The sequence below is a fragment of the Falco cherrug genome, chromosome 6 (assembly GCF_023634085.1).
Source record: "Falco cherrug isolate bFalChe1 chromosome 6, bFalChe1.pri, whole genome shotgun sequence".
In the NCBI taxonomy this organism is placed as follows: Eukaryota; Metazoa; Chordata; class Aves; order Falconiformes; family Falconidae; genus Falco; species Falco cherrug.
In genome coordinates this window covers 8,831,787-8,903,875 of record NC_073702.1, presented here as the reverse complement: position 1 = coordinate 8,903,875, position 72,089 = coordinate 8,831,787, and the positions used below count along the sequence as shown (strand labels likewise).

The 72,089-nt window shown below is 42.0% G+C and overlaps 1 protein-coding gene across 1 annotated transcript; it reads right to left on the bottom strand.

The window, feature by feature from the left end:
• Positions 1–26,478: 26,478 nt before the first annotated feature.
• ELOVL4 (ELOVL fatty acid elongase 4) lies at positions 26,479–58,222 on the bottom strand. The gene is made up of 6 exons (XM_055714752.1): positions 57,778–58,222; positions 40,364–40,551; positions 36,941–37,021; positions 30,246–30,417; positions 27,918–28,045; positions 26,479–27,415 (listed from the first exon to the last, which is right to left on the bottom strand). The coding sequence occupies exons 1-6, from the start codon at positions 57,887–57,889 to the stop codon at positions 27,140–27,142; spliced, it is 957 nt and encodes a 318-aa protein (XP_055570727.1). The 5' UTR covers positions 57,890–58,222; the 3' UTR covers positions 26,479–27,139.
• Positions 58,223–72,089: the final 13,867 nt, after the last annotated feature.

The window sequence follows — 72,089 nt, the reverse complement described above, 5'->3', positions numbered from 1 at the left end:
CAAGCATTTTCAGTTCTGCATAGACAGGCAAAAGCTGCTTAAAATAACCCACATTCTGCAATTCTTCCCTCAGGAGCTTCTCCATGAATATTTTCAGTGTACCAATTAAGGAGACCAAGCTTCCCCCTCCCACTCATCTGATTAAAATATTTAAAGGAATACTAGACAAATTCAGATGGCCTAGTAAATACTAGACATGCTCTTCTCTATGTTATCTGGCTCTTGCTCATCTTGATAAAAGAGGGAGAGGAAATCTCGATAAATAGGGGTCTGCCACTGCCCGGGTCAGGAATGGTCTCCTCCAGTGAAGGGGACAAGCTTTAACATCTAACAGATAGGTGTCAGATTGGACCAAATATTAGGCAACAAGTGATGAAATAGGCAGCAAAGCTATTATACTGTGTAAGTTACAGAAGTATCTGCTGTAACTGGACTTAAAAAAAAAAAAAAAAATTAGGTCTGCCAAAATGGTTCAAAGGTTCGTGATTCAAACGGAAAATGAGAAGTCCCAGTGTGAGAATTTAGGTGTCTTGGCATGAAAGCTGTTAGCCTCACTCTTTATAAGTGATAAACATGTCTGACGTTGGTAGCGGGATGTTAGGGCAGGCATCAGGTGGTGCCCATTTCAGCTGCTCATATGTAAACCATGCAGATTATTCGTGTTAAAGTCAATGGTGTCTCTTCATCTGCTCATCTTTTTTGATACCAGCTGCACTCTTAAACACAGGACTAATCTCTATATTCCTAGGAGTGGGATAAAATTTATGAGTGCAGAGTGAACTCCATCCAAACAGGCCGCTCTGAGGCTAGTAGTTAATAAAGAAAAACATTTCCTCTACAACGACGATTTAGGAATCCTAATTTTCATATATATGGACATGAAATCCATGGGCAGACATGGGTGCTATGATCAGCACGTGTGAGCAGCTATGCTCAGGAAAGCATGCATACAGAGCAAGAAACAGTGCCTTCCTTTACAGCTCCTGCAAATACATATTCGTGTACTGACTTTAAACCACCTTTAAATATATGTGCCTCTGTATCCTTTACCACCTTTAGCCTCTTGAAACTCTTTGTGAACCACCATCCCTTCGTGAAGCTGTGAAATACTGTTAGTGATATTTCAGAAATGGGGAAGTGGGAGGCTGAGGACTGAGTGCACAAAGGCAAGCTGGAGCTGAAACGTAACTGCTGTCCATGCCAGCAGCATCTGCGTCATGCTCCAGGTTACACACCAGGTCTCTGACAAAGCTCAGAAACAACCAGGAGCTTCCTGAAGCCAAAAGCACCTCCTCAGCAAACGGAAACTGCTCAGCAAGCCTTTCTCTGCTACACTTCCAAGCAGACAATATGGCTTTGCCTCAGCCTAAGGAGCCCACGTGTGAGGATAGACTCGAGCTAAGGGTGGGCTCAAGTCCCTTTGCACCAGCTAAGTCAAAAGACGTGAGGCTGGAAAAGCAAGTGCTACAGAATGCAAGAGGCAGACTTTCCTATTGGAAAGCTCTTCCTGTATCTTGAAAATACGTATGTTCAGTACCTCTAGTAATAAGCTTAATGGGTACTTTAAAAAGAGTTTTCATTACTACAATTTTCCTCTGATATTCCTGCTAAGAAAGAAAAGTAGTGTGTGGGAAGAAATGCCGACAGGAGGTATTTCTGATGGAGTCAGGGGTCACCAGGAACAGGATGCAGCTGCTTGGCCACAGCATAATTACTTAATCTCTCTATCAAAAGAAAACCTTGATGAGACAGTATTGACTGAGGAGGGAAATTTTAAACCTCTTCTGATAAATGCTGGATGAGAATGAGACAAGCTGCTTGGACAGGTGATACTTGTGGACGACGATGCATGGGGTGAGAGTGACATCCAGGTCTTACCATGAAGCTCTGAGGCTTCTTGTCTCCCTGCAGACATGTCCCTTCCACAATGGGTCCTGGGGTCCACGGGGGGGAAGGGATGGCAGGAAGACCACAGGCAATGTGGGTTTTGATGCCAGTGAGATGAACACGGAAGTGAAGGCATTAATGGTCCTGCCAGGTTTGGGAGCTTGAGGTGCAAACCTCTACCCTGTTGCTGTAGCTGATGTAGCACTGAGCCTTCGCCATCAGCTGGCTGGCTGAGCTGCCCTGCAGCACCGCAGTCTGCCCTGGGTGGGCACAGGGGCTTCCCACACAGCCCACCTGCCGAGATGGGCGGGAGGAGGAAAAGTGAAGGGAGCAAGGAGGGTGAGAAGAAAGGGCCAGGAGAAGTTTGTTGAGAGAAGGTACAGGGCAGGCAATGGAGTAGTATGGACGTGAAGGAGGTGGCAGGGCAACCAAGCCATGCGTGTGCAGCGTGTGCACTACAGCTCCCATCCTTCCAGGTCAGGAGAGGCTGCTCTGATTAATGATTTCACCAGCATGTGGCAGAGATGCTAAAGAATTTTCTCCTTAATCCACAAGCAAGGCATAAATAGTTTCTGATGGAAGACAGTATTAAAATTGTTGATTTTTTGCAGAAAAAAAAATAACATCCATTAATCAAACAAATGGCATGCTCAGGAACTGAGCAGTGTGGGAGAGCAAACTGATTGTAGGAGTCATCTATTCGCCCTAAGTCCGTCAGCATTTCAAAGTGTACATAATACCAGGCTTTATTATTGGCTGGCCCTTTAATTTGGGATTGAAATGCAATTAAAATAGCACTTGAGAGAACCATACATTTTAATTAATGGCCTGCACTGCTGAGAAGTTGGAAAACAAAGAGCGTATTGCCCACTTGCAGTGAGTAAATCAAGACAGATGCGTTCCTGGGCGTCCATACATCAATATGACGACATAATCCAGTAAAGCGAGAAACCCATCTCTGCTGTAATATCACTCGTTTTGCTTCAGAAATTTAGCCCAATGGGTGCATATGATAAGTTGAGTGCCAGCTAGACAGCCTCAGTTTTTAAAAATGGGACAAAATACATCTAAGGGGACGCAAACCAAAAGGAGCACCCGTGAGACTCAGCCCATCCAACTCCGCTCCCCACTGTGCTGCTGCTCCTTTTGTCTCCCAGCTCCCAGAGCTCTTTCCCAAACTCACTGCCAAACTGGTGTCTCCGATGCAGCAGCTGCAGATGGGGGTGGCACCTACGAGTGGTGTGGGAAAGGTGGGAGCCCCGTGTTGTAAAGTCTGGGGCTTCATAACCGGTTCAACAAGCTTGTTGGAGCCTGGGCCAGCGCATGCTCTCCCCAGCAAGCACAGACACTGCTGGGAAGTGTCAGGGCTCATCCCTGCCGCTCTCAGAGGTACTGACTCCACGCACAGCTTGGATGCAGCACCCCTCTTTTGGACGGTGCCTGGGTTATACAGTAGAGATATATATCTATCTACACGTGCATGTGTGTGTGTATATATACTTACATATGTATGCCTATATACACACACACTTACATTTATGCCAAAGACTGGTACCAGGCAGGTTTGCAAGCATAGGTGTGGGCTTACTCTCTGTCACCAAGTCACAAATATTTTACGTGACGATCGTCTTGTATTTGGAAAAATACTGGCACACTGGAAAACAAAGAATGCCACTACATTTTGCTAAATAAATAGTAAAATGGGGAGCCGTTCACATGATGGAAGTCACAGAGACTTTCAGGAGTATGTATATCCACCCACACATCACACACAAGTTATGACTTTGGCTAAGCAGCAGGGGCTACATAGAAGAGATTTCTTCAGCTCTTTACAGGAGGAGAAACAAACTGAACCAAAACAAAAAAGGTCAAACTTAGTAAAAGCAGAAACTGAAATGAGAGACTTGTAAAAAGAAAACCTAGCAACCATTTTAAAACTCAGTTAGAGACCTTAAAATTACAGACCACAGTGACGACGATTCACAGAGGACAGCATTTTTTTCCTACATAAATCGGTCTTTCATGGACTTGGGAAACTCCAGGAGAACGTGGCAAAAGAAAGGCCCTTACGAAGCAGGGTGACAGGGGAAATGGGCTGTTGTCAGTCTGAGACCATGAGCTGTCACTGAAATAAATTGAGTTGTCCTGTCCCCCTGATCATTTCTCAGATAAATTTGACCATTTTGGAGAAGACATGGATAATCTTTAGGGCTGTAATCCAACAGCAGGCTCTGATCTAGACACCCTCAGCAAAACAGGGAAAGGCCTGTGATAGAGAAGTGAGAAAATGACACTGACCATGTCAGTGGTCCTCCTGCATTTTGAATGCCTTAGTCAGTTTTGGTCACCTCATCTTAAAACACACGAGGCTGAAACTCATGGGCTCCAGGGAGGTGTCAGCAAGCAAGCACACACAGGGAAGAGCCCTTCTTCCACCTTGAGGTGGAGGCAGCTGAAGGCTTTCCATTCATCTTGAAAGAGCCAGTTTGGATTTTGACACTTGTTCTATGTCATGGAGAGCTGTAAATCACAAACTGACCTACCATCCACCTTTGCAGAAGTACATCCTCGCCTGAGCAGCCTCCTAAGAGAGACCAACACAGATGAGCCAGCTGCCACAGGCAGGGACAACAAAGGGTTTGCTCATGTAGCCTTTGGCAAGATTGTGCACTGGCAGAAACCAGCTCAGAAAAGAAACTGTAATGCTCTGGATTAAGGAAATGTCCAAAAGCTACCAAGAACACCTAAATATTCCTTATTTTATACCCCCTGGTTGAGCTGTATGGATTTTATGGTGAGCAAATGTGGAATAACCGCTCCTCTCCTTAACCATGAAGCTACAAAATCAGGTTTTATTTGCATGTGTCCTCTTCCTATTTCCCCTCTTGGGAATACCCAGATGGTAAGCTGCTAACGATGGCTGATGGGACCATTGACTCTTCATGTGACCACTGCTTCTTCAGCTGACTCACACCACATTACTGAGCAATCCAGCCCAGTCACCCCATTTAGCACATATCTCTACAATGAAGTGTCAGAGGGGCTGTGGGCAGGCATTAGCATCCTTCCACCTGGTCTGCAGGTCTCGACTAGGCAGGAGACCTACATGTCCAGATCAAGGAAGTCCTTTGCATATGTATGTGCAGAAGGGGAGTTGCATGTGCGTTGACTGGGGAGAAAGAAAAAGCAGGTTTTTTGCAGCCTGGCTTCCATCACCTCTGCCTTTTGATTTAATATGGTTGGGAAATAGTTCTCCAGTGGAAAACAGTTGTTCATGTATTTCATTTGTTTTTTTTTTTTTCTCCTCAGCATTTAATGGCTCTTTTTAAATGCATCACCAAGGTTTTCTAGCACCTGGCAGTCATAGCAACATGTGCCCACTTCAGAGTGCATGATCTATCCCTGAGATCAGAAGAAGGTGGGTGGCCCTTAATCCACACCTGCATATCCACTGGGGAAGCAGCAAAGCTGGAGTACTTAATCTTCTGGGAAGTCCGCTTGAGCGTACAGATCAAATCCTGACAGCATCTTAGCAGAAAGTGGAATACCATATTGTCACTTAGGCTTGTGAAATGAAGTTTGGGCTTCTGAGGTATCAAAAAGCCAGAATGGGGGAGATGGATACGAAAAGTTACTGGCAGCTGAAGCAAACGGATGTAATCTGAGGCCCAGATACTGAAGGCCAAGGCACGAAAGTGAATGCAGGGAATTTGGGTGAAACAAAAAGGCAGTGTAATTGTTAAAATAACTACCATTACTTTATGAACTACAATGAACCACATATTTAGGGCTATGTTGTATTCTGATCTTTGATTGACTCACATTGGCATGCAAGACATGACTGCTTTTATAACAAGACAAAACAAGCACAGCTGATCTGAGCCTTCAAATCTACGTGTGGTCACTGATGGCAAGGACAAAAATCCCCTTCTCTAATGATCATAGACTGAAGGTGAACTTGGATTCCTGAGAACCTGAGGCAGAGTTTGAGTAAGAATTCATAACGAAAATGGCATGAGCCTTTGAATCAAGTATCCAAGATGACATACTAAAGAAGGTTATCTCCCCTTCTTTCATCACCTGTCCACTCCGCTGTGGGCACTCAGACCTGACCGCTTTCTACCTCGGAGCAGCATCCTACTGGCCACCTTCTGTATGTTCACTGCTTTTGTCCTGCCTATTCTGCAGGTGAAAAACATGAAAACCAGCCAGTGGTGTAACTGGCTAAGAAATGGCAAGTTCACCCAGCTGGCATACTAGAGAAGTGGGAAAATTGCATTATCCCAAACTAGAAGTAGATAAAATCAATTCACCTACAGTTACCCTTGACTATACATCACAGCACTCTCCAAACTATCAAGCTGCAACAAGGTCTTTTACCATCTCACACCAACACACTCTTCATGCTAGTCCCTCTGCTGCCTTCTCCTCATCTCACCTCATCCAGGGCACGTGTTCTCTCTTCTCTTGCTTCTTCCTCCCTCTGCTTCTTCCTCAGCTGCTCTCTCTTCATTGACTCTCAACCACTTCACAGAACCAGCCACAGCTGCACCTTATCTACATCGGCCAACCCACCGCCCCTGAAGCCAGCCCACAGCTGTATGTTATCAATGCTAATTAACCCAGCTTCATTCCTCTACACTTCCCCCCCCCCCATTTTTTTTAACATTTCATACCTTATGTTTTAACAATCATTTCAACATTTTTACAAATAAATTTTTCATACAGTCCTCTATAACTCCTCTACAACTATACTTTTGCTTTGTCCCCAAGTTTTTAATCCAGTCTGCAGGTGTATTTAAGCAGAGCATTTGCAATGGGACATAATTGGGAACAAGCTAAACATAGGGGAAAAAATTAAACTCCCCAGGAAGCTACTTGGAGCATCTTCACTTTCAGCATTTTAGCATTTAAAAGCTTTCCTTAAGAGCTATGCCACACTTTCTGGCAGCAAGTCCTCACAGCGCTCCCTTATCCGTACTCATAATCAGCACCGCTTATTTTTGCCATCATTACCGCAGCCCTCTCGGGTGCTCTCCCTGCCGGTGTACTCCTCAAATAAGGCTCTGACAGAGATGTAGCACAGGTAGTGGGAACAGGTAAAGCCATTTCACTCGTATGTCTGTGAAGGAAACAAAACACACACCTTAAGCTACTCACAGCTATTAAATGGGGTTTGCTAATTAAAAATGGGAAGAGTTAATTTTTTCAGGAATTCATTCCTCTTTTTTGTTGGTAAAGCTGGACAGCTTAAATGCCTAGCCCTTAAAGATAAGCTTTCAGAGGAAAAAAAAAACCAAGACCAAAACCCTGAGCTTCTCAAGATTCAACTATCTGGTATGAAACTGGGTACTCAACTGGGAGGATGGTGACTCAAAGCCTTTGCTTGTGTCCCTGCTACAGCCTTGCTGTGAGTAAAGCCCTTGTGGTCATAAGGCACCATGGACTGGATCCAGCCTCAGGAAATCCCAGTGCTGCTGGCTGACTTCTGGAAGGAGAGGACGGATACCCTAAAGGTGCCATCTTTTTATACACCTTCCTTATGAGTGTGATGTCTCTGGTCTTTTCCAGCGTCCCCTCTGGTGTGGCAGTCCCATGTTGCTGTAACAACCCCCGGATTTTCTTCTTCCTGCTTCCAAAAGTGACGCCTCCTCTCCTAGGTGTTGCATGCTAGTCTATGTTCGTCTCAGATTCACCCTCCTGTTTGCTTATGGCTAAGAAGGATTTCAGGGGTGCAGGCAAGCCTCCCCACAGCCCACCAGGACCTTTGGGCTTAGTGCCCATGGCTCATGGCCACAGGCAGGTGTGCTCCAGCACTTCTTCACCATACTGCGGGTTAATGGCAAAGCAGCTGAGGCTTGGGCTGCCCCCAGGAAATTAGGACATCCAGGAAAAGAAGAAAAAAAGGACTCCAGGATGATTCAGGTGACACCCTGCCAGGGGTGGAGGGTCCCTTTGCAGGACCATGAGCGACGTTGATAACACCTGAGGTTTCCCCACGGGGCAGCTCAGGGGCTGAGCAGGTTAACTGAGAAAAACCACATCAGATCTTTGGAAACAGTATCGGTGGGCAGCTCTGTGCTGTGTAATAGAAAGAAAACCCTGCACAGGGCTGGGTAATCCTGTGATATTTTGAAGAAATCGTGCCCCCTGCTGATTTAATTAGATTTTTTTTTTTTTTTTTAGCCTTGCTCTAAACCTGGTGAGAACATTCAAACATACTGATTAGCGTTCAAGGTCAATAACTCAGATGTCGCGCTGGATAGTAAAAATCTTCTCTTTCAACACCGAAACAAGAGGCTTATTATTGATTTTTTGGAAGCAGAAGGCAAAAGATGAATGGCATATCCTTGCAGGGCCAGCCTTTCTGAGACCATGGCTAGCATTTTACATGCCCTTGGTGGCATTTAATGGGGAAATAAAAAGCTGGAATAATAATAATAATAGTATGAACAGAAATTTGTGACCAGTCAATATGCCAGTTTTGTAAGGCCTCTGTGGATGTCTGTGACACCTGCGTGGTAAAATCATCTAGCCCGCCTACAAAGGGCAGTTATCAGCTGCCCATTTAAACGATCACGAGTGATTAGCACAATAAAAATAGATCACTGTGGAACAGCAATCACTGTTGTTTTACGGGATGGTTGTTTACACCCCAGTATCCCTCATCAGCTCTCTCAATGGCCAGTGGTATAAAAAAAAAGATGCAGATTTATTTATTTATTTTATTTATCCCCCCCCCCCCCCCCCGAAAACATCACCAGTGTTAAACCCCAGTATCCCGCATCAGTTCTCTCAATGGCCAGTGGTATAAAAAAAAAGATGCAGATTTATTTATTTATTTATTTTATTTATTCCCCCCCCCGAAAACATCACCAGTGTTAAACCATCTAGCGGGGAGGCCACCCCCAGAGCAGGTCGGGCAGCAGGAGCAGGAAGGGAGGGACGCCAGCCCAGCGGTGTGCTGCCGGGGGGTGCGCACCCAGCTCCCAGCCAGCCCCCCCTCCTGCCCCGCTGCGGGGCGCAGAGGCCACCAAACCCCCATTTCCCATTGCCCCACCTCCGCCTGGCGGTTTGGAGTGGCTGGAGCTGTGGCACAGCCAGGTTCCTGCTGGATTTAAGCAACATTTCTGTCCCCCGAATCCCTCCCTACCGTGCTTGCTGGTGCCGCGTTGCGCCCCGCTATTGTTCATGCGGTGATCAGTGACATTTTCTTTTGGCTCTCCCAGCCGCCAGACCGCGGACCTGCCTTCACTAGCAGGTCATTGAGTACCCTCTAGTGGGTATTTTCGGAAAACAGAGCTCAGCGCTTTGTTGATCTCCGGAGAGCCGGCAGCCGCTCTCCGGAAAGCCTTGTGTTTATAGTTAACACACACAGGGGATGGATTACAGCAAGTACAGCATGTGCTAACAGTTGCAAACTCCTGCAAGAGCTCCTTCTCTTCAGTCAAATCAAAGATGAAGGGCAAGCAAGATTAAAAATCAACATTTCCGAGAGAAACTGCTTGAGTTTTTGTCAACTGGTAGATGTGTACAAAAGCAAAAATACCTGTAAAGAAAAATCAAGTTGCCAATAGCATTCATTTTCATTTTTGTGGGAATAGCCCGATTTATGGCATCCAATGACAGGCTGGGACTCACGGCAGGGAGCTCCTGGGAAGAGCAAGGTTATATCCCCATCATTATTGTCCTTACCCTCTATTTATTAGTTTTATTAATCACTGCCCCCCTCCCCCCCCCTTTTTTTTTTTTTATTAGCTAATGCATTTGCTTTTTGCTCTCTGTGACCTGCATGTGGTTGGGTTAGGCTTCGCGAACAGCCAGGCTCGCCCCTCAGCTGCTCACTCACCCACCCTCCTCAGAAAATAATGTGAAAAAGGTCTCGTGTCAGGGTAAGGACAGGGAGCTCGCTTGGCAGTTACCATCCCAGGCAAACCAGACTTGACTGGGGAAAAATATTTTTATTTGTTGTCAATTAAAATAGATTCAAGTAGTGGGAAACAAAGACAATCATTAAAATGATACCTTTCTTCTCTCATTTTTCCCAGGCCCAGCTCTGTCCCCAGCTCCTCTGCCCCCTCCTCCCCCCAGGCTGCACAGGGGATGGGGAATGGGAGCTGGGCTCAGTCCACCACAGCCGCTCCTTCCTCCTCACTCTTCTCCCCCGCTCCAACACGGGGTCCTCCACGGGCTGCAGTCCTTCAGGATAAACCTGCTCTGGTGTGGCTCCTCAACAGCGTGGTGGGTATCTGCTTCAGGCCCTGGAGTACCTCCTCTCCCTCCCCCTTCTTTCTCCTCCTCTAACCTTGGTGTCCCTTCTGCTGTTTCTGACTTTTTCCTTCCTCCCCTGCCTGTCCAGAGTTATCTGCCCTTTCTGATATAACTTACAGATAAAGTTTTCACTAAATTTTCTTATGGCACTGAACCGAAAATATAACAGAAAACCCAGTATCTGCCTTCACAGAGTGCAGATGGTCTCCATGCAGAACCCCCCACCCCCTTCCTCCAAACCATGCCTTTCTCCTCTTCATCACAGTGAGCAACATTAGTTTCTGTTCCTGTCATCTGTCAGTCCAATCCCTCTGTCAGCAGTCTCAGTGGATCATCTTGTGTTGATGTCAAGACTAAATGTCACACAATTACCAGGTTCATCTTTATGCCTTTTTAATAGTGGCTTAATTCTAATACTCTATAAGGCTTCAGGAACTTCCCTGGCACACCAGGGTGTATTCAAAATGAAGATGAGTGGGCCAATTATCTCCTAGGCAGATCTTCCAGGCCTCCTAGTATGTAGCAAGACTTAAACCTGTTTATGCCTAATATGGATTTTTAATGTCCTCACTTATAATTTAGCAGCTAAAAAACATTACTTCTCTCATTCTGCTTAAATACGCCGTCCTGCTTCTTTCTAAACGTGTAACAGAAATATTTGTTCGTCTTTGCCTTTTCTCCCCCATCTCCTTAGCAGGGAGCTGCTGTGGCTGCCGCCTGCTGTTTTCCAGGGACACCTGTCAGGCTTTGCCCTTTGCATGTCTCATTCCTCTCCAGAAGCACAAGCTCCATGCTGATCTGCTGGATATTTCATATAAAATACGGTACCTCTGCCAGCTTAAAAGGTTTCAGGACCTCTCCCGGTGGCATGTTGTAAGATCACCTCTTTTTTCAGCCTCATCTTTTCTTGTGGAGCTTTTGGCTGTGGCTCCTGAAGCTGGACCTCATGCACCATTCTTATGCCAAATGGTCACTGATGAAGCTTCAATTGCTGAACACCCTGATGGGTGGAGCTTTGCATTTTGCTGGGAATCACCATTATTTCCAGCAAGTAGCTGACTGTCTATCTGTCATGATTTAAGAGAAAATCAGACTCTCTAATATACACATAGGTAAATGATGGGCCAGTTGAGCCTCGAACCCATTCTCTAAGCTCTTATGTCAGATCCTCCATAGCCCATCCTCTCCACTAACAGCGGAGATACCTCCAGGCTCCACCTGCCCTGTCCCTGGGTTTTTTGAGGCTTCCAAAGGGTGAACATTTGGTGAGGACACATTTTCAGTAATTGGCAGGGCTTATCTGAAGAGCTTCTCAGCCATTGGAAATTGGCCCTGACCGGAGCAGGAGTTTGGACCAGAAGACGACTTTCCAGGCTAAATTGTTCTATAATTGAATGTAAAAATGTGGTATATAGGTGAAAGTATTAAAAAGAGGCAAGGCTGGGGTACAGGATGAGATATAAGATGTAACTCAATTACATTATGGAAAAAAAACTTCAGTCCTTTAAAAAAAAAAATTTCCTGAAGTAAAAATCTCCAGGAAGCTTGTAACCATTTTTTAGTTTTATATTCTATAATCGAATGATTTTCTAACTGCTTTGAAGCTTTTCCATTTGTGCCAGGCTGCAGTGCTACCACCCAGGGAGGTACCCAACACCCCAGTGATGTACATTTTCCTTGTCGGCTGCTCTGCCATGAAGAACCTGCACTCTGCAGCGAACAAGGGGGTGATAACACTGCTGCTTTGAAAGTGATGAGTCACCTCAGTTTATTACTAACGCATTCAAAATCCATATCCTTTTTGGCTGTGTTTTAGCCTGGGCTCTGAGACACCTACCAGACAGCACGGGACCACAGGAAGAAGTTAACCAGCATCAGCAAATGCTAAAAGTGATTTTCTAACAAACTGGCCCCCATGGTGCACACAGCCTTGGCTTTTCTGCCACGCTCTGCGAGCGTGCATCTACTGCATAGGAGGCTTGTGTGGCCATTCCAGAGTTAGTGAGTTCATCGATTTGGCCTTGGGAGTTCAGTAGTGGATAAGAGAGGATATATTTTTCCAATTTCACTTACTCAACAGGCTTCAGAGAAGCCTGTACTTTCCTATGGCATTCAAAACCAGGGTGTATCTGGTTGGTGTGGCAAGGTTTTGGTAGTGGGAGGGCTGCAGGGGTGGTTTCTGTAAGATGCCAGAAGATTCCCCCGTAACTGACAAAGGTGGTTCCAGCTGGCTCCAGGGTGGACTCACCGCTGGCCAAGGCCAAACCCAGCAGCAACAATGGCAGTGCCTCTGGGATAACATATTAAGAAGGGGAAAAATACCTGTGCGACTGCCAGCTGCAGTCAGGAGAGAGGAGTGAGAATATGTGGGAGACCCCAAGGTCAATGAAGCAGGAGGGGGAGCAGCTGCTCCAGGCGCTGGAGCAGAGATTCCCCTGCAGCCCGTGGTGCAGCCCACGGTGAGGCAGGCTGTGCCCTGCAGCCCGTGGAGATCCATGGTGGAGCAGATTTCCACCTGCAGCCCGTGCAGGACCCCACGCCAGAGCAGGGGGATGCCCCAGCGAGGCTGTGACCCCGTGGGAAGCCCACGCTGGAGCAGGGTCCTGGCAGGACCTGTGGACCCTGGAAAGGAGCCCAGGCTGGAGCAGGGTTGCTGGCAGGGCTTGTGACCCTGTGGGGGACTCAAGCTGGAGCACTCTGTCCTGAAGGACGGCACCCCATGGGAGGGACCCACGCTGGAGCAGTTCCTGAAGAGCTGCAGCCCGTGGGAAGGACTCCCATGGAGAGGTTCATGGAGGACTGTCCCCATGGGAGGGACCCCAGGCTGGAGCCGGGCAGAGTGTGAGGACCCTGCCCCTGAGGGGGAAGGGGCAGCAGAGGCAGCGTGTGATGGACTGACCCCAGTTCCCATTGCCTGTCCAGCTGTGGGGGAGCAGGTAGAGAAATGGGAAGGGAAGTTGAGCTTGGGAAGAAAGGAGGGCTGAGGGGAAGGTGTTTTAAGATTTGGTTTTAATTCTCATTATCCTACGCTGATTTGAATTATAATAAATTAAACTAATTTCCCCAAGTCAAGTCTGTTTTGCCTATGATGGTAATAGCTGAGTGATCTCCCCATCCTCACCTTGACCCACGAGCCTTTCACTTTATTTTCTCCCCCCTGCCCAGATGAGGCGGGGGGTGATGGAGCAGCTTTGGTGGGCACCTGCTGTCCAGCCAGGGTCACCACACAGAGATGTGCCAGCTCAAGCATCAAAGAGACAGTCTGTTTTACAGAGCAAGCAGAAATGTTTGTTTCCGTGTGATTTCAAGCATAAGCCACAAACACGTACAGCAAAAACCAAATTGGCTTAGCCAGCACTCCAAAGGGTGTGAGCTGCCACCCATGGTAATTCCAGCGCGATGCCTGCCGCCTTCCCCTTTGCCAAAGGCCGCTGGAATGATTCACACGCTCATCCCCTGCTTCCTAAACCGCACACATCGCTCGCTCTTTGTCTTGGACCCAACATTTCCAGATGGTTTTTAGAAGGCGTGTGTGTGTGTGTGTGTCCTCCTGAACGCGGCGTTCCCAGGCTGTGGCGGGAGGCAGGGCTGGCAGCGGGGAAGCTGCCCTCGCCCCGGCCTTACTCACCACCTCACACTCGCTTCTCCCCACCGAGGGACAGGGGATGGGACGGGGCTGTGCCCTCCCTCCCCACCGGCAAGAGCTGAGGCAAGAGCTGCCGGGAACCCTCCGGCTCACCTCAGCAAGGGGTGCCTTGCCCTTTTCTGATTAGGCTGCCAAGGTATGATGCTGACCCAAACAGAAAGCCACAACCCGTGGGCACCTCCTTCCCCTGCTTTACTGCTGGGTGGAGGAAGGAACCGCCACGCTTCCATATCCTCCTTCCTCTTTTTCCTACTGGATCCCCCTGTGCCAGCCCAACTGCTCACCATTTCAAAGAACCTTCAAAATTTTCCCTAAAAAGCAGTAATTTTTTTTTTTTTTTTTTTTGGTAGTTAGAACAGATGGCAACGAGCACATTTAAGCGGAACAAGGAGCTCTGCCTCTCTCTGGCCCTGCAAGGGAAGCTGTAGGGCGCTGGCACGGTGGGTGGGCAGCGCTTGCCATGGCGGTGGGATCGCACAGCCAAGCTCTCCCAGTGCCTCCAGTGACTGATCCACTTGGCAAAGTAGCTCTTCTGGTTAACATTTAACTCCTTAATCCTTTTCTCTCCCTTTCCAGAAGCGACAGCTTTTCTGTTTGCACCTCCATTGCATCACTACCCCCCACTACAGCTGCCCTGCATTTTTTTGCCTAACAGCATGTAATTAATCAGCTCAGGTTTGTAATAAAATATGACGCCCATTTAATAGACTGAGTCACCAGTAGTGCCAAGCAAAATTGGCCGGTGGGAAGGATAGCAAGGGAGATAACACAGGGCTGTCAGCAGGCAAGGGGCAGGCCTTCCTTGCCCAGCCAGCACTCTTCAGACGCAACCTGGGCGACACCAAGACCCAACCTGCTCATGTTTCCTTGTTCCTCAGCGAGGTTTTGGCACGGTTTCCTGCCTTAGCCAGCGCTTCTATGACAGGAACGGTGTTGGTCAATCCTTTCCATAAGCAATGGGCATGAGCGGAGGGTTAGGCTGGGAGCTGCGAAAGAAACAGAATGAGTGTAGTGGAGAAGTGACCGCCACCCCCGCGGGGACACCTGCCCTTCAGAGGAGGGGGAAGGGTCGGACCCCTCTGAGGGGATGAGACTTTCAGCAGGAGGCACAAGCCGATCTCTATTTGTAGCCCTTTTTGCTGCCAGCTGTGGTACAGTCACATCGTTACTCATCATTAGAGGGTGATAAAATACACATACACCCCTGTAAAAACAGCTGATCACCGGCCCTGTACTTTATGTGCTTTGGAGCCACAAGACAAAAGCAGCTCCATGACATAAAAATCTTCCTCTTGTGGCTCAGAAATAGTCAAAGCTAACGCGGAGTCGTTCTTGTGCGGCTGGTGAAGGCTTTAGGGCTTGCATACGAACAGCTGAACTGAATGTATCTGGGACTGTCATCAGTAACACCAGGATGATGTTGGGGGTTTTACAATTTACTTTGCAAGAGCTGCAGAAAGATACGGCAACAGCAGATTAATTTCATTTTTAACATTAGAAATACAGAAAATAGCCTGCATCGACTGAACATATGGTAAAATACATGCACCTTCGAAAGAAAAGCGAAAAGGACATCATAATTTCAATAACACAGATGCCTGGGCATGTACATCTGGCATACATGGCAAAAATAAACACTTGTTGATTTTCTGGTTAACACAACTGCTGTTGTGTTAGAAGCTTTTTAAGCAAATAATTTTAGCTCTATTTCAAGCAATTATGAATATTTCCATATGATTGCTTTTCAGCTGTTAGAAAATGCTTATCTAGAATTTTTTTATGATGTAAGCTAATTAACATCCCAAATAAAATATTTTTATTTATTAATGAATTAAGATACTGGGATTTAGTGCTTGTTTTCAGCAAGCATTCAGTGAAATGCCCATTTAATGCTGCGCAAACTAATTTGGTCTCTTATCCTGGACCAGAAACTGCAAAAGTTGTGACTGTACAAATCACATGTAGCAGGATATGCATGGCACGAGAGGATTCAGGCTGCTCTGTGGAGGGGCAGGAGAGCAAATGCTCTGCCAGTTCTCGGTGTTCCCCCATTCCACTGTGTCCAGGGAGGCAGCAGTGGCCCAGGGACCTCATTCCCAGCCTGTTGGTGTGACAAGTCCCACACAGAGCTTGCAGACGCAGCGGCAGCCCTGTGTTAGCCTGCCACGGCTGCAGAAAGAACAGAATCAAGAGGAGGGAGTCACCCTTACCCAAATTCTTGCAAGTCTTGTTCCTGGTTGTTTACCAAGTATCCCAACCACTTTGTCTTTTTTTTTTTTTTTTTTTTTATTATTGAAAAAAAATATTAACAAAGAACTAGCACTAACACAAATTACCCACCCCGGTTTTTATTGTTGACTAAGTAATCTCCTTACTTTGCAAGTACTGCCAGCAGGAGTAAGGCCATTGTTAAGGCCCATTTAATTATTGTTAAGGCACGACACTGCAGAAAGGGAGTCTGCTCAAAACTTTTCAGTCCTCTCTCATCCTTGTCTGTATCCACTGGAAAACATACAAGCCTCCTGCAGTTAAAGAACACAGTAGCCATTCCAGGTAAATGAGAGGTCTTCTCATTTGGTCTCCTTTCCCTCTTCAGGTAAAAAAATACCCCAAAGCTAAACACCCAAGAGCGGTCTTTTACTGGTGTCGAGAAGCTCCTGAAAGAGTAGCTTTGGATTTTGGTGGCAGGGGACACTAGAAAAAACACTTCAAGGTTGCCTATCAGTTAATTTTTTAAAGCTAAGGAGGTGGAGCTGCAGAAACGCCCTACCTATTGATGCTAGAACATTATTTAGCTCTTCCTTAGAAAACATCAGCAGCTAGGAAAGGCTCCAAGTTTTCCTAAGGAAAGGCTGCAGTGAAATGCGTCATCCAGCTGTCTGTGCCTTCACCACCTGTATCCATCCCTATGTAGCGTAATTTGGTGACAGCTCACAGGTTGTGCGAAACCTGCTAAATCCAAGTGCCGCCTAGAAAATGTTTTGCAAGTGGATGCAGTTTCCAGTTACGGGAATTTTCACCTTCCCCACTAAATCGCCTGGAGCAGAAATTCAGCACCAGTTATTTTTATTTATTTATTTGAATTCCTGTTCAGTCAATCCAGTAAGTCCCCAAAAGGAAAACCAGTCCCAAGAAACAGGAATGCCCAGTGATGAGAATGTTGTCATTTTAAAAGGGTATCAGGGCCAAATATTCCTATGATTTCTAAGTCTTTCACCTTCCATGGGATGCCAGGGCCATCCCACTGGGTGTGTATTGAACCCTCCTTGCTAACACAAAATGCTGCTTCTGCTCCAGAATCTGAAATTCTAGCCTAAACATTCAGACTGCATTATAACAGCTAAAAAAAGAAACCAAGAAATACAATTAGCACACCCCCATCTCTGATTGCTTCAGAAAAAAAAAAGATTAATGATAGACTCATTCTTCACAACTGTAAAGGCTATTTTATCACAGCAACAAAGAGAAACAGGTTTCAGCTGGGGCTTTAAAACCTTATACTGATTTTCTTAAAATAAATAGCATCAGTAAGCAATAATGAGGGCATTTCTTAATTTGGTTGCTTCTGCTACTAAAATAGCAGGGGGCACAAAAAAGAACAGTAAGTGATAACCTCAGTGAGCACACTTTAAGGGATATTCCTTCTTTACCTTATTCCTCAATGCTGAAGAAAGAGATGACAAAGTTGTGCTAAATGTAATGACTTAAGAAATATGTATTTATTTGTTTAAATCAAGGATTTAGGACACAAAAAAAGCCGTTTTTTCTGAATTCCTGGTTCTTAAATGTAATTTTGCAGCTAGTAATGGTACTTACCTCTATACCCTCCTCTAGCCACAGTGCTGGAAAAAAGCTGTGGACGACTTTCTGGCAGATTATGGATGTTTCTTTTCTTAATTTATAACTCAGATCCAGAATGCGCTGCTCACCAGGTCGTAACAATGCTGGTAACTAATCTTAGTGACTAGCATTATGTATCCGTGTCTGAGTTTTTCTCGCTAAAGGATATACTCTACAGCGTTCTGTGCCTGTTCTAAGAAACAAAAAAAGAACCACATTGCCTCAAGACGGTATGCTGCCAAAAATTACACCAGAATTTAAATTGAGAACAGAGCCCAAAAATCACTTGTTGGGCTAAACCAACCTGTTGTTTTCAGCATCCTTGCAGTTCAAAGCAAGCAAACCACTAATGCTTGGTGCATCCGTTTGTAACCCAGCGTTATGTTCCTACCCCCCACGAAAAACACACGTCAAGATATGATGTGAAGAAAACACCAAGAGTATTTTAGCTGGATTAAAATACCCACATTGGCCCCAGTCAGTTGTTAAAATTCCAAACAAAACACGTTACAAAGTAAATCAATTCCTTCTGTTTGATGCATCACCTCCTAGAGTTGCAGAGTAGCCATCTTCTAATACTCGCAATGAACTGCTGACAGCTCAGTGCTGCTCCCTGGTAGCTGCTCCCAGTTGCAGGACCAGGGGCTTGTAAAATCAAAGTCTCAATGTGTTGAAAGAGTAAGAAATCGCCTCAAACAGGTGCCAAAAATGAGCTGAATCATACTTTTGCAAGGTAACATGTGAGTCTAAGTACAAAAAACCAAGATACAGGCTTGCTTAATTTAGAATTCAAATGGTCATCCTAATGTTCAGTTCAGGGATTTTAGTAAATCAGTATCTCCGTAACTATCAACAGGCTTTAGACAACACCTCCCAGATCCAAGAGATTTATAGACCTCAGAGACAGCTAACTTATGCTGTCTGCTTACCATTACAGTACTATAGGTGTATTCCATAGTGCCGGTGCAACCAGAGGCATTCAGGAGAGTTTGAGCTAGAGGCACCGCACATACAATCTCATCTCTCGATCCCTTATTAAAAGCAAATTTAATAAAAGTGTCAGAAAGCAGATAAAAAAATATCTGCCCATGCGCTGGTCCACAGCACAAAGCAGGTTTTCCTCAGTAAGGAATCTGCCACAGCCAACACTGTAGAAGTTCAAAATACGTTGCCACTTCTCCTAGTGTTTTACTAGTAATAACACCTTCACTGTAAAGTCTTTAAAAACAACTAAATAGAAGGTTTGGGTTCTTTTAAAAAAATTATTTTCTGAATATCTTGGTGTGCAATGTGAGGTCTAGATGGTAAGTGAGCTCTTATAAATTCTGTTAGCATCACGGAGTGTCCTTCGCTAGTAAAAATCCTCACTGAAAAAAGTGAAACTTCACCAAGAGAACACCAAAAAGCATCAAAAAGTCAGGATGAGAATTTTTACCTGTGCAAGAAAATATTTGTATGAGTTACCTGACTTCGAAATAAAAAACAAAAGACAGATTTATATGAAAATCTGTTTTTTATTAAACTGATCACAGAAGAGAATAGCTCAGTATAAAATCTCTAACAAAGTGATTTTATAGTGCAGTAAACTCTTCGTCTCTCCCAGCAATAAGCTCTGGTTATGAATGTACAATACATCTTCATATCATAGAAAACAAAACTGGAGTTTGTCCTTGTAGCCCATTTTTTTTTTAAGCAGGAAGACAAAATTTAATAAAAGCTGTTCTTTTTCTAGCTTATTATATCCACAACACCCAGTTTTGTAGTGAAGCTCTGAGACAGTTAGACACGCAATATTGTTAATACTCAACCTGCTCAAACTGTGTGGCTGCTATTTGGTACTTCAGACTGTAAGAAAAGTCACTTCAAATGTCCCAGTGACAAATCACAGCAGTAAATTATCTCCTGAACACACAGAGCAATCTTCACCCAAGGAGCCACCTTCGCAGAGCAGAAAGGCATGCACAGGGGTTACAGAGAGCATAGGGGAAAAAAGGGGAGGTTTTCAGTAAAAAAACTAGCTACTACATAAAGCCATAAAGCCTCATTTTCTGAGGAAATCCTAAAAGGTGGTTTGGTTTGGTGTCCTCCCCCCCCCGCCCCCCATATTTAACTGGATTAGTTCTAGCACATTTGGTTTATGTCAAGCAACTAGGAACTGAAAAGCACGCTAAGCTCTTTATGAGTACTGAGCCCAGAGCCACATTTTCTCCAAACTCTGTACCTCAAGCCACCAGCAGAAAACATTTGAACAGCCTCTGCCAAGTTTGATGTTTTGAGAGTAGGCAAAACTGCAAAAAAAAATAAATTCCTCTTTGGCTCAAGGACTTCTCCTGCCCCTTCTGCCAAATGTATGGAAACCGGGTCAGACACCAACTCCCAGGTGAGAACTTGCCGTCCAAGTAAAGAAAATTCCTAATGGGATGGATGGACTCAGATTGCTGTTCCCTGTGTCCGAGAGCAGCATCTGAGGCAAAGTCAGTATACCAAGTGATGCCCTGGACTTGAAACCCCTGACTGTACATCCCACTCTGGAATAATTTAGTGAGCGAGTGCCTGACCTGAAGACACATTTACGTAAAAGAAACAAAGCAATAACAGGAGCTCTGCAAAAAAGGTTTTTAGCAGTTATATAGCAATTTTCATCTTCACAAAGCTTTGTGTTACTGCAAGAAGTTCCTCAGAAGCTCTGAAGAAGATTAGTAATCAGAAAATACAGAGTAAATATTGTGAGTCCTGTTAATGCAGGACTATGATGTTTGTCATTACTTCTTCTACAAGCATTTGTGGTTAGATAGACAGCTCTATTGTAATTTAACACAAAGCAATTTTTATGCACTTCAGAATGTACTTATCCAGAAGTACACTACTTGTATACTGTTACAGCATCAATAAAAAATAAATACACAGCAGTAACAGTTAGAGTCATTTAATTCCTGCAACATCTAGAGGCAAGGGCAAAAACTAGAGAAGCAACTGCTTCATGTTCTCTAGCTTTTGGCCCAAGCTACTTCTTGTATTTCTCTAGTTTCCTCTCATGAACACACACCAAAAGGTGCCAGCATAAAGGTGATTTCCTCATGAAACAAATTAAGATGACATTACTGCAAGAATAACAGTTCTCAATCTAAAGATGAGGACAGACAACGTGTATCTTTGAATCATTTAAAGAATCAAAAGATTTCTTCTCATTTAGCAGACTAAAACCTACCTGATACTGATCTGACAGACAGCAGTGATGCCATACAAGCTTCTATCAACTATGACACACGGAATCAAAATGCAAAGAGCTTTTTCCCCCTTAAAGCTGTACTGACTGTACGGTGCTCTGGCAGGAGCTGCTGGCGCCGTTTTAATACTATCAGAGCAGCATGCACTAATCAGGCCCTGGACAACTGGCACCACAATCATCAAGAGCTGTAAATCTTGCTTATCAATAAGCATCTTTGTAATTAAGTGAAATGTAAAAGTGTGTGTGCATTCTTTAGGCTACCTAGAAGTCTCAAGCATAAAAAAAAGACAGTGAAAGGCACTAGTCCATAGTAAGTACTGTCTTCAAAACTGTCTCTGAGTACAGGCTTCACTTGCATCTAAGACTATAGCCTGCGTTCACCTACTCCCTTGTGGTAGCTCCAGTGCTTTGAGCTGAGCAAGCAAAACCCCTTCCCCCAACCCCAGTTTCCTGGATGTTAAGAAGGAAGTAATACAATAAAGAAAACCAAACATGAAAAACAGAGGATCCAGTCTATTCTACCCAGTCACCTGACACATCGAACTTGATCATGTATGCTTACTGTTAGTCACCAGTGGGGAATAAGTATTATGGAAAAGATGCCTTAACACCACCAGTGCATGTTAATCACCTAACATACACAAACCCTGCTCTGAACATGGAGTGCATGTTTTGATTCCAGGGAGGGTGTAAGCAGTGGATTGAAGCAACAGCTGCAAATTATGCAAGAGATAATTGACCACACCATATTTTGCTGTGATGGCAGACTTGATTCGTTACTACCCAACATCCAGAGTAGCTATTCGCACTTGGGTGCTAGGAGTGCAACACGGGTGCATCTCAGTATTATATGGTTGCCTACAGAGACCATACTCGGTGGACTAGTTACAAAGGAACTTATTGTACACAGTGACATGCAACATGAGTTACATGTTGCGGTGTACAATACCTACTACCTAAAGTGCTCCAGATTCTCCAGGATGAGACATATCACATGAACGCAATGCAGTGTCCAGCAAAATCAAAATCATGGAGTTTATTGTATTCCTGATTGTTAATACGTCCAAGGCTGAATAATCTGGAGCCTTGAGTACAGAGCCTCCTACCACCGCCTTTTCAAAGTAGAAGACTGCTTGAGAAGATTTCTTAGCTAGAACCATTATATTCAGGCATCACAGCCATTTGTCACTTTGCTGATCCTTCCCTCCCTCTCTGCACCTCCAAGGCAGAAGCCATTCGGGGAGAGAAGCAAAGGCCAACCCCATCCAACACTTTCAGTTCATCTGAGCCTTAAGATGGTGTTTGGACCAAATCTGATGCCGATACCTGTGCTGTACAGCCAGAATATAGACCTAGGAGACTTGTTTTTTAAAGCAGACATTCTATTTTCAGTCGGGTCCCTAAGGGTGACTTCAAAACCACCAGACTACCATTTTGGTGCAAAAACCAGCATTAGAAAGTTTTTGTAACCTTAAAATGGGACAATGTGCCACAAAAATGTTTTTCCTCAAAATTCTGGGCTACATAACAAATTACATAAAAACCCACCTGTGCAACACTGTAAAATTAGCAAGCACCCCAAAGCAAAATGGGACACAGAAGAACATTCTACAGAACGTACAAAACCAAACTCAAACAGCATGAAAAAAGTAATGTTTATTTTAGTTGTTTACAAAAGCATGAACACCTTATGCAAAAGCAGCATCCTGAACCATACATTTCCCTCATCCTCCTGGGATATTGGCAGAAAGCAGGTATTTTCTCTGTTCTTTGGGGTTAAGTGTACTCGGCTGAGGTAAATGGGAACCACCCCACCAATTTCCACGGAGCGGAGCGCCAACTGCTTACGTTACCCAACAGGCTGACTCATCAGACCGCAACGCGATGAGATGTCATATGGGTGACTTGCTTTAGGTGCCGAATTGGATTAGTCAGTGCTTCTACCAAGATAAATACACTACCCAGATACTTAATAAGCTCCCCATTCTCTTAAACTTTAACTGAAACATCGCATTTTCATTGTTCAAACATTGTGACTCTTACCCCACGCTAACTTCACGCAAGGTTTAACTTTATGCACCGTGAACAGTTTTACTGAAGTTTAAGAGAAAGCAAGTGTGCTCAGAAGCGGGTTTTTTAGGAGTGAGACCTTTCAGCGCAACAGCTATTCACTCCTTTCTTACCTGCCTCCCCAGCACACGGAGGTCGAGTGCTTACTCTGAGGAAATGTGCCCTAAGGTTAACCTGAAAAAAAAAAAAAATGTGCAGTACTTTTATTTCGCCTTCATCTTTTTCTCCTGATCTTAAGCTGGAAGTAGTTAACGGTCATATAATCAAATAGGCCATGCTTTGAAACCTACAGAGAAACGTTTATTTATTTTAAAAGCGTTTTGTTAAAAAGAGAATTTGATTGCAATGACTTCAGAGACTTACCTGAAGCAAGTTACTCATATTGTTTCCTAAAATGATCCCTACTACAAAACAGCATAATTCCTCAGCTCCTCTGAGTTGAGGTCCCTCCCTTCAGAATCTACAACTGGTGCTTCAAAATTTTTATTACACTGGGAGAAATGGCTCTGGCTTGTCCGCCATCCTATGTCTAAAACAACTGACAAATACTAGATCAAATATCATTCTTGCAGACATAAATATAGATCAATGAAAACTGGGTTTTTTACTGCTTGAGCTGTACAAACTTTCTATTAGCTCCTGCCAACTTCACATTAAAGAAACGTAATTTATTTCACATATTGAAAGAACCTGCTAAGAACCCATATATATATACATATACACACAATGTATGTGTACACATATATATACACACACATATATAATTTGTGTTTATTTTACACTGACAAAGCACTAAAAGAATCCAACAACTGTCACTGCTAGAGATGAGGCTAAATGAAATGATATTACTTATATGGCATCAAATAATTATAAGACTCCAGTCCAAGAGCTTTAGAACTACTTGCAAAAAAGTATCTTTCATCAGCAAGAGCTCCAAATGGTTTCAGTTTCACTTTTAAATAAATTGGAAGCATTTTGCAAAAAAAATTTAAAACCCCATCCAAAGTAGATTTTATAATTTAAATTTTAGCTCTGTGTATAGCAAACACACACATTTATACATATATTCTATTACTTTCATGGCAAAATTCTAAGGTGCCTTGGACTAAATGATGACTTTAATGAATCTGGCAGTATCTCACGTGTGCATCATTGCTTCAAATTTTTTAAAACAAAAAAAGATGTACAAGTTCAGCCCTGTATTCTGTGAGTCTGGCTGCATAGTTAGAACCAGAAGTATTGCACTCAAGACCATGCCTACAAAAATGCACATTTAGTAAGGCCATTATATTCAAGATCATAATGGGACTCAAGTCACATAAATAATCAAATGTATCATAAATAGACCTCAAAAAGCCTTATTGCAGATGATGGACTCAAAACAGCAGTGTTCCTGCAACTTAATAATGGATTTTTTTCCATTAAATGCCCATCTCAAACTGGTTTTACCCACAGGGCCAGACAACGTGATGTGTATGTATGCATGCATTCTCACAATGCATTGTTTCATTTTTTCTTAAAAATTACCAAGTGCCCCAGAGTTTAAAGGTAGGATTCTACTCAAGTTCTGCCACTAAGGTTCAAGTTGGTACCAACTCCAAGCAGTTTCCATGCACGATGAGGGGAGAGAAGATCTGACTTCCAGTTACTTAACTATTTGCCAACGTGCAAGACAGAATTGTTACTTTATAGAGTGTAGCAAAGATGTAACTGAACCTGTACCTGAATACTTCTCAGAATGCTCTTTCAGAGTTAGATCATATTAAGAGTATCAGTGTATCCGATCTGGTTTACCAAAAGACAGAGTAAACAACCGAATTATCACAATCCAAGGAATGATACAGACTTACAAGTTAGCTGCCCACATCCTATGGCAAATAGAAAGAAGCTACCCTTTAATCAAAGTGGGGTATGCTACCTTGAATTTACAGTAGGGCAAGTGTATTCCCACCAGCCACTACCGTGGAGATGCAGGTGTGCTGTAAATCTGCTCGCTTGCTTTGTAGTTATTCGCTCCTTCAGCCATTCCAAAGTTACCCAGTCAGCCAGCATTTTGCCTTGGTTAAGGGTAGTGGCATTTGTCCAAGAAGGAAGGGTAGATCACTATCCCTCTTCCCCATGCCGCACTACATAAATACACAGAGTTTTATGCAAATGCAAAAAGCATCAGTACAAAGGCTCGAAGAATCACAAGACACAGCAGATAAGAAACTTAATGGCCACATGCATTACAGTTCAGCAGTGACATTCTTTCGCAATCCTATATTCTGCCACAAAATCCACAGTGGTGGAGATTATGGATGAACTAACCTTCCAACTGAATCAACTCCAGCATTAGGAATTATTTCCGAATACAACAGACTATATCCAACACTTTTTCCTGGGACCTGTTTTTTGAGTGTAGACAGTTTTTTGTCTAGACAAGAGACAAACCCAAGACACAGAAGATGTGACCTGTTCGCATATTATAAACAGACAAACAGATAATCGAGATGCAAAAACTATTAAACATATTAAACACGTCACACACTTCATACCTACAGCTCCACGTACTTTTTTCCTGCAACAATGGTGTCACTTGCCAGATGCAAGTTTGTCACTAACTATGAACATGTTTTTGACCAGAGCCGGGAGGAATGCATTTAGACAGCAACAATGCAGCTCTTGCAGTGATGAGCAAGGAACACGGGAGTTCAGGATATGGTTTCTAATTCCATCCTTGTCTTACACTCACTGCTTGAGGAACAGCTCAAAACACCTCTTTTAGTAATCACATTATTTGGAAGGAGAAAAACACTTTCCATATTTTCTTCACAAAAGGAGCAGTAAGAAGTCCATTAATGTATCATGTAAGATGAAAAGCCATCTAAAAGGCTTCTATTTATTTTAACAGTTTTAATTAGAAAGTGATTAGCAGAATCACTTTGTCAATCAGGTTGAAAAGAGCGAAGAATATTTTGGGAACAGAGTTTCAGAAGCTCATCTCTGACATTCACATTAAAATGGTGGCCTGAGCACTAACATTACTCTGTCTGCAGGTGTCTGAACAAACAGAGTTTTGATGGGTATCAAGCAGTAGTAGCATTTTCAACATTTTATGTTTGCTGTATTTAGTACTTTTAAACTGAATTCACTCTCTCAGTAAAGTGACTGTCTTGTAGTTTGCATGACCACCCCCTCCTCCCCAGAATTTCTAAATGGAATTACATACTGTTGTTTTCTCTCCACCGTAGTATTATCTTACCATTTTCAGTATCAGTCAGCACCACAGGTTTAATGCAGGTCAAGGACAACAAGCAGCAGGTCTACTTTTACTGCTTGCTTCAAACAATGTATTGTCTCATATTTACACATTCTTCAAATGTGTTCTTCACTTAGTTATACTAAAAGTATCGCTCCAAAATGTAAGTTTACATTGAAAAAGGTTATTGATGACTCGACCTAAAAATATCACCAAAAATCCCTTTTACTCCACAAGAAATCATGTTTTAACCTGAATTAGTGTTAATAGATATTTATATTAGAGGACTCCATATTTCAGAAACCAGTTATTTAATGCTCAATATTCTTTTCAGCAGATGAAGAGGTAGGTATATTTCCACATGAGAAAAAAAAAAAAAAAAAAAAAAACAACAAACCCAAAACAAACTGTAACAGACACTCAATTAAATCAAGTAATGTCTGAAAAGTCAAACACTGTTCTGACAGCACATAAACATAATGTGTCTGAAGATACCCTCCAAGGAGGACAAGAAAAGTTGCGCATTCTGATTAGATAATATGTCATAATTTGAAATTTAATAATTTTCTGGAAAGAAAACACAAGTATCGAAACGCTACTTCCTTCCCCTCCCTCCCCCAAGGAAATGTGGGTGCCAACAAAACTGCCTGTATCAATGGTAGTATTAACTTTTGGACTGCTAAACACAGAATCAACTGCAATTCTTCCTTACATTCACCAACACCAGCAGTCTACAAGTTTACACAGAGACCATATGCATGATAATTACATAATTACAATAGAAATTCAACTTTAGTGTTGTTCTTAAAACAATCTTCATAAATAATGAAAATATCTGTGTTCTAGCTCTTCAGTAACCTAAGGTTAATTGGTACAGATAGTGGTTTTTTTTCTTCCTTTTATAAACCAAACTGGAGGTTCCTCACTGCCAACAATGGTTAAGGCCTGGATCAAGTTACTCTCCTTTTGCTTTTCCCTTTTTCTGCTTTTTTCCATTTTCCACCACTGCATTATTTTCTGGTTTGCTTATTCCATTTGCAACAGCACCATTTGCTATTTTGCCATTCTTTATGGGTTCCTTGGGCAGCTTATATGTCCGATAGTAGAAGTTACCAAACAGGAAAATGAAGGTGACAGCATAGAAAATTACACCCCAGTGCATCCACTTAGGGAAAGGACAATCAATATAAATAGACAAGGCTGTATGGCCAATAGTCACATGGAACTGCACCTGAAAGACAGAAAATATAGAATCAAAAAGGTCTGGATATATTCTGTAAGTCTGACTGCACCGATGTATATCAATGCATTAAGTTATGAAAACTGCTAAACTGGGAGGTGGCAGGGAAGCTGTATTTGGTTGTCACATCATGCATACACACGTACAATTGACCAGGCACATCAAATTTATTGCAGTACCTGGCACCAGTTTTCAGAAACAGGAAAATGAGAAGACATTAAGAGATGTAGATTTTCTCTACCTTTTGAAAAGGTTTCTGCAATACACTTGAAACAAAATAGTATTAAACTTTACTCACACAGTTCTTATCTATGCTGCATATGTTTTGAGAAACGGAATAAAATCTTCCATCTCCAGAAAGTATTCTAACTTGAGATGCGAGTACTAGACAGCTAAGAACTTTTGGAAAGAGCAGCATCTGTTCCAAAGCTCTGCAAATGCAAATCCACTCAGAGACAATACTTTCTGAGATAAGGGGAGAAATTTTACTTACCAACTGCAATATAGTCAAGTATCGTTTCCACCACAGGTATTTCTGAAATTTAGGCCCACAGGCAGCTAATCCATAATACATATACATAATGACATGGATAAATGCATTCATCTGAGCTCCGAAAAAAGCTGTGAGGAACAGAAGGGAAGGTTGCTATGTAATTTTGAAAAAAAAGAGAGAAATAATTTCTAGTATTATTCATGTGACGGTAAAAGTTATAAAGCACAGGAAACGCCAGGATTCCATCTTTGATATATTCAATATTGTAACATAGACCTGACTGCCAACATGTGCTGACACAAATACCTTTTCATGCAAGTAGAATGCCATATCTTCCATGGAACTACTTACACAAAATCTTTTTGCAAGACTTTTGTTGAACAGATACAAATTTTGTGGATTCTACATTAGTTATTGTAGTATAACTGCAATTGTTTCGCTAAAGAATTATTAAAAACTGTATTTGACAGTGCAAACTATGAAGTATCAGATTCTGAACTTAAATCTTTTAAACTGTATTTAAATGTACAAGGTTCACTTCTCAGCAAGAAGAAACTCATGTGGATGTCTGATTAAATAGGCCAAAAAAAAAAAAAAAAAAATCATACAAAGCAAAACTTCACTTGTGGTTATAAGACATTTAAAGGCATTGCCAAGTGAATTTGTCTATTTGCTCATCTTTAGTTTCCTTATTTATGATCTAGCATTCTTAAATATGTAAATATATAGTATCACTTTTTCCAGAATGATCCATGCTGGAAACAAGGATGACAGTTCTCATTTGCATTAAGATCTCTTTGCTCTGTCAAGATTAGCAGCCATTTAACAGAAACAAATTGTATCTTGTTAAGGTATTCTTACACTGCCAGAGAGGCTCAAAAAGGCTCTAATGTATAATATATTAGGGCAATACAGACAATAGCTGCTGACATCAAACAGCTCAGATGCCCATGTGGTCTAGGCCCAGTTAATTATAATAGGGTCTAGTTTGTAATAGATCTGTCTACGTAAGCAATGTGCTGTCAACCAGAAAAGAGAAGAAAATAGATCTACCCACGTTTATGCAGTAATGCTACATAAATGCAAAAAAAGCAACTCTTGCTTTTCCTTTTGCAGAGGCTAGAAACTAAGAGGAAGCACAAGAACACCAAAACTTGAAAAAAAATTGGAAATAGTTTCAACTGTTGTACCTAGCATGAAAAGTCTGAAAAGGCAACAAGGGAGAGGGCACTTTGAGATATCCAGGGAATTTCTAAGTAAGACTACAAGTAAGCAAAATAGACTTATCTTAGGGGTGCAGTAGCCAATAAAGATAATTAAATGTCTGGTTGAGTACCTGCGTCCTGCAGACTACTTGGGAGAAATTCAAGGATAGTCACAGATACTCATTTTAAATATTTCTTCTTTTGAATATAAGTAACCACTCAGTACAAGGTATCTATAGTAAATGAGAGCATAAAACCCCCATGCATTAAGTATTAGTGTCGTTTGCCAAAAAAACCCCAAGTATTAGTTTGGTGTGGTGTTTACTGTATGTAATTTTCAGTTTTAAGCCTAGAAAGCACATCACAAACAAAACAGGGTATTTTCCCTGAACCGTCAGCTCTGTAGAGCTTATAATTTGAGAGACAGGGCAAAACAACAGGAACAAGGGCACAATGCAGGCAAGGGAGGATATGGCAAATACATTGGAATAAAATTCTTCAATGAGGGCTTTAGAAAGGAAGCAAGGAAAAAAGGCTGATAATGAATTGTGTCTTTGTGACTTTATGACTTGTGTCTTTATGACTTTATGACTAGGTTTTAAAAGTTAATTGACAGATTTATTTGCTCACCTTCAAGGGAAAGTTTCAGAATTTTATACATGCCTCTCTATAAAAAAAGAAAGCAAACCCCAAACTCAGATACAATGCCAAAATAACATCTCCATTAACTGCATTACATTTGCACACAGATTGTGGCTCATAATTAGATTTTGCAGTTCTCTGTATCTGCAAAAATTAAAGTTAGGTAAGGTATGTTCATCTTTCTATTTCATAGAATAAGGATAATTTTGAAGACAGAACTTCAGGCTTGCAATTGATGCCCATGATGAAAAAAAAAAAAAAAAGTTTTGCAATTCATTAGATTACTGCCCTGTTATCTTTTCCTCCCCCATGTTTCCCACAGAGGAAGACTACACATTAAAACTGCTGCACTGCTTCAGTGCTATTTAAACAGTCTTGTGTATTACAATGTTAAGCCTATGATTTTTTTTTCCATTGCTCCCAAACAATAATAATTCTCCTTTGTGTCCAGTCAAAAGGGTGTGGGAGGAAGGGAACTCACCTTGTCCACCTGCAACCCACTTAATACCAATCCACCACAAGGTGAACATGGTGAAATGGTGATAGACATGAAGGAAACTAATTTGGTTAAATTTCTTCCTCAGAATGAAGAATACTGTATCCAAATATTCAATTCCTTTAGAGACATAATACCACCATAAAGCAGCAGCTATCTGCAATGAGAAAAAAAGACAAAACAGAAGTCTCAGTGATTCCAAGCTGAATAAAGTTCCCTCCACCTATCTGCTGCAAGAGAAGGCTACTTCTCCAAATGCTGGCAAATGTTGAGGTGGAGTCATCAAGCATCTGATAATACAAGAACAACAAAAGCAACACTCTATTAATCTATTTTGCACATGGAAGTATTATTTTGAGTCTACTACGCACAAATCACAACTGTAAAAAAGTGTGAACATAATTAAAAGCTTTGCAGTTTCTGACCAGTTTACCAGTTAAGCACAGTGAGTCTGTGTCCTCATTCTTTATCCTAAGCTTTGCAGGAGAAGACTACCACAGGGCTTCTCTTACTAATGAGACAATACTGAAGTGGTCAAAACAACGAGGCAGAAACATGATGCTAAAATGAAGTTGCAAAGGTTGAAACCTTATATAAAATTCTTTCAGTACCACAGGCATATGGGTGGGAAGACACCAAATCACTATTACGAGCTAGATGCAGCACAGATTTTACATCCCTTAGAGCAATATTCCCCCTCAGCTTCTGGCCTGCCCACTAACCCCCTCTAGAAAGCAGCATTTCCCCAGCGGCTCTGTGCCATTCAGGGAACAGAAGAAATGAGACCACAGAAGCCACACTAGCTGCAGAGATATAATCCATCTACTCACCCATCTACTACCAGGGCAGTGCTACACACCCAAAATTCTTTCTCTAATCCACCCATCACAGTGAATCTTGCTCAAGATGCAACATAAACATGGCTTCCCACTGAAATTGGGATAATGTTGTACCAGGGAAAGCCCAGCAGCTCTGTGTAACAATGTGCCAATACTATGATATGGGAGTATGGTGGTGGCAGGGACACCCTTCCACATCCCAAAGCACAGCAACAAGTCTGGCTCCTGGCATAATAAGTCATCCAGCTTGTTATGCAAGGGTGGGACCAGAACATATCCCAGATGGTGACTCACATAGAGAATGAAGAGAGAAAAGAAAAGAAAAAAAAAAAAGTTGGAAATGGCTGGCACCACCAGCAAGGAGAGCAGGCAATGTCACAACACACCTATTTGTAAGAAGCTCCCTAGTCTTTCAGGACTCATCTGATGGCAAATCAGACTTTCTTACCGTAACACGGTGTGAAATAACCCCACCACCCCCGCAGTCCCCAGGAGAGAGAGAAGAAGAAAAGTCAGGACAACGGTAGCTTCCCTTCCCGAATAGATATACACTGTCAGGCAAGTGAGAGAAAGGGGAACGAGCGGTACAGAGAAATGCTACCGCTCTGTAGGATGTTTTTCTCCACCTCTCCAAACTAGCAGGAAAGGGACGCATCTCACCTCAGAGCGAGTTTGTCACAGCCATAACTGGGCTGGTGAGCATTTTAGGAAAGATTACAGCAGATGCAAAAAAGCAACACAGGAGCAGAAGAGCGCCACAGATCTGCACTGTGGACTGCGATTTCCCTAAGGGACTGCACAACTTACTGTTGCCAAACTGCAGACTTCTATATATCCATTAATGATTGCTCTTCTCACTCTCTGGCTGTGATTTAGCCTATTTCAGATCTCAGGGAGAGGAGGCAGATTTTGTCAATTTTATATAAAAAGATACTAATATCTGTCATAGTTGGAGAGAGGCTTAACGAAAGAAAAGTGACTCCCACAGATCTTGGGAGTTCCCAGACACACAGGCAAGCTGCAGGAACCATCTCTATACATAAATATATATACATATGTATGTGTTGCTCAACATCCAGTACGGTTCTGCCTCTGGGACAGGTGTTTAATAGCACCCACACCAAGGCTTTGTCTCACACCCATGGATTAGCATAACAGTCCTGCCTATTTTACAGATCTTTGCTAAAGCTGCATCTCTTAAATAAATTAAGATAAGCATCTTTTCATCTCACAAGTCAACAATAAACACTTTGGACTGTATCCATAAAATGACAAGGCAGCACTACAACACTCAAGCTCTTTGGAGGTCCTTCCTTCCAATAAACTTTTTAAAAAATCAATAGGTCAGTTACAAACAAACTGCCATAAAATCTCTTATAAAGCTGATGTGCATTTTGTTAAAAAAGCACCAGTGAAACAATAAACCAAATAGCCAATAAGCACATAGCCAATTTAATGTACGACACAGAGCAAAATGCAGGTGGAGAAAAATCCAACAAAACCCCTTACGTTTTATGCCCAAGATGCCACAGGTTCACTATATGCTTCTAGACAAGTCATTTAACAACACCTCATGCCACTTCGCCGGAATTCCACTTGCACTGCACAGAAAGCAATGGATCAAATGGATCAAAATCAGCTGAACTTTTGATCAAAATGCTTCCCCACCACTTAAGAACAAAAATAGCCTTCATTTCCTTGCAGGATTATACCTCCTGATTCTCCTGTTCCTCTACATTTTTTTGCCTGACAGCTCTTCTTCTCTCTTCCTATCGTCAAATTTTAACACCATTTATTCTCAAACCTGATAGTTTTCGTGTACTATTTCGATCTATTTCAGTGCTGCCAATGACTTACGCAGTTGTTTTTATCATTAGCTTATAGATGCAGAAAAATATGGAACTGAAATTCAGTCATTTGCTTGAGGCCATGCATGCAATCAGCAACAGAGGGCAGAAATAAAGTAGAACAATACACCGATAAGTAAGCTATGGCAGCAGCAGATGGCTACTATTAAACAGCTTCTACAAAGCATCAGAAGTTAGGACCTAACTTGTAGCCTTTCTGTGGACACAGCACGAAAGAGAGATTTAGCTTACTGAAATTAATAATACTAGTCACAACCATACCTTTTCTGGCAATTTTCATATGTGCCAATCTAAATCTGTTAAAACACCAGATGGCACAGAAAGATTACATTACAGCCTAGGATTAAGGGGGTCAACAAGAGGTCCAATCCCGTGACCTCTGCCTGCTGCAGGGTTTTTGAACAGAGGGTGTTTTAACATAGGACTGTTCCTGCACCCTCTTCCCTAATTTCAGGCTGGGACAGGTACTTCTTAGAAGGTAACACAACATGAAAAATTAAAGTGGTTTTTAAAGAGAACTTTTTTCCCTCCTTCAGCTAGAGAATTTTGTTTACAGGACCACGAGGTCTATTTTGTTAAGTCAAGTTCCCTTTCCATAGAAGTTTGCAGTAAATTATATTTGCTTCATAAGAGGAAACTACTCAAGCTCTAGACATAAATACAAACAATGCAGATTACAGTTACAGTCCAGAAGACGATCATAGCTCAGCTTTATGATAACAATTAGCACACTTAAAACTAGGAAGTAACTAATTCACACAGCCCCAAATTTTCAATTCTCAGATCTTCAGAAAAGCTAATAAAATAGATGAACTTTGACCTGGGAAACAAGGAAACACAAGTGTAAGCGGAGAGGGAAGTGACTACTCACAGACACTAACATACCTTAAGTTCGAACGTTAGGAAATTGTTCGCCCCAAATACTAGAGCTTCCAAGTGAATACTACAAAGCATGGACTTTAACACCTCAGCCTTTTGCATTTATTATTTTGACTCCTAAGAGATAACCAAAAAAGTTCTTCCAACATGCAGCTGCAGCTCTTTCAAAATGCCTTCTTGGGGATTTCTTCCCCCTTTTCTTTCTTGAGTACATTTCATAAACATTTTTTTCTATAACCAATTACAAAACACACTCAAATTCCTGCTAGCAGTCAGTAAGGTGTCTACCTACTACACCCAGAAGATAAGACCTTTAGAAAGTTTATTTCCGCAACTGTGGAATCTAATTTCCATCCCTGCTTGCTCCAGTCATCCATTACTTCTTGTAGAACAATAGCCAGGGAAGCCTGAATGAGATTAACAAGTGTAGGTAGGTTCAAAACAGTAAGTAGGAGGACCAATTTCTTTACGCTATGTGTAAACTACTTACACAATTAATTGTCAGTGAAAGCCAAAAGTTTGATAAAGTCAAAGAAAATGTACAGAAGAATATCCCACTAAAATCTGTCAAAACAAAGAGGCTATGTCTGACTGAAGAGATCTGCGAGCTACAGATTGCTGGTGTTGCTAAACGATACAGGGGAAGTGCTGCCACATGCCCTTACACTGTTCCCTTGAAATCACCACTGCCTTACCGTCTTGACACAATGCAGGTTGGAGAGCAGACGAAAGACATTCTCTGGCACCCAAGATAGCCAAACTTTTTTTTTTTGGAACTGCTTACCAGCTCTCTGTACTCCTTTGAGGAACAAAGGATGGTTTCTTGACCCCTCACTTTGAGCAAGAGCTTTGGTCAAAAAAGTGGCCACTGCATGGCAACATCATAGTGGCACATTTTCAAAAAAAGATAGAAACAGAGGTCATATCAGGGCTTTCATGCTGCCATGAAGACCACCATATACAATTAGTTTCACATTTCTCAATACCTGTTCTAGCTTTTTAAGCCCCACAATAAAGTCATATATGAAGCTGTTGCTTTCCAGAGCTTGTTCCATAATGCCTTCTGGGATCAGTACTGATTCCATTTGAGTTAGTCCCAGTCTCCTTTATCTGACTAATACAGGACTTATTTACTCAATGTCTTACAAATAAAGTTATTGCATTTGTTGCACTGTTGCAGTGCAGCACTCCCCTTCAGAGAAAACCCAGTGCCAACAGACGCTAGACACTTAGTGTCCAGATCTATTAAAAGATTATGACAGATGTGCTACAAGGTTTATCAATTCTAAACTCAAAACCGAAAAAAAGAAGCCTGCATACTTACATTTTAAAATTGCTTTTGCAGGTTTATATTACCATAAATGATGGTGAAAGGACTCCAGAAGGTTTTGGTTGTTTGGGGTTCTTTTTGTCCTCAGTGCAAAAACTAACAACATACCTTCTAAATGCAGAGCATGATAGCTGTAAAGTAGGCCAGAAATGTATCCCAGGGTCTGTAGTTAGACAAAGTATGCTTGTGGAAAGTGTAGTTTTCTACTTGCAACTTGTTGACCTAGGTTGAGAATTCACTCACAAGAACTACCAGCTAACCATCAAAAAAAAGGGTCTTGATGATACGATACAGTTACTGCCACAACTTGAGAGGGGTCCATTTCCCCAGCTTTCTCAACTCTCTCAGCTGCAAACCAAACATGTTGCAACTTAAAACTTTATTTCTAAAGCTTAGGCAAATCCACAATCTCACAAAAAACTTGAAAACTTTGAAAGTCCAAAAAGTAGGTATTGCTAGAGCAACCTTTCTTTTTTGAACATATCATATGCAATGAGCATATTGGGGTTTGCCTTTATTTCACTGTACAATAATGCTTTGTTTGTCATAATGAACAAAACAGAAGATAATTCTTCTGAGCAGGTCTGACCCTCCTCACAACCTCCCACAAAAAAGCGCACCTGAAAGTAAGGCTATGAAAAAAGTCATTACCTCTTGTACTTAGCTAACATAAAAATTCCTTCAATATATGCCATACCAGTCCTCAATGTCATCCAGCTGAGTACAGCGGCATTCTATTTTGCTTGTCTATTAAAAAAAACCCTGCCAAGCATTTGTCATAGTGATTCAAATGGTGAGTGCACAGTACTGGCAAAGGTGAAAGACAGGAGACTACCATAAGGCCAATAAAAATCTACACACAGAGTTGTTCTGCAGTATCAGACATTATACATAAGATCTAAGACTCAAACCTATCCTTCTCAATACCACTCCTGCTACGTGCACAAGTTTTTGAGTAGTACTACCCATGAACAGCCACCTTGTAGACAGACATTTTTTTGAAATGTGTTATAAATATTAAACCTGTTTGGACTATAACACACTTCCATTACATTTTCAGGAACATGTTCTAATCTGTAGGTGAAACTTGCAAGAACACCTGAGAGATTCTCAAGTGTCAGCTCTGCTGGAAGATAAGGTTTAGTACATGAGCTAATCAACAGCATTATGGAAAATAACAAGCATCTGCATTTTTATTTTAATTTGAATGCTTTCCAAAAAACACACGTTTGAAATCTAGGCTTCTACAAAATGAAACGTACTGATAATACATTTGCCAGAAGCCAGCACGACCTCATGAAGGCAAAGAGAGATAAAGGAGACAAAAAGTTGCCTGACCAGCATGGGTGAAGCGCAACCACAAGATATGCTGACAAATCGTACTTGCTCTGATCTAGCTAGAGCACTACACCTTTACTGCGGTTACCCTGGTATCATAAACTTCAGCAAGGTCTACGATCCAAAGTATGTATACAGAGTTTATCCTGGATTGTACAACCACAGATGAAGCCAAGGATGGTATCTTTAAGACTACCCTTACTTGTAGCAGTCAGATGAAAGTTAATGCAAATACACTGATGCACTTTGATTAAACCTGCTATGCACAATGTAGTCAAACCTGAAGCGGTCTGTGAGAATGTAACGGGATACAGTCACGGCTGACAGGAGCACTTCGGAAACAGTATTTTCAGACAAGATTTAAACAATCATGTAGTGCTATATATTACACACATTCATATACAAATACATAAAAGAAATACTCACCCTAACTTCATAAACATTATCTGAATAATCCACGGTCTGGCAGACATAGCTGTACCCTCGAGCTCTTGATGCTAAAAACAGCTGAAAATATTAAAGTCATACATGAGGGGAAAGATGCTACATAAAACATGCTCATAACAACTATCAGCAAATTTCTTGCTACATCAAACTTACCTGAAAAGAAATACTTAAAAAGTTCTTATCAGTCCTGAGAACACTATTGAAGAAAGCCAACATGTAGTTCTAACAACCTGTTGTTACACAGTACCTATGTTTTTCTAGTAAAGTAAAAAGAAAATACTCATGCATGTTTCCCTGCATGTATCTGCCCAGATAATTAGAGCCCCGTACAAATTAATGAGAATTCTGGTATGACCTTAAGCTATTCAAACACAAGTATCCTTTCCGATGGCTCTAGCTTCAGAAACAGAAAATACCTAATTGCTTTCACTATGAATGACAGAAATGCTACTCTCATGATGGATTCTAGAGAACTCTCTCCAAGAGACAGGGATTAGATAATTTGGATCTGCTATTCTTAAAACAGCACACCAATCAGAACTGGGAACAAAAACCTAAACAGCCAATGATGAGCACCCATAAAACATGAGAGAAACCAGATGAAGACAAGTTGCCCGTTTTGTGTCAACTGAAATGGCCTAAAGTACATAAAGTGCTCCTGCAGGGCTGCTCCAAATAAAAAGCATGTTGCAATAACCTGAACAGAAGAGAAACTTGACATTTGAGCAAGTGTCCATTGGAAAGAAGAACACTTGCTTAGAGCTGTACAAGTTTCATTACTACTTCCAATCTTGATATTCGTAAATATTATGATCCAAGACTGTTTAAAGCCAGGTAATCCCACCCTGTTAAGTACCAAAAAAGACATCAGTGGAGCTGACATAACCTGCAAATTGTGAGTTGCAAAAGTAGAGACAAAAAGATCTCCGAAATAAACATGGGTAGGCACTGACTATTCTTACTGCTAACCTGACTTCCACCTCATTTAGACTGAACTTAAGTGTACTTTGGTATCTTGTCTCGCACACAGCACTAGGAGTGCAATCAGATGCAGAGATAATTGTTATCCAGATAAAATCAACATACAAAACCTTGTGAAACTTTGGACTTACTTGCTGCATGTGCCTAAATACGGAAGTGAAAGAACTGTCCACAGAAATGATCTCACAAAAGAAACTGAACTACTTTTGCATCATCCAAGTCCATTTACAAACTGCTGTAACACCACAACTCTCCAGCGAGGTCCCACACAGGCACAAGCACATTTGATAATATCAGAGAAGAGCAAGGGACAGTTCGGTCCACATTGTTAGAGAAACTAACCAATTTCTACTGTGACCTGGGTAATTTGACAAAGGTTTAACTCAGCAAAAGGGAGTAAATTGACTTCACCAGGCTGCTTCAAAGTAGAGTAAGAAATTCATGATTTTGTGGCAGAATAGGTCTATGCATCTGGAACTTCTGCATGTTCTAAGCAAAATTTTCTCCCAATTTGAGTCTGAATTTGAGTTCAATGTATGTGAGTCTTAGACTATACTACTTAGCAGTACTTTAAAGATTTACCATTTTAACATAAGTTATCACAGATGAACAATACAGCTTGCCATCAGGATGATTATTTATATAACATTTAAAGGCATTTCACATAAAAATTCTGTTCTCAGCAATACCTGGAAATTTTACAGTCATTCACAAAATACAAACTATGTGTCATTCCACTCCTAACAATTACATTACTCATGGCAGTTAAAAGAGTGGCACACTGGTATTGTAAACCTCACACAGACCGAAGCAGAAGTTGCCTAGTTAATGGGAGTAACTGAAACTTGGAACACCTTCCTCCTATCAGTCTCTAAGGTCAAGAAAAGAAAAATCCTGTAAATGTTGTATCTGTAGCCTTAACATCAATTGAGTAACAACCTACCATTTGAAATAGCAGGAAACTAGAACCTCTGTGTTTAAAATTATGATCTGTCAGCCTATCAGCAGCGTATTTGCAGTCCCATTCATTTTAATGCTGATTCTATGATTTGGGAATGCCATACAAACATGTGTTTCCCTATAAGCAACATAGGGTTTAAAATTAATTGACCCCAAGTCTGGTATAATTCAGCTTACCTATAAAACTAATTTAAGAGAGTAAGTGAAAAAGACAGGCATGGAAAAAACACTGCAGAATTCATTTCAGAGGAGTTTCAGATTTAACCTGACAAAATTATTGGATTTCATCCATTCCCACAACTATCCTTGGGTATCAGCATTACATTTGATTGTATCTGTAGTATTTTATTACTTAGTTGAACAGTTCAAGGAAACAGCTTAGATGAAATGACAACTGAGGAGTGATGGCTAAAATTTTACTGAACCGTGTCTTAAGGAAGGCTGAAATCAGTTAATGATTTTATTATAGAACCTTTGGAGAAGGGTCAGTATGCAGTTCATCAGATAGGCCATCAGCATGCCATCAGATGTGCTGCATTTCCTGGCAAAAGTACAGAACAGACCAGCCAGAAAAAGAGTTCTGCAATGCTGTAATTTTAACTGCTCTGTTCAGTTGCTTACTTCTGGAAACAGATTTTGCAAATTTATGATCCAAGGTCTTCCAGAAAGACAACTGTCAATCTGCATGAGCCAAGACGTAGCAGCATAAACTAAAGAAGCTGATTCTTAGCATCAGCTATATTCTGGACAGCTATCCTTAAATTATGATTACCAAACTGTTAAGTAATCCCACTTAGCTACTGCTAAAGAGCTGATCCACTGCATTGTTACTCGTCATTTCCTCTTGGTTAGGTTTTCTGTACAGGATAAATGCAGCAACACTGAAGTTTATTAAAATTAACACACTCAAAACATTGCAACCCAAATATTAAAAGACTGTATACTTTTATTTTTATTTAAAGATACAGTTTGCTTCATTTTCATTCTTATTCTAGAAGATAACTTACAGACAAGATACTTTTCCTCACTACAGAAAATGGACATCAGAATTTCTAACAATGATAAACACATTGAAGGCACTAACAAACGGCTCAATTTCTAACAAGATACATCCTGACACCCTTTAAGATTATTATAAAGAAAAAAACTAACATGGTTACAAGTGCTAAATCTTTACAAGTTCTAGTTAAACTGTCCAGTATTTACACTGACATAAACCTATGAACATGGAATAGCCAGTATACAAATCATTTCTATAGACTCATTTAGCGCATTTATTCTCAAACAGAATGTACCTAGCTACAGAAATACTCACGTCAAATGCAAATGCAGCTTTAAAAGCCTGTGCAAAACATTCACCCTCAATAGATATCATGAATACGTAAGATTATTTTCATTTTGCGTTTTGTAGACACCCTCATACTTAAATAGGAATTCCCTCCTGTGAGAGGGCATACATACCTCTTTGAAAATGAAGAAGTTGAGTAGAACCATTCCAAAGTTGTAAACAACCAACAGGAAACGTAACTGGAAGGGCTCTCTTGTCTTCATCCATTTGGGGCCCAGCCAGACAGTGAGGAGATAAATAGTGCTTATAGTCAGTGTTGGAAATGGAGACTGCATCAAGGGCCAGTCATCAACACGTTTGTCTGGGGGGGTGAATAAAACAGGAGGAGTCAACAAGGTCTGAAAAAAGTATATTTCATCATCATTTTAAGCATTGCATTTGTTAATTATTATTCTCCCCTGGAACAGCTGCATTGGACAACAGAAGCACAATACACCCACTCTTTCTAGGAAGGTTAAAGAAAATAGTTTAACAACCGCCCACCCCACCCCCCCATATCCCATTATCTCACACGGAGATTCATTATGTCATGCAAGTTCTGTTGTCCAGTTCTACAACCCAAAGCAATAAAGCAAACAGAACCACGAGCCCAAATACAATTTAACCAGTCCACCAAAACCCAGTTTTGCTTATGATGAATAGTGCCTGTAGTGACAACTTAACCAAATATTCAACACCACCACAAATGAAAGACACACAAATTCGGCAAAACACCAATAAAATTAAGAGCTTTTCTGAATTTAAAATTAGGCAATAGAAAGCCCTCTATTAATTTTACACAGCTTGTACGATGCTAACCAAGAACCTTTGCTCTTTGACATAGGTCAGTCTCATATGTTTCAGACAGAATACTAACAGCCTTACTGAAAAACAACTCAGAGTTTAAAAGGATGGTTCTAGTTGTAATCTGTGCTTCTGTATAGGAGACAAAGGGTTTATTTACAGTCTTCTTCAGTCACTCATGGGATCCAGAGTTCCACATATTCTCAGGCCCAGAATATGCTATATTAAGCTCTGGGTCTGTATCAAAAAAGCACTCTTAGCCTGATGAACCAGTGACATCTGGGATTAGAAGATGGCTCTGCTACAGAGGAGGGAAGGGAGAGACTACAGTGACACCTCCTTACTCAATGTTTCCTTCCCTCCCCCCATATGAAAGCTAATCTCTAGTTATAGCAAGAGATAAAAGGTAACTATTCCATAAATATCAATATTTCAGATAATCCAGGCAGTATCACAGAGCTGTGCAGTATTTTCCAGATGTTTAGGCCAGTTGGAGTTCAGATGGAAATCACACCACAGGGCTCCTTGGGAAGCTCAGACAACTAAACCACACTGCCTTCAGTCATTTGTGGGCAAACTCACAAATAGCAATGCAGTTGCCCATAGATTTACCTGGAGGACAAGTTTCTTTTGGAGAACTGTAATCCAAAGACAGTGGAAAAAAAAACCTCTATACCATAAATCAATTCCTAATTCCAGGCATACTAAGAAGTTACAAGTTAGAAAAACCTTCTTTTTATCTGCAAGAATGAGGAACTCTGATGCAATGAGGAAAGTACAGAACAGCATTGGCATTACTGCTCCTCCCCATCTTTCTTGTTTCCTTGGTTGCCCTTTAAAATCATAAATCGGAACCTTATTTTATGAACAGATTTCACAAGACCCTCTGTTTCTAATAAACAACATATATTGTGATCTACAGACAGCGTGCATGGCACTGACTCTTCTTGCTTCCAGTTGATTTAACAATACTTGATCTGCACATTGCAAGTAAAATACTAGGAGGCCTAAAAAGAAGTGGAAAAGAAGAAAGATAAACCAGCTTATCTGCTTCCATTATGGCTGTTAATACCAGAAGGGAGAAGTCACCCTAATGCATGGGAACCTCCAGCAAGGCTGATGCTGCCAGAATGAGGGGAGTCAGCCTTGCAACCACAGCCACCAAAAGAAGCCAAGGGCAAGACAGGACAAGGAGTACAGGGAGGAGTAGCAAAGAAAGTATCAGATTGACTGTAGAAACACAGGCAGTTAAACAGAACTGAAGAAAGTGAGAGAAGACAATTCCCTCTTACTTTTCAGCAAGTCCCTAGAACAGACACTTTATTACAATATAATGTGCTCTCTGTAAAACATGGAAACAATTACTTTTGTATATAAGTATAGTGTCTTGGGATCTAAAGGAATGTTTTCCAGACCTCACAGAATGCTACCTATTAAAGCTGAAATCACACCGCTGCGTTGCAATTACTAAACTATCTCCCTTACACTTTAGTTCCTGCTTGCTTTTAGCGATTGCTCTAAGAATCTGAATTTAAAAATAAAAGATAAGAGAAACGGAGAACCTCATTATCCAACTGATACAAAGTAATGGGCAACGACTCATCTCCACCAAGCAAGAAGAAAGGTGTCACTTCTTAATTAAGAGACAGTTCTGGGAATAGCCAATGTGTGACATGCTTTAATCAAACCCACACATCACTTCAGACACCGTAGTGTGCAAAGAGATAAGAGCAGGTGAAGCAAGACACCCGCTTGCTTGGCCAGCTTTCTTGCACTACGCACCAGAAAGAGGCAAGGACATATTGGGGAATCTGTCTTCTGTTTTCTAACCCAGTGTTTCATGGTATCCTGTACGCTAAAGCGACAGTACAAAAAAAATGTGAAAAAAGAAGATCTGAATTTTACCCAGGAGCTGAACATTACCACACACTGCTGAAAACAGGAAACCACGACCTATTCCAGATTTCTTTTGGTGGCAGGAGACAAAGATGGCACAACGAGGATTCACTAGATGATGAAAGGAAAGACAAAGGAACAACTTTTATGAAAGCCCAGCTGCAAGTGGGCTTTGCCTCACGGTCCATCAACGCTGTAAAAAATACTTTCACCTACTTTCCACAAATACTACAAATTGAAGAACTTAACTGGAGAAAACCAAGAGATATTTAAATAACTCCGACAACAACATAAAGGCACCCGGGCAGCTGCCATTACACTTTCATACCTGTATCATGGTTTCAGCCCGTTTCAGCCTTCTCCTTCTGCACAGGGTTTTTGGACAGTGAGCCACAACATCTCAGAGACAAGTCTTAAAATATTTGCAAGAAAAGCATAGCTTACTGATACAAACTGAATAACTGCCCATGGAATCTATCTGACTGGGATTTTGCAGGCCTGAACTCTCCTAGGACAACTAATTACACTTCAAACACAAAATGCCTGTATGAGAGGGAATACAGTAGGCAGTTCAGTTCTGGAGTACATCCTGGCCAAAACAGAAGCATATCAATACTCAAAGTGTTTACTCTAATTCCTACTGTGCTAACTAAGAACACCACCTTGCATTTATTTTAAGGGCAGAAAACATGCTACCGTTTGTCCCAGAAAATGCTAGATTTAGAAACTTGTTCATCACAAGATCCCACCTGGACAATGCAAAGTAGCTTGTTCAGTTTTAAAGCAGCTCCACGCACCATTCTTACTGCACAGAAAGTATTACAAAATCAATTTCATTTCAGTTTGCCAGGCAAACCTGCTTGTCCATGTTCTACACAGAAAAGTTATATGCAGACCCTTATTCCAAACTTCTTTTCAGATACCCTCTTCCAAACAAAGATAAATTCACTATCTTAAGTTACCTGCTTAAGTGCAAATCTCCAAAGCCACTACAACACCCTCCTCCCTCTCAACCCATTTTAGCAAAACCAGCATAATTTTGTGTCCTACTTACTACCTGGTGCTGATGACCACAAATGATTTCTGCAAACCAGAGAGAACTGTGATAGCTTAAGGGGACATATGAGGGTATGAAGTAGTGCAGTACTTCATACGCAATAGGTACATTATTACCTGAAAAATTAAATAAGCTTGAAATAAAAAGGCCAGATCCCTGAAATAAAAAACCCCTCCAACTGCTTTGAAACAAAATGACCAATGCCTTTACCTGATTAGAATTGACAGAGATTGACTGAATCTTTCAGGGGATTAATACGTTTGCCTTTCAAATCCTAAGACCCAGATTCTAATTTGATCACAAATAAAATGTTGTGATGGCCCAGCCTGTAGTACAGTGCTTTTTTTGTAAGGTGGGAGAAGTTTCAGAATAAACGTTTAAAGCTGTACTCGACAATAAAGGTGAATCCAGAGTAGAATCAAGGCATCTGCTAACACGCTCCTGATAGATAATTACTGTTATGTAAGGAAAGAACACGAAATATTTATGTATGCAAGGTTTCCCTGACATTTTGTGTATACGCTTTTTAAAGTTTCACATTACCGAGACAAGACAAGAAATAGAAGAACATATAGTATTTGTTTATATATATATATACACACAATAAAACCAATTGAAATTGTCCTGAGACACATACCCTTGCATGATTTGATTCCTTACATGGGGCAATTAACATGAAATACACACATAACCTCCGACTTCTTTCTCCAAAGCAAGAACAAGAGCAGGGCCAGTGAAAAGGACTGAATACCTGACACAACAAATACCCTAAGAGGACATAATTAACCTATATTGAAACACGGAAGGCAAACAAAGATGAATTTCAATAAGTAAGGCTGCACCGATGGTGATCTAGAGTTAAGAATCACAAGAAAATTCTGTGAAACATACTGTGTTTTAATACACAAACAATTCTGTTAAATGTGGTTCAACATTTCCTCTCCAATAGAGAGGATTTTAGATGATTAAATTCCTTACATATTACTGAGCCTGTGATCAATTTTGTTTTCTTTCCTCAACTAGTACAAACTTTAAAAATAAGCAAACAAATGCATAGCACCATTGCTCCAACATTCACCAGGAGAAATCCTGAAAGAGTACAATGATGACTACCCCTGTGTTTAATATTAGTTTTAGAGAAAATGCTACATAACTAAAATATATGACTTCTGAAATTTTCTGCATTCATATTAGATTCAAAAATCAATACCTAGTAAGTCTTTATTTTTACTTTAACAACATGTATTCCTTAGCTATAAGGTCACTACTCTCTAATTTATCTGGAGAGCCTTTCAAAGTTATTAATAGCTATTGATACTATTCTCAGCGCAAAGACACTTACAGTGCCAATCCAGCACATCCATCTGTCCAATTACATTTCTAAAGACACTGCAGAAATGATGGCGACTGTTTAAAAGCAGTTCTTAACAGTGCGAGCTCTCTGCAGATCACGCCACTTACAACAAAAAGTCCTCTCAAAGCCCAATCTCAATTTAAGTAAAACTTCACTCATTTAAGGAAATATTTGTTCCACAATATAAGAAAGGCAAACCAGCATTATCTAATTGGAGTACTGTTCTGTAACTACACCGTTTTTAATTATCTATGAATTTCCCACATCTTGTTAGCTCCACTAGCTCTGTAATTGAAGGATATTACAAAATGACAACATGTATCATATAAGAAAACATGCGAAAAAACATAACTTCACACACCTTAAAACATTTACAAAGCTTTCATACTAGATTCCTTTGCAGTATTTTAGTGCCCCTCCTCTTTTCTTTCTGGTCACAGATTAATATTCTATACAACATATTTCTCTTTATGCAGTTGTATGAGAAATACTGGCTCAGTCCTGTAAATATTTACAAGTGAATATAAGGTTTACTGTGGCTATACAACCACTGCAGACTGGCTCAGTTGAAATTAAACTTGAATAAGCATCTACCTGATTAGACCCTAGGCTTTTCAGAATCGCTTAAAAGTACACTTACTGTTATCAGTTTGTAGGGTTTCCAAGAAAAAAAGCTCAGTCTTTGACCAACTAAAACCTCAGAACGTACAAATGGAACAAAAGCTATGAACTTGGCCTTTAAAACAGCACATGACTAACTACATGGGCTGCACAGCTTGAAACTGAAGACTGTTAACAGAAGTATCGCTTGCAGAGTCAAAATTGAGAGGCCATGTATCTTTGTACTGAATACCTACAGAAATAAAAATTTTCTATTCACTTATTTATAAGTTTCAATAGAACAGTTTATATGGCCCAAAATAAACAATTCTTTTAAAGGTCTCCAGTGCTTCAACTAACTTGACTGCCTTGATATTGATTATTCATTGCACATATTGCACTCTAATCCTCAATTATCTTCGTTTGTCAAGTTTCTTTATGAGAAATCCTATGACAGAGGATTGAAGCCAGTACACAAACTAAAATAACATGCCTGTAGCCTCACTTGTGTTTCAAACAGAAAAGAATTTCTATGTCCTTCTAGGAGGGATTGTGGAGACACATTGCTCCAGGGAAGCAAAAGCATTGGGACACAAGGAACTTCTTTCTCACCTTTACCTAGCTATCCTACTTGGCTATCCTGCAGGCTTCTGGGGCTATGGGCATTTCTAAGGAGTCTGACGGGGTCAAAGACGCCTGCACCTGACTTGGGAGCACTGCAATCTAGTACAACCTACCAAACCAAGGTCATGAAACTTGCCTTAGGGTACATTTTAGTGAAGAACAATTCCATAGAATAATTTCCTGTTTTGCTGTAAGATACATCTTATGACAGTCAGAAAACCCAATAAAACCTGCAAAATGTTAACTTGACCACCTGCATATATTTGCTCCCTAAATCCAAAGTAATTACAATTAAACTTTAATGAATTTGTGATACTTTTCTCTGCTAGACTGAAAACCAATCTTTTATCATTTTTTTTTCCCTCCTCATTTGGGTAGTTGTAAGGAGATATCAAGTCACTCACTAGTTGCCCTTTTATTTATTTTATTTAAAAAACCACCTCATTTCTTTCACCTGAAGGCTTGCTTTCCAGTCCTTCAACCATTTTCATGGCTCTTCTCTGGATACTCTACATTTAAGTCAGCCTTGCACCTGTTTGACAGGAAAAAAAAAATCATCCATACCAATCAAGTCCCTGTCACTCTCCCTCGGAGAAGAATTCTGTATTATCACAATAATGTCACAGCATCAGTGGTGGTTACGATGGCAAGAAAACAAAGCCATGAGTATGTTACTGGCAAAGCTAAGGACGACATGCACAGGATACCATACGGACAAAGGTTCCCATAACCTGGCACAGAAAAGGCACAACAGCTGGCCTGATTGAAGCCATTTTTAAACATACAAAACAGTCCCCAAAAAACCATGTTTACTTTGATCTTCAAGAATGAACAGAAATATCCAAGTTAAATATTTTGTCTATCCTCAAGCTTGGACTAGCCAAGATCAAACTAATTTGTTTTGGCCAAGAACACGAGATGCCAAAATTTTATGGCAGAGCACTGTCACTTTAACAGGCTATGAAGCTGATGAAGCTAAGATGCAACAACAAAAATATTCAGTCTCAAGCACAACGAATAATGAAAGCATATACTCTGAAAAACAAAACAACCCACAGATTAAAAAGTTTGCAGACTAAGCTGTACAAATCCTGTTGCACTTGGAAATGAGAGATGTCTGCCCCAAACTCAAAAGGACTATAGACAAGGCTAACAGGTAGGGCTTATAACCAGCTGTGGTTTTGTTTTAATTTGTAATTGACTGTTTAGTTTTCTTTAAAGCTACTTACAGCAACATAAAATCAAAATACCACACAGCCAAGAAAAACACCTCCTGCAGCTAATGAACACCTGTGTAATATGCATGTGTTTTAATAAACTCCCACTAAAGTAACAGGAATGCCTAATCCCAATTTGCTGTGAAAAGGCCAGATGTATTTTAACTAGTATTCCCATTATTCTAACTAGCATTGTAGTCCTCTTGGACTCCCATCATTCAATCACTAATACCATATTGTCTTTGTGCCTGTACACAGCAATTTCAGGATACACTTGTTTCAAGGCAAGGATTAATAATGGAAATATTATGAAGTTCAGGAGCCGTATCAATTCATCATCAGGTCTCAGGATTATCAAGTCTAAATCTTGTTCAGATTATTTTTGATTTACCTCCTCCATTGATTATGATTATTTGTGAGGACTGCAAACACCCTGCCTCAAGGAATAATAAAAACATAATCCTCATTGAAGCTTACACAAGATTTGCAAGGTAGTAAGCCCTTGAGGCATGTAGCATTCTTTTGTTTGCCAAATCTTACTTTTCCAAACATCACAAAAGCAAGATGCACTCCCAGCACAATGATACCTGTATGTCTTTTCTTAAATGTTACAAGTTATAGCGTAAACAAATGATGAAAAAACAAAAAGCAAAGAAACCAACTCACCCATGGGATGCAATTTTATGAACTAGTTGCAGAACTGTATGACACAGCCCATGTCTCTATAAAGAAATAAAAGTGATGCATAAAACACACTTCTACAAGCTTTCCTTCTACAGTGTCTTCTTTATTGAAACTTTTGTTCAAACTTCTCTGGCCTTAGCTAGAACTGTGTTTCTGAGAGCTCAAACTGGAGAGTCATTACTTCACACAAAATAGTGGTGGTGTTTGGTGCTATGAAAATAGTTGTAGGGGTTATCAGTAAGCAGTAACACAAACACAGGATTTGTGCACACTCAACGTTGCAGTAATAGATGAGGCTATTGGCTCATATAGTACGATTCAGGGTTCTATGAGTACGATTTAGGGTTCTATAATGCCAAAGGGGACAATCATAGAATAAATCTCCATAAACAGAGTATTTATTTTTAAATTAGATTCCCTCAGAGGGAATGCTTGAAAAATGTGAAGGATTATTAGTAACACTTTAATAATGACTCTGCAAGGTCTTACCCACTGCAGAGAGACATGTATTACATACTCAGCATACACAGGACAGTAAGTTCAGCATTGATATATGTCTTACTAATGTGCTAACACAGCAAAAAGATGCTGAATCCTAACTACACAGCAGATGTAAACAACTTAGATTGCTGCGCTCATAACACAGACTGATTTGGGGTTGCAGATGAACATTTAGAGACTCCTAGATGCAGTGATTGAACATGTATAAAACCAGCAACAGCAAGTGAAATCTACCTAAAAATAATACCAGAAAGCTACCAGGGAACATTTGCAAGAAGCTGCACAGAAATTTCTGTGATAAACTATCAGTTTTTTCTGTTTGCATCAGCACAAGGGTGTTGCTCATCAATTAAGTTTTACAGAAGGATGAATGAGGTAGGAATTCTGCTTTGAGTAAAAACTAGAAAAGGAGTTACTGAAATATATTAGCTCTTTTCTGCAAAGTTAAGGGACAGAAGTAAAATTTACAGTTGTGAGGTACACTAGGTCTTCTGTTAGCCTAAAACAAGTACATCAGTCAAAGCCTACAAAGAAAAATAACACTGGAAAACACTTAGAACTTATTTCCTCAACATGCCTTCAACATCAGCAAAAATAATAAAGGGGGGTGGGGGGAAGGGAGGGAAGACTGACATGGGACTGGGACAGACACCAACACCAGAAAAGCCTAATTTTGAAATGTTCATTTTCAAAACATGAACTGAATGATAAAATGTTCTTATACACAAAGATGACCAGCAGAACGATTAGTATCCGAGTATTTCGCTCCCTAAGTATACAGTAGCAAAGTCATCAGTTTGGCAGCTAGGTAATGCCCTACCCAAATAACTGCTATAACTAAGTCTCTTTGCTTCTACAGTGGTGTTACCTTTCATGGTAACATATGCCCCCCCCAAGTCTAAGCTTCTCTAATGGTTTCTGCAAGTTTCTCACTTGCGATCAAAAATTCACGCATCAGTGAAACCGAGATTAGACACAGTAGAAGAAAAACTGACCTAAATATGCAAGCATTTTGGGGTACTCTATGTGTAAGTATTTCTATTGGTCACATCTGTTCCTGGTAAACCACGAAATATTAAATGTAAACCCAGAAAATATGGTTATGAAATCTCCTATTACAGCCCAACTATTCAATTTAGCACCTGTATTTTATTGTTTGTTTTTTTCTTCCTTTAGAGTATCTTAGCCATTTAAAACCAAGGTGTTATGATGCTCTAGGAATAAAAAGACATAAGATCTTGTCTAGAGAGGTAAGGTTTACTGGCTCAACAGAAAAAGTAAAAGACATGGTTTATCGATTCCCTTCTTCCAGCAACATTCTGTGAGCATTCAGAAAGCAATAAAACAATCTTTCATATTTGCTGTAACTGGGAGAAGGAAACAAGGAGATGATATCTGTAAGCAGACAAAAAAGAAAAGAAAAATAGAAACACACCACGGTCAGCATGCCAGCTGAAGCATAACATGTAGAAGTTCTGGAAGAAGACACTTCTGTGATACTGCAGAAAGACATAAGAGGAATAGGAAAATATGATGGAAACAAACCAAATGGTCAAGAGTCCATGATTATCCTACAATAGAGGAGTACATGTGGGAGGTAGATGGATGGAGAGAAACTAGGGAAGAATCTCGCGGTACAAGCAGACACAACGCCACGGAGAGAGAGAACACTCTGGGGCAGAAGTTAAGGATCAAACCACTGAAATTATTCAAGTACATAAAGGAAGGAGTTGAGCTGCATGAGTTAAACTGACACAACCAAGAGCAGTTAATGCCCACAGGCACGCCATTATGTTGCATCAAATGCAAGCCAAACTCGGGTAGCTTATTCCCACTCACCTTCCGTAAGACAAAGGGAAACTAGCTCATCTTTGTCTTGCGATCCAAGCACACACAATGGGAGTTAATACAAAAGATGGTGCACGTAATTCATCCCTAGGCTTGCCTTGGAGCTACTTATTGCTTTACTTACAGTCTAGGGTGCAGTCCTGAAAATCCCTACAGAGCTGACACCTAAGTCTTGGCGGGGCTGAGTTTCAGAGTTGCCTTTGTTTATGTCCTTAAAATGCCACAAGTCCTTGAAGTCCATATGGTCAGAAGCACTCCAGTCCTGCCAAAATTGAGAACAATTGTGCTGACTTGCCACCTAAACAAGATCTAGAAATTATGTATCCACATGTACATCTTCCTAAAGAAGATGTCTGTCAGGTAGTCCCACACACAAGAGTTCCCTATGTGAAATGCAATGGTAGCTTCAACTCCATTTTCAAATATAGCCTAAGAAAGCAAAGCCCTGTCATGTAACAGTTAACCAGTGAGAGCAGCTCTACCCTGTGGATCAGATCTGCCCTTAAAAGCACATTGTCCCAACTTCTGTGCTCCAGGCACACTCCACTCGTACCAATACTCTTCAAAAAGCCAAAGCTCTCATTCCTTTTATGGCAAATCCTTTTTAGCTACATGAACTCTCATTTAGCTCCAGTTTTTCAGGCCATTCATGTTTAGTCTCATTTGCCTTGCCTCAAAAAGACTCTTCAGTACACACCACAGCCTTTGCCCCCCCTCCCCAGTCTTGGCATCCTAGCAAATTCTTCCTCCCAAAATTCTCTCCATGTCTGCTTGCATCCTCTTCATTCATTCACCTTTCATTTAAGTGTTCCCTTAATCCTTTCCATGTGAATCGAGTAACTCCAAAAACCTGTCTGGACTGGTAGAGGAAGGTGAGGAGTCTTGCCTCACACACTCCTCGTGGCTCTTGATCTACAAGACCTTAAAAGGAACTACATCCTATGTCTCCTACACCTTCCTCTACTAATCATCCTTATGCCGCCTTTGACAATCTTTCCTGGTTGCGCAGGGCAGTGTAGCATAGCTGCCTCGAATACAACCTCTTCTGGTCTTCCACAGCTATAACCATAGCCCTGCTATATGCCTCTTCACCCTGAGCACAGCATAAACACAGATTTGACTACCATGATCAACTTCTAGTCAAGCTTCTCCAACTAGAGACAGCTACGTACAAACAACAGTTCAACCACTATGCTCAAACAATATATGTAACAAGTGCAGTTGCCAGGATGAATGCGTCTGCTTCGTGCCACAGGTATTTCAACTGCTCAAGAATTCTTCACCTCTCGTTGCAGTATGTGGCTCCAGGACCACATGCTGATTTGCACCACACTAACGGCGTGCAGCTTTAGCTGAGAAACATGATCTTCTGAGAACCTCCCAAGAGTAATTTACTGTGTGTTGCAATTTTAAACATCTAGTCATTTGGCTTTCTGCAGTTAGGCGCTAAGGTCACGCAGTCAGCTTGGTTAAATTCTGTATAAAGTAGTTTCCCAACCTTTTTTATTTGGAATCTGCTTTAAGAGTATTCATAACATCTTATTTCCTCCAAAGATTTCAAGAAATGCTACCTATGCAGCCTTAAAAGGCATTTTCAGAAGTTCAGTTATGTTCTTGCTATTTTGTCCAAACATCTCCTTTTGTTTCTGGAATATGCTGAGAAGTGTTCAAACAGAAATTCATATCACATTCTTGCCGGTGCTCTTTGAAGGCTTTTTTCTGTTTCATGTCTTTGCTGGAGCTGAGTTGCAGGTCATCACCTACAATTCCTTCTTCATTTTAGGAATGAGAAGTCTTCCACTCACAACTCAGTTCCCTATCCATAGTGTCAGCTTTGCTTCAGGCTGCTCCCTCAGGCTCAGGTTCTTGAAGCTTGGCGATCCAAAAATCTCTAAGCAGACATTTCCACTTCCATAATGCACTTTTCTGAAAATGAAAAGTCCACTTTTCCATTTCCAAAGGTAGCTAGTATCTGTTTTGTTCTGATTATCTCTTGAGTTCTGCGATCTGATAAAATCTCCTGGTGATAAAACATGGGTGCAATTTCCCTCAAACACCCAGCAAATTGTCTTCAATACCCACAGCTGTTTTTTCTTCAAAGTCCTCCCCCCCCCTCTACTGATAGCCAGTTAAATGTCACGGTTAAGAAAATGAATCAAGTAAACTTGGATGCTCCTATCGTTCAGTTTGGTTGACAGTACTCTCACATAATCTAGCCCTTAACACTCCTTTCTTCTGTAATCAATTCTTCAAGTGCTGCTTCCCACAAAACAGCCAAACCCGATTACATTAGCTTCTCCAGTTTCTCGTGTGTTTATTCCTGTCTAAACCTCGTGTTTTACCGTTGTGCTCACAGATGGAAAAAAACTGTTCCCTTGAGAAGAAAATTGTATCTGCAAGACAAGTATTGTGCCAAGTCACCAAGTCTGATGCTCAGCCAGCTCTCCGAAAGCTTTGTTTCTGTGAAACAGGCTTTGTGGACCTTGATCTCACCCTTCGTTCTCTCTCCCCATCATCACCCTCTTAAGAGCTTTCATCGGGATTCTATTTGCCTCCAGCTTTGGCACAAATGTTCAAGTAAAACAAGGTACTACTTGGACTCAGACTGCTCTGCTAACAATCCCAATGAACTTTCCTCAAGCATAAACACTCAGGATCCTTTAGCCACACTTTGTTTCTGCATGGGGAGAAGAAAGAGGGAAGAAAAAGCTTGTTTTCTTCCAGTTCCGTTCCCTGGACCGAAAAAGAATCTGAACCTGAACTGCCTGAGCATTCTTACCTTAGTCCCAAGACCTTCCTGGTAAAAGTTTTTACGGCACTTTGAGTTCCCATAGAAGCTGCTCCACTGGTTCACTTTCAAGGCAAGCAGCTCTAAGTTACCCACATTTCCCATTCTCAGTGCCTTACACTTCTGACCCAACTACAATCAATATTGCTCCCGAACAAGATGCTACTCAGAAGACTATCCTACCACTAAAGTGAAAGTTTGCATCTTTCTCCTCTCTCCTCCTGATGGAAAAAAGTCTGTAATCTTATTAACTGCAACAGCTGTAAATAGTTGCTGTTCCAAAGCAGGCCCACGTGGCCTGGGATGGCCCTGCCTCCTTTTACCTTTGAGCTCCAAGAACAATCATTCTTACCCAAAGTCAGTAACGCTTTCTGTTCTTTAGCTCAAAGCATTCAAATTAACTGGTTCCTCTAAAATAAATCTTTTTGATACGGGGTTTCACAAACCTCCATTTAGAGACACAGTTTTCTGCTCTACCTCCCCAACTACCAATGGTCTTTTCACCCGTGTTTTGAGACTTCCACATTCTTCTTTCCTGGATTGTGTCCCAAATTATTAATCTTAATAGTTCCCCTGGACTCAGCCTGGAACCTCCCTTTAAGTCACTTGCTCAGTCATCTAATCATTCCCTTAATCCCTCCTCACAGATCTAACCCCAACCAGCTACCTGAGCCGAGAGAAAGGAGGAAGCCCTGCCCTACCTATTACGCGTAACCAGTCCCATGCCCTTACAGAAATAATGGCACGGAATTCCTAGATCATCCTTCCTGATAGTAACTGTTCCACCAACCACCTTTTTTTCTCCTGATGACTGCTAAGACCAAGTTTTTGTCCTTTCTGTCTCTCCTTGAAGTTTATGACTTCCTACATGAGCTCCTTCAGCCTTTTCAGGTGAATACATGATTACAATGGATTTTAGGCTTTCAGGAAAGGGGTCCAAAAAGATAGTCAAGGAAGGAAAGAAAACAAAAAGTAGTTTTTCAATCAATTAACAAGCAAAAACATTAACCTAAGGCTGAAAATGTATTTGATAATATATACGGGGGATATGTCACAGAATACTGTTATTATCCCCATATGCAAGATTTCAAAACCAGCTTTAGATAGCATACTTGATACTAAAAAGAAAACTGTGACATGATTGAAAAAAATCCAGTTAGGCTCATTGTAGACTCAGTCTTTTGGGTTCTTTCTGGTCTCAGAAAAGGTCAGTTGCTTTTTAAATAGCATAAAGCAGGTGAGGAAAAAGACCAAATCTTTACAGCACAAAGCAGCACAAAACTCAGTGGGACATTCTGGCAGAGTACTACACAAGTCTCATCACAGGAGTCCAGGGCAGCGTTAGAAAACACCTGCTAGCAGGACAATCCTACTGAACACTGAGAACACGGCTAAAGACAGACTTGGGTGTCCAATAAAAAAATGTGAGAACTGGAGAGAACAAGTAAATTTGGTTTTATATGAATGAGAAGTTTTTGTGTAGGAGTAGTAGTGGGAATAAAATTTCTTCACATTTTATTGTGTAATTTTGCTGTGTAGTAGTGTTTCAGTATGATTTATTGTGTAATGCTATTGCATGGCATCATTCGTTGAGCAACTTTGCTGCGTGGTATAGTTTTTTATTTAATGATATTGAACATTAGGCAATGGTCTTGCATGCCATAATTTGTGTTTCTGTTGAGCAACATCACTGCCATCGTTCTTGACACAAAGCTGAATTGCATGAATTCATGTAACAGCACTGAATTCATTATTTTAACATATATTTACTCAGAGATGGCAAATGGAGACAATTTTTTTCCGAATGAAGACATGCAGAAAAGCAGCAAACTAAGCAAGCATTTTTGCAGAACTTAGGGCATTAAGATGATTTCATTGAAGAGCAACGCAGCACTGCTTCATAAATGACACTTTCTTATCGGGAGCTACCTTGTAACTACATTATGTGATATTACATGTTTTGCATAACCATACCTGACCATAAAAACTATAGCAGGACCTTGGTTTACATACTACCGGGTATAAAACAAGAACAGTAACACGTTCTTGATGTGACTTAGGGTATACCCAAGACTATCCTTGCAGGGATGGAACTGCTGAAATGTAGGCTCTACCCAAAACAATCCCTGCAGGGATGGGTCCGCTGAAATTTAGGCTCTACCCAAAACTATCCTTGCAGGGACCCGCTGAAATCCAGAACCTGATCAGGAAACTCTCCACTTCTTACGCAAAATGGAGCTATGATTACTTCACTGTGGTGGAATCCCATGTTAACACCAACACTTCTGAACTTAGTGCAAACATCTAAAATTTTGCATTAGTAAATGAGTAAAAGAAGTAAGCATACTTTAGATGTCATAACAATGTCATCCTATTACTCCTTAACGTTCTCCAAAGAAGCAGAAGGAAGAAACAAAAGTCTGTTCTGTTTGTAGTACTAACGTAATTTACTTATCTTTACATTCCTTACATAAACTTGCTTTTTCATGCCTCCCCCCCACCCCCCATCATTTCTGCTTACAAACAAACATGGTCTACATACAGACTTAAATAACACCTTTGAAGTTCTCGAAATACATCAGAACTTGAAGGCTTTTTCCAAACTAATCAAGTAATCCATAAGGGTATCAACTTAGTACCCACATCTATTTTTACATCCACCTGAAAATGCTATTGATTGGCTAGAACAGCATCTCTTTCATACATTACCTGACAGCCTATGAACAATTGTATGTTGCAAGAGGCAGAGAACGAGAGCAAACACTGGCAGATTACAATGCAGTGCTGCTGCAAGCATTTTTATTTGCTAGCTCATATTCTAGCAGGTTTTAAATACAGAAGAAAAAAATATGCACACAGGCTAGATTTTTAAAACATGCCAAACCCCAGAAGATAGGCTGGGAAGGAAAAAAAATGAGCTCCCTCAATCTATAACATAAGATTAATTTATTATCTAACAGATGGCAGAAGAGAGGGGGGTGGAAAAGAAGGGACTGCTAATGCAGTGAGCCTCCAGTCCGTAACGAAGGCCCCACATTCTCACTCATCATACTGCCACAAAATACATCCACAGTCGCATCCGCTCCAGAGTTTTGCTCCGTGTATTTCCAGGTTTAGACCGAAACAGCCTAGACCTCACTGCTGTACGGACAACTAAAAAAAAAATGAAGAAAACATCCAGAGAAGCGATTCCTCTGTCAGCCGCCCAAGGCTACTCACAATAGCAACCCCGCAAGCCGCAGCTCTGCCCTGCTTATTTTGATGACCGAGAGCGTGAGCTGTTCACGCTGACCAGTGCTTCCAGTGCTACCGGTCACTGCAGCAAGTTACAGTCTCCTTTGCTGTCCCAGCATCGAAAGCTGCTTTTTCACATTTCTCCATGTTCCAAGACGTTTTCGCTCCTGTCAGCATCTTCCCCATGGCGGGGGGGGGAGCTATACACTAACGGAAAGCCGCAGAACCGACCCCAGCGCGCTGCATACGGAATGAAAAGCTCCCGCACTGCCACCAACAGCCATTTCCCCACCCCGCGCGCCGCGCTGCACGCGATGCTGTCACAGCACCGACCGGCGACACCACCGCCTTCACCTGCCGCGGCAGCCCCGGCCGCGCCTCGCCGGCGGGCCGCACCGCCCTCGGTCAGCGGGCTCCCGTGGGGCCGGCCCGGGGCGCCCGCGGCGGGATGAGCCCGGGAACGGCGGCTCCGGGGAGCGGATTCCGCTGCAGCCAGCCCGCAGGCGCCCGGCGCGGGGGAGGGGGGACGACGGGGGACGGGGACACCCTCACCTTGTCAGCGAGCGATGCCCCGCGCACCCCGGGCCGTGACACGGGATTAGGGCAGACAAACAAACAAAGCACCCGCGCGCACCGCGGAGGCAGGGAGCGCAGGCAGGGAGCGCAGGCAGGGAGCGCAGGCAGGGAGCGCAGGCAGAGGAGCGCAGGCAGGGAGCGCAGGCAGAGGAGCGCAGGCAGAGGAGCGCAGGCAGAGGAGCGGCAGGTCCCCCCCGCCCGCCGCAGTCCCGGGCCCGCCCGCCGCCTCACAGCCCCGCTGGGCGCGCGCCGCGTCTCCCGGGAGACGGAGCCATTTTGAACCGCTGCGCCTCGGTGACAGCGGGCGGGGGGCGCCGGGCGCGGCGGTGGCCGGGGGTGCTGGCGGGGCCGCCCTGGCGCGTTACCTCGGATGCTCCAGGTCCAGCGGTAGAACTCGAGGGTGTCGTTCACCACGCTGGACACCAGGCCCATAGCGCGGGGGGGCTCGGCGGCGGCGGCGGCAGCGGCGGCACCCATGGTGAGCAGCAGCAGCAGCGGCGGCGGCGGCGGAGCCGGCAGACCTGTCTCGGCGCGTGCGTCCGTGCCTCTGCGCCGGGGCTGCTGCTGCTGCTGCCCTTCTACAGCCAGGGATGTGATTTAAATCTCTATCTCTCGGTATCTTCCCTCCAGACTCCGCCTCGCTCCCGTCACCGGCTCCTGCGCCCCGCGGGCAGGGCGGAGGGCGCGGAGGCGGGGAGGGGGGTGGGCTGGAAGCGCGGCGGCCGCGGCTCCGCAGCACCGTCCGCAGCGGGCGGCGCGGCGCGGCGCGGTGCGCTCTGTCACGTGACCGCCGGCTCGCTGCCCGCCGGCGGCTGCCCGCGGGGCTCGCGCTGCCCGGCCCGGCCCCCCGCGCAGGCGCAGTGCCGGCGGCGGGGGGGAGCGCGGCGGCGGCGGGGCCGGGCGGCCGGTGCTCCCGTACGTGCGCTCCCGTAGGGCCCCGCCTCCTCCCGCAGCGCGCGTCCCGGGTGCAGAAGAGGTGCTTGTTATATTAATTTGCCTTTTATTTCCAAAGAGGTATTTTTGTACCAGGCGGAGGAACAAGTACTCGTCAACGTCTGTTTCCTTTCTTCCTCTGCTCTGTTCGCAGCCTGGGGTTTTCTTCTCTCCTTTTCCTCGCACTCCCCCTGGGCGGACGGGCCAAGGCACCGGCGTCAGTGGCGCTCACCTTACCCAGGCTGTCGGCTTTTCAGCAGCCTGTCCCGAGAAGCCTGCGCTAAAATCCCTGCCCCTCCCAGCACTGAGGAAGCCAGCAGTCCCTAACGGGATCTCGCCGCCTCCCGGCCCCACCGGCGGCGCTTGTGGCATTTCCCTGGCCAGCAACTTGCCCAGCCTCTTCCAGGTGCCACCGAGGTTCCTTTGGCACACTTCCCTCCATCTCCTGGACCGAAGCCTTTACGGTCGCTTCATGGCGCAGAGGTTCGCCTCATGGACCATCGCTGGGGGCTGCAGGAGAAGGAGCCTCCGTGGCAACAGCGTGCAGTCCCAGTTCATCCGTTCTGCACCCTGTGTTTCAACCCCAGCAAAACCTCTGGCTGGTGTGGGTGCATCAGCTGCTCCTCACACCTTTGCCTCTTATCTCCTCCTGCCAGCTTGTCTCTCCCTCTCCCACGATCTGCGTAGTGTGAATGGCTGCATGACACCCATGGGACTGGTTTTCCCCACTGAGGGACTGGAGGGCAGCTGCTTCACCGGAGTTGAGAACTTTCCTCCTGGCAGACAACAGATCAGATGGTATCTACCTCTCCCTCCCCCAGTGCACCAGCACCTGTGTCACTCGTTGTCACCTGGTCTTGGTGAGCACAGCTCGCACTCCTCTTCCTGATTAAGCCACCCTCTGCTCAGCTCCTGGACTGCCCTGGCTGCTGTAACCCCATCCCGATGGATGCGAGAGGCACACTGGCTATTGCTAGTTACTTTGCCGCAAGCAGAGCCACTGTGCCTGCAGCTTGGAAACCAGCAGGTGTTTGGGGGTAGGGATTGCCTGCACTGGGAAAAGGAAGAGGAGCTACGTAAACCCCTGGAGGCCTGGATGGACAGGGACACCCAGTGTATTGCAATGCTGCCTGAAAGTTGGAGCCAAAGCAAGGTCACCACGTGCTTCTGCGTGGACAGCTGCTAACTTCTCTCACGTGAGAAGAGTCAATCGAAAATCTCATGAATTGCACTGACTTGAATCACGTTTTATTTTCATGGCACTGATCGTGGCAGGAGGTCCGGTGAGAGCTGTGAAATGGATCTGTCAGTGGGTAGGACAAGGTGAAGACCAAACTGCTGCCCACGTTGCAGGCAGACAGTGTGGTGTTAGCTGTGGTTCCTGTGCGTCCTTTAGGTGAAACCACCGTAGCATATCTGTCCTTGGGCAGTTAGAAACTTGATGCATGGTTGGCATTGTTTAAAGCACGGCTTCAGAACTTTTGTAAACATTATAATTTAAATCAAAAGGAAACGAGAAGAATGAGTCATAATCCTCAGACTGGTATATGGCCGTTTGCCTTGGCCACATTTTTGAAACAGAATGGGCTACTGAATGAATCGACATGACAAAGGGTCGCACTCCCTTGCTGTCCCTGATGCCAGGCAAGATGTGGACTAAGCAGAGTGCCACCAACGCAAAGAGTAAAGATCTACAGTCTACCAAACAACAGAAAAGAACAAGACACATTTGCACTATTAATACATATTCATAATGACAATTATTTATATTATAGCCTAGATATACTTGCTTCTTTATTAAAATGATCATTTATTTGTTCAATGGAAGTCTTTTTTGCCCAATTGACACAAGTAATTACTGTTTATAAAATATTTATACAATCCAGTTTACTGTTTCATCTATTTCAGATTAGATAACTTTTCTTGATTGCAATTAATTCCTTTGTATTGGCAATATGATGGTACATGGATAATTTTAGAGCAATTAAGCCTGGAGAAGAGCGGCAACAGAGCTGCAGAGCTTGGAGAACAGGGAGAAGATGAACAACCTAACCAGAGTAACTTCTTTTATGCTTTGACATTGACTTTAAAAAATGTGATGAAGTTTATGACAAGCTATTCTCATTAGTTTAACTTTCAGCCTGCAAGCACACGGTCAGGCTTTTAAAATTAGGTCTGTGTATGAAAGCTTCCAAACACATCCCAGCTAGTTTCCTACATTTGTGCACCCAGCAGGATGTGCTGGTTCTATGCAAGCTGAGACCCATGTCTTCTACTTAAAGAGAGCAGAAGGAGGAAGGTATCTAAAGGCATAGCATCAAAACAGCCTCCAAGGAATCTGCAGTGTGCTAGTCAGAAAAAGATGTTTTTTAAAATATCATTAATTAGCCGGTGTTGTCATCTTCTACTTGGTAATCTACACATTCCTAAAACCTGGACGTCTCAGATGGGCAGTTTCTGCTTGGAAAAGGCATGCCTGTCTGTGGCAGCTAACCTTAGAGGAACATGACTTCCCAGTTATGCTCTGGCCATTTGTCCAGTGCTCTAGAGTGCTTGTGCTGGCAGCAAGAAAGGTACAGAAGGCAACAAGAATCTGTGGCAGAGCCTGCCCCAAGAAAGGTCTCCTCCTAGTTCCCATTGGAGATAGAATCTGTTTATATTCCTTCCAGAACTTTTTGTAAAAAGAAAACAAAACAAAAAACCAAGAGAGATCTGTCATTTCAGAACTATTTCAAGCCATTTTCTGCTTCTTCACGGCACAAATAAATAGCAATAGAACTGTTACAAAGTCCAGTTGATCAATGCATTTAGTAATGCACAAGAAAAAGCATTTATTCATGAATTTCAGTGAAGCATATTCTACTGTAATATCTGATGAAAGAGCAGATGCTTCTGCACTAATTGAAAGTATTCCCACTCAGGTTTTTCTTCAGGCTAGCAATGAGATTGTTGTAAGGTGAAAATGAGATACAGGTATGCTGGATAATATTTATGAAGTCTAGTAGGAAGAAAGCAGTCACAGAATCACATCAGGGTCAGGGCTGGAAGGGACCTCTGGAGATCATCTAGTCCACCCCCCTGCTAAAACAGGTTGTCCTAGAGCAGGTCGCACAGAGTGGCATCCAGGTGGGTTTTGAATGTCTCCAGAAGGAGACTGGGCAGCCTGTTTCAGTGCTCTGCCACCCTCAAAGTGAAGAAGTTCTTCCTCATATTCAGATGGAACTACTTGTGTTGCAGCTTGCTTGTGCCCGTTTCCCCTAGTTCTGTCACCTGGCACTACTGAAAAGAGCCCGGCCCCATCCTCTTGACGCTCACCCTTAAGATATTTGTATGCATTGATAAATGCATATTAAAAATGCATGTAAAAATGCTTTGTATGATGCTGCCAGTGATCTCTCCAGGCAGCTCACCAAAAGACAAAAACGGCGGTAAAAAAGCTTTGCCTTGCTACAAAGAGAATCGCAATAACCAGGAACTTTCCTGGTGGGAAACCATAACAGTGCTTGAATCAATGCATTTGACAGAAGATCTAAATGTGACACCATGCGATAAGGGACAACCTGTTCACTTACCAGTAAAGACGGCACACAAAGTATTATATGTGCTAAACGTGACCAAATCTAAATTGTTCAAAAGACCTTAACTTTACGTGTGTTTTTATTAGCTATTGAACTATCATATTTTTTTCATTTGATTCCATCAGTGTTTTAAGAGGGAAAATGATGAAATAAATTAGCACATCAATTTACAGTGCATGTCAAATTCATAGGCTCCTTGCATTGAAGCTCTCTAGCTGATATGCCTTATAAAGACTGCTAGCTGTGCCAAAAAAGCTTCTCTGATCTTTGAATCAACAAGTACAGCCTCAAGCATATGCATAAGCAATAGTACAATTGCTATCTGTTTCAATACTGGGGCTTAAGGCAGCTTTATGCTATTCATGCTGAAAAGAAGCTGTTTCCAAACAACCATAATTTTTTAAAAATACCATTAAACCCAACAACGTATCTTTCAGCACTAATTAATTTTTTTTTGTTTATTACGTAACATGTTGTTAACTCCATAATTTGAGGTGGGGTAACTCAGGTACACAGGGATTACACAGCTTTTGCACAGGGAGTATTCTGTAGGATCTGAAACAGATCCAGTTCGTCTCCTAAATCATCTGCTAGATGCCATCTGTCCTTTCATACATTCAACTGCATCAAAACAGTTTTTTTCCAAACCAAATATATTGGAATGATGCATCAGGAAGTATCCAGAGATGTTAATATTTAGTGCAGGCTTTGGCCAAAAACTACCTTTGATGTAAGTTCCTACTAGGTTCCATATCACTTGCATCTGCCAGCACTAGCACTAAATTCGATTTCTGGTCTGTACCAACTTCATTTTTTGAACATCAGCCATTTGTGCTGTGGCTCTATCTGAAATACCAGAATTAAAATCTGTTTAATATCCTGGCTTAAATGCTCAAGGGCCAGATCCAACAGAGTGGTTTCCTAGTGAAATAAACTTTTGTTTCCACAGGGCTCTATATACATGCTGACATTCCTTCTCCATCTTTCTACCCAAAAATTTGGTCCTGAGAAGAAGACCGGGGAAGTGGTGGACAACTTTCTCCCAAGCCACATCAGGTTTTATTCCCAAGTAAATGTAACTATGGTTTCATTCCAGATCATTATGTGTACAGGTTTTAAACTGTAGAACTAACCCCATTTACTGCAAATCTGGACAGTGACTGGAAGTGTTGGCCTGCAGTGGTGGGCTGCATCCAGCTTAAACTGCTGCTGTTCTGTACTGGTCCAGAAGAAGAGCCATTAATCCAGCACTTCCCAGCCCCATTCTGAGAGATTCATTTATAATTAATTCCTCTGTGGGAGATTTCACCATAACCAAGAAGCTAATGTGTATACGCAGTATATGAGATGTGCTGTATATATATGTACCTGTGTTTCAGCTTCCTTTTAAAAATGAGTGTTTCATGGACACAAGGATGTTAAAAGCTGTATGCATACTATCGCATTCTGCCTTACTGATACTTTTCTTACATGGTTTCTCATACTTTTACACAGCTAAGATTTTTATCTACAGTGATATCTGTCACAGCATCTATCATTTGTGAGGTGTGGCAAGCACACTTTTGCAATGAGGGCTTCATATGTGTACATGCTGGAGAATGGCTATGTCAAACTATCAGCTGATGTTTTGAGGGCACTATGTTGAAATGACAGCAACATGTATAGTCAGATCTGCAGCATGTCACTAACTACCAAATCCAGCTTTTTCCATAGGCGTGTGTCACTGCTACTGCACCCACTTCGCTGGGTGTGTCAGCCTCCTGAAGGCGTGTAGCTGTTTGTAGGGATGATTTTGCACCTTTGCTTCTGCACTAGTAATGGCCTGAAATGTAGGGCATAGTCCCCTGCAGAAGCCGCTTATAGCAATATAGTTAGGTGGAAGGGCGTTGATTGTGCAAGCTGTGTGCTATTACGCTCTCTCCAGCTGTAACTGTGTGAGTATGGGCGGTAACGATGGTCCTGGGCATACCCTTTATCTGTGGGATGTGTGGAGGACAAAACTGTGGTAAAGAAGTTACATAAAGGCTGTGTCAGCCTCTGGGCCTCTGAACTGGTGCGACCTGGTGCACGCTCTGCCTTTCGCTCTGCCAAGGGGATGTTCAGTAGCTCTGTATGCTCTTGATGGACAGCCTGAGTGCCAGTCCTCGTTAGAGGTGTTGTCCTAGCCTCAGAAGATCATGTGGAAGTATGTACCACAGGGTTATACATTTTATAAACATCAGGTCAGCCATAGAACACTCCACTGGGATAAGCGGGTATTATTAACTTTGTCTTACGTATGGTGAAATCAAGCCCAGAGAAAAGCAGTAATTCCAGCTCTTTGGGATGGAACAGAGCAAAAATGCTGGGATGTCCCTTAAGTTAGCTAAGTCTTGTCCAATCACTGGTATAAACCTGTGGCTCAGTGGTCTTCCCAGTGTCATATTCAGGCATGATCAGTTAGGGCATGAGCATCAGGACCCTACTTGGAAAGAACCTGAGGATCCACTAGGTAGCTGTAGGCACGACAGACACATACAAAACATAAGAATTCCTACGTTGTATAGTGAAATTCCGAACTTCTCACAAAACGTGAGCGGTTTTTTGTACATATTCATGCAGTGGCTACTCTCTAAAGCTTTTTAGTTGGCAGGGTTCTCAACAGGAAATTTTGTAGTAGTTTGCGTGTTTATGTAATACCATGGTGTTCTAAGAGAACAAAATGAGCAGAAAAACATAATACACCGTAAGAAAATTTAGTTGTTAAAATCAGAAAAACAGCCATTACCTTGTAAAGGACCTTGAAACTGTCTTCTATAAGCTCCTGCGCACACTCAGCCCAAGTTGCCATACGTCCTTCTCTCCAGCCTGGGCATAGGCAGGGAAATTCCCAGGGAGCAGCAAGCGCACCGTGCTTCCTGCTGGGGTTTGCACTGACTGTGGCAGGTTGTTGTGGCACTGGGCTTGGTGTCAGCCTGTGAGACATCCATTCTTAGTGCAAGAAGCAATTAATACTTGGGAAGATTTTACCAGGATTACAAAATTCTGGCGGGAATGAAGTTGCCTGTCCCCAAGGTAAGTCACAACTCTACATGGCAGCTAAACGGACTCCCAGAAGGGAAGGTGACACCATAAACTGTTGAGCTAAACAGCTACTGCATATGAGTAGGTGCACAAAATAGGCACATTTCATCTGCTGTGCACATTTTATCAACCCTGCATCTGTCCACAAATCTTTATTTTGCCTCAGGTCTTGTCTCAACATTTCAGGTCTTACCTATGTAAGGAGCAGGATGCTTAAAATCAAAACCTGAGAAGCCTGACACTGGAAGAGGATCTGTCTGTTAGAAGCAATACTAAAGTACGCACAAATGACAAAGACCAACCAGATGCTATAATACCTGCCCCAAAATCATAGGAACGGAGGCCCACGTGGACACAGAATAATGGCTCTGTGTCTGAATTACCTCAAGAATTCACAAAGCAACAGCTGGAACAGGTCCTCAGCTTGTATAAATGAACAGGATTCTGTGGACTTCAGTTGCGTCTTTATGGACACCTATTTCACATCATTTACAGGCGGAAACACCAACAGAAATATAATACTTGTCTTTTAATTGAGAAAGTGGTAATTGAAAATGTGAGGGAGGCCAAAGATGCTGCACTAAAAGAACACAATGAAATATCTATATTAACATATTCTGAGGATCAGTTTATTTATACATGTCAAAACAAAAAAAAAATATTCAAAAATAAACTTGCTGAATAATAAAGTTGGGTTTTATTTCTTCCTAGCTGATTCTAATAACAAAAGAATTGGGCGCGTTTGGTCTAGTCTTAGTAAGCCATAGGATTTGAAGATGGAAAGCAAAAGCGGCAAGTAGCAGTAACAACTCTGTCAAAGAGCAGACTTCAGGGAGACCCCTGCGCACTAGCTCCAGAAGCTGCTGCTTTGAAAGACAAAGGAGCCTAGGAGAGTAGGTTGATATTCAGGGACAATCTCCTGAAAGCACAAGAAGCATCAATTTCTGTCTGCAGGACATGATCCAGGTGTGAGAAGCTCAGACTGGCTGAAGTGGGAACTCCTGACTGGGCTTAGATAAAAATGGAAGCCTATGGGAGATGGAAGCAGGGATGGGCTGCTCAAGTGGGATAAAGAAGGAATGCCCAGGCATGCAGAGACTGAATCAGGAATGCCAAAGCTTAGCCAGAGTAAAAACTGGTAAAGAACATGAGGGGTTACAAGAAAGGCTTCTACAAGAACAAAAGCAGCAAAAGGAAGACTAAGGTCAAATGGACAAGTGACCTAGTGATGAAGGAGATGGAAAGGCTGAGGTTTCTGTGCCCCGCTCTTTACTGGCAAGGTCTGTTCTTAGGTGTCGCATGTGTTTGGTGGAGTACAACCCATGTTAGAGGAAGACTGAGTTAGGGATTCCTTAAGCAACCTGAACACTGAGCCTAGCAGGATGCACGGCTGATATCTCTGCAAGGCTGTTCTCTATCTCTTTGAAAGACTGCAGCGATCAGAAGTTCCCAATGTCTGCAGAAGCGAATGTCACACCCATCTTCCAGAAGGCCAAGGAGGAAGAGCTGGGGAAATACAGGCCAACTGGCTTTACTTCAGTGTTTGCAAAGGTTATGTAGCAAATCCTCCTGCAAGCCATATCCAGACACATAAGGCAGAAAAAAGTAACTGGGAAAAACCAGCATGGATTTGCCAGTGCAAATGGTGCTTGGCCAACCTAATTGCCTTCTACAATGTAATGACTGGATTGGAAGATGAGGGCAGATTAGTGGATGTCATTTTCCTTTACTTAGGCAAAATGTCTTTTGCAGCATCTTTGGCATTAAACTAGAGAGACAGGGACTAGCTGGGTGAATTACAAAGTGAGTAAAAAAAGGGATGGAGCAACAGGCTGAAAAGTGTCGTGGTGGCTATTTATAAGTAGTATTCCTTGGGCATTCATATTGGGACCAATGTTGTTTAACATCTCCGTTCGCAGCTTTGACAGTGGAACAGCACGTGCTCTCCACAAGTTCACAGATGATATCCAGCTGTGGGGAGCAGTCGTTGTGCTGGATGGAAAGGCTGCCACTGGGGGTACCTTGACAAGCTGGAGAAATGGGCTGACAAACATTTTATCAAACTCAACAAGGGAAAATGCAGTCCTGCAACTGGGATGGAGTAACACCATGCAGCAGTACAGGGTGTGGACTGAGCCAGAAAGCAACTTTGTAAAAAAAGACCTGGGGGTTCTTCTGGATGACAAGCTGAACCTGAACCAGCAGTGTGCCTTTCCAGCAAAAGTGGTCAAACACCTAATGGGAGCAACAGCAAGAGTGTAGCCAGCAGTACAAGGGAGGTGCTTCTTCCCTCTGTTTGGCACTTGTGAGGCAGCATCTGCAATGATGGGTGCAGGTCTGAGCTCCTCCTTGTAAGAACGATTTGGGCACACTGAGCCCATTGGAGGGCCACCCAAGATGGTTGCAGGCTGGAGCATGTGATGTAGAAGGAAAAACCGGAGGGAGCGGGCTTTGCTCAGCCCAAAGAAGAGATGGCTTAAGGAAGAACTTATGGCTGTCTACAGCTACCTCCTGGGAAGAAGCAATCCTAAAACCAAAGGGCCTGAGCAATCTGCTCTGATTTTGGAGTTGTCCAAAGTCTGAGTAGGGGATTGGACTAAATGATCTTGAGATCCCTTCCAACCCAAATTCTGTGATTCACCTTCAATTCCAGAAGTTAAATCTTCCTTGCCTTAACTCCAGATGTTAATTTTTATCACTTGCTTCAGCACTCCAATCCAAGCACACTGATGGTGAGCTGAGGTTGGTATTGTTTCTCACATCATCCCTTGCATAGACTTGTACAACTTTCTGTATATATTTTAAGATTGTTATTGAGAACATAGCCTAAGGAAGTGCAAGGTAATGCATGATCATAATGCTACGAAGTAAATATAAGCACACCCTTGCCAGCATGTAGCAGTTTCATTTTATTTTTTTTGTCTGTGCCTCATTGATTTCACTTTAAATTTCTGTGTTTCCACACTCCATGTGGCAGCAGCAGAAATGATCACAACCGTGGGGCTGTTCATGCTGGACAGGACCGTTTGGCAGTTGGGCTAGATGACTGTTCTAGGTCCCTTCCAACTGAAGTATTCTATTCTACTGAGAATAAGTCGTCTATACATTCCATTTAAATTGACAACTAATGAAAGGAGCTGGAATCTGTAGCTTCTGGAACAAAGGTAAATGTCATACTTATTGTAAGAATGTAAAAATGTCCAAGCAAAGGTAGGCTGTGTCTGGTAAAAATCAACAGCAGAACAGAAGGTAACAACAGGAGAAGCCAATGAATGGTAATTCTCCAACAGACTTCCCTAGCTGCCCGCAATCTGTGACTATCTGATCTACCTTTGACATGAGTTTTATGGGCATCCTTAAACAGAAAAATTAGCCTTATTTCAGCAGCAAAGAACCCTGTCTGAAACACTAAAAAGGGAATTTCAAAAAAGCATGGAGTATGATAACACTGTAGCTATTTAGTAGCATAACTTTCTGGGGAAGGAAAATAGTTTCTTTGCTGTTCTAAGAATTTTTTTAGTATGTCAGAGAAACTATGGATGACTTAATTTATCTGTATCTTCCACAATCCTTTAAAAAGATCCATTGTTAAAGTGTATTAAAAAGAAAAAAAAAGTTACTCTAATGCAGTTTAACAACATACATCAGACACTGAGTAAGAAAAAAAAAGTCATAATAAAGTTAACCCTGAACACGAAAATGGCTATCAGACAGCCAAAAGTTAATAGATGTATGTATGGTATATAGTAGCATTTGTTATACCAGCGTGCTCTAGAAAGCATATCTATAGGTACAGAGCTAGCTCCAGGGGTGTATTCAAACTCCACAGGGGCTATTTAGCTACAGAAAGGGAATCATACTTCTAATTTTTTACAGTTTTACACAGTCCAATATTAGTACCTCAAAACAATGCCCCGTAAGACAGTGTCTTATATTATAAGAGGATCTGTCCCTCTCTTTTGCTGATGCAGGTGTAAGGGAGCACACCAGATAATTCTGCCAAGGTGCAGGTCCATGTGTAACCCAGTGCCAGCCCAGAACTGGTCAGCAGCTGCAGCACAGATGACATGGTCCTCACACCTGCTGGTTATCGTGTCCAGGAGCTGAAACATCTGTCTGGGTTGCTGTCACCATCTCGGCTGTCTTCAGCCCAGACTGGCTGCCCATCTAATAACTTCCATTTAACCTTCAGCAGCAAAGCAAAAGGAAAGTTGTATCCTTTATCTCTGTGGCATACAAGAGTTCCCATTTCTCTTCTGTTTTGAATTAAATACTTACGAGTTATTATTTATAATTTTTCTTGTCTGAATGTCTCATTGCAGCTTTTAACTACCTGTCATACTTTTCTTCCCTATTGTATAAATCAGTGTACTGTCAGCAATCTCTTCTTTATATAGGCATTCATATGTCTTCATTTAGTAATCTCTTGATTTTTTATTAGATTGCAAACCAGATTAGTCTTATTTTGACTATTATTGTTAGGCATATATTCCAGGTGTTATATCATTCACCAAAGTTATTGCAAGTTTTCAGTATTGTTTCAGAAATGTCAATGCCAGATCTATCCCCAGTATCTCAGAAATGGTTTCACTGCTTACAGCTGATGGTTCCATTTGCAGTTACCCTTTCTGTTCTGTCACTTAGCTACTTGTTAATCCACATAATTTAAATCAGGTAATTTTTGCATCTCTTATTTTTTTCCATAAACTAATGCAATTCAGCTGCCTACAAAAGCTTTATCTTATATACTAGTACCATTACTTTTATCGGTCAGATTTTTGACGTTCAAATAGCAAGCCTATCTGACAAAATCTGCATTTCATAATATTGGGTTGATGGACATTAGTTGCTTATACTTTAAATTTTCTTATGGAATCCTATTTCTGCCTTTTTAATTGAGTCCTGAATCCATGTCGTGTTAATGAGTTACAAGTTTGTGAAGTCAACCAATTTAACATTTGGACATGTTTTCTCTAATGCATTAAAATTTTTGAGTGTTTCAAGACTTGGGAAAAATCAACTGCAATATTTAAGGGAGTTATCTGACAAACTATTGTAATATTTTAATACTTTTGGACAATGAGTTCTCCATTTGTATTTTTTTTTTAATATTACCAATATCATTAGAGATCTGTGTCCAGTTAATTATAATATTACTTCCAGTGTTTGAAGTGTGATAGCTTTACTTAGTGACTTGTGAAGTGGGTAGGTGGGATGAAAATTGTATTCTGTTCCATGTGTATTGCATTTAAAGTGTCAAAAACAACAGAAAAGTTTTTGTATGGCAACTAAAATAAAATCTCTTCCTACCTGTATTTTGTCTTTTTTTCTAATACGTTGAAAAGTATTCTAGAACACAGGTTACACTGTGATGTGCCTTGGGCTATATTTCCAGTCTATGGTATCTCACAGTACTTCATACAGGACTTATGATCCATTAATGTTAATAATCCCAAATTTTCTCACTGCATGAATGATACAGATAAGACAAATTGTAAAGGAATATTTGTGAATGTTCAGGTATGATAATCACAAATATGCTAGTGTATAGGAATTTAAATACTGTGACTGATAATAATAACAGTAGTAACAATACAGCCAGACGATCCCTCATGGTCATCACAGGAGTGTTTGCAAGACTGCTTTATTTAGAGAATCAAACATTAAACCATATATAGCATATATAGCAATTTTTATTGCCACTTGGGTTCAGAGTGCCTACGAGCGTATAAGGTTTTTTCTTGCATGACAATATTAAATATGTCAGAATATCTTTCAATATATCCTAAAATGTGAATATTCTGTATGTCTAGTACATATACGAATGGAATTTTATCCATGACTGGAATACATCCAGTCTATAACAGCTACGGATTATAGGAAGTATAAATAATATTCTTTTAATTGCAAATAATAATAGTTTATCTGTAATGCCATAGCAATGATAAACTCAGGAACTTGTATGCTAGAAATCACCTACACCTACAGCAGGGAAACAGCCCTTATCATAAAGGCCTTGCAACATAGGCTTGGATAAAAATATCTTACAAGCAAGTTGGATATTGGCAGTTTCAAAACACTCTGGCATGTTTGCATGAAAAATGCTCTGGCCATGGGATGGGAGGCTAGGGAAAATGGTGTCTGGTCCATGTTATGGGCAGAGACTGCCGAGAAAACATTCCTATACAGATACAGTGACCTGTAATAATGATTCACTGAAATTACTACTGTTTAAACAGGTACCTGAGGTGATACCACCTCCTTCACCTCTTCCTATTCCTCCTTTCCTTTTTCTAAACATGAGCTCAGCTTTGATGTTAAGTTTAAATAGACTCTTGCAGCGTATTCTGTTTCTGTGGTTAGGGCTTGCCATGCGTTCAACAAAGAAACCTGAGCTCATGCCTGCAGGACTTGGAGTTTCCAGGTGATTCTCCTGTGTCGTGTCAAAACAACCCACATGTGCAATATTAGAGTGGGGTACATGCTTGTATAATTTTTGTTATGTGGCTGTCCAATTTGACTTAAAGGATATGGTGGGTACAATGCACATAATCATCTTCTATAGGTGATATTTTAGCCATATCATTCTCATGAATAAATAATACATAGCAGCAGCTGATTGAGCAAAATGGGAACTCTTTGATTAATCTCATTTTACTTTGTGCCCACATATCTTCTATGAACTACTCTAGGTTTCACAGCCAGTGGGGAGAAATAGAGACTTGCAGAGAAAGACTCATTCTATCACCCTTAGATAAAACAAGCCATTGCCTGAGGTTTTCTGTCTCTATCAATAGTACCAAGAGCCTAGAACAGTGACTAGATGAGATACCTAGGTGTTAATCCCACCCTATATATAGTTTAGGTAAACTTTACCCATTCTGAGCCAGTGTGTGCTTATTCTTTACGTACATACAAGCAGAATGTGCTGTCCTATTATGAATAACAAGAATACTTTTTATGTATCTATCTCATTCATCCCAGGGTGTCCTCTGTTTATAAATATTAATGTGCCTTCATAACAATCTCATGAGGAAAGAATTGCCCCCAGTTTAGAGTTGAAGAAATGCAGCCATAGCATGCTTAAATAAGTTGTCCCAGGC

Coding starts and splice junctions, on each gene's coding strand:
- ELOVL4 (XM_055714752.1), bottom strand. CDS start 57,889: ATGGGTGCCGCCGCTGCCGCCGCCGCCGCCGAGCCCCCCCGCGCTATG. Junction 30,418..36,940: donor ATAATGTTTATGAAGTTAGG/GTGAGTATTTCT, acceptor TTCTCATTGCAG/ATAGCTGCTGCTTTATGGTG. Junction 27,416..27,917: donor ACTTGACTATATTGCAGTTG/GTAAGTAAAATT, acceptor TCTGTCTTTCAG/GTGCAGTTCCATGTGACTAT.